Raw genomic sequence first — 72,089 nt, forward strand, 5'->3', positions numbered from 1 at the left:
TTTCTGTCCTATCGTCAGTCGTGCTGGGACTGATATTGAAGCAGCACTGCAGGAGATCCCAAGTAACGAATTGCAAAGTTATTGACATATACTGTATATCTGAAATGTTTTATATGAAATCCATGTCCGTGTTGACCTATGTATCTAGCAAGGTGCTAATTATCTGAGTGTTTTATTAGTTAGCTTTTTGTTATGCTAAACATTTTTTTTGTCACTCTCTATACAGCTGGTAAATGTGTTGTTTTGGTGGCGATGCATCATTCCTTCAACCCAGACTGCACAGTACCTGACAGTAGCAGACTGGTGACCAGAGGTGATATGCTAACAGTGGACTGTCTGTTCCATGAGAAGCAGGGACTACTGGACTGTCCTCGCAATACAGAAGCAGTCCGTACGATTTGGAGCCATCTGAACATACAGCCAATGGTAATTCACCCCACCAACAACCTACATGTACCAGTAGTACATTTCTCTCATACTCCCCGTGCATACTTTTGTCATGTTTTTTTATTGACCCATTCAAATGTGTCATATCACCTATACAGAGTCTGATAGTCTTAGAATAATGATTGCTAGTTAAAAAAGGTGAATACAGTGCATTCGGAAAGTATTCAGACCCCCACCCAGTTACTCAACCCTGCACCTTAGAAGCTGCTGCCCTATGTACATAGACATGGAATCATTGGTCACTTTAATAATGGAACACTAGTCACTTTTATAATGAGTTAGAGAGGTGACCAAGAATCCGATGGTCACTCTGACAAAGCTCCGGAGTTCCTCTGTGGAGATAGGAGAACCTTCCATTAGGACAACCATCTCTGCAGCACTCCACCAATCAGGCCTTTCTGGTAGAGTGGCCAGATGGAAGCCACTCCTCAGTAAGAGGCACATGACTGCCCGCTTGGAGTTTGCCAAAAAGCACCTAAATAACTCTCAGGCGACGAGAAACAAGATTCTCTGGTCTGATGAAACCAAGATTGAACTCTTTGACCTGAATGCCAAGTGTCACGTCTGGAGGAAACCTGCCACCATCCCTACGGTGAAGCATGGTGGTGGCAGCATCATGATATGGGGATGTTTTTCAGTGGCAGGGACTGGGAGACTAGTCAGGATTGAGGGAAAGATGAATGGTGCAAAGTACAAAGTGGTCCTTGATGAAAACCTGTTCAGGACCTCAGACTAGGCCCAAAGGTTCACCTTCCAACAGGACAACGACCTTAAGCACACAGCCAAGATAATGCAGGAGTGGCTTTGGGACAAGTCTCTGGATGTCCTAGAGTGGCCCAGCCAGAGCCCGGACTTGAACCTGATCAAACATCTCTAGAGAGACCTGAAAATAGCTGTGCAGCGACGCTCCCCATCCAACCTGACAGAGCTTGAGAGGATCTGCAGAGAAGAATGGAGAAACTCCCCAAATACAGGTGTGCCAAGCGTGTAGAGTCAAACACAAGAAGACTCAAGGCTGTAAATCGCTGCCAAAGGTGCTTCAACAAAGTACTGAGTAAACGGTCTGAATACTTATGCAAATGTAATATTTCAGTTATGTATTTTCATACATTTGCAAACATTTCAAAAAAACAGTTTTTGCTTTGTCATTATGGGATACTGTGTGTAGATTGATGAGGATTTTTTTCAATCAACTTTAGAATAAGGCTGTAACGTAACAAAATGTGGAAAAAGTCAAGGGGTCTGAATACTTTCCGAATGCACTGTAAGTCCTGGAAAACTTTGAGCAGAGTAATGAGTATTCTCATTTCAGCCATCGCTTCATTGCTGAAGAAATTAGCATAGTTGTACAGTTAGGGTACAACGTTTATAATAGATTCTTATCAAGTCAGTACACTTTCATAGAGTTGTGCGGGATACATTTTTTTGTTGAGTAATTTCTGAACGTTTTTCTCTGTTGCAGCTGGAACCACTAAAAGGTACTGTAATGACTACTTCTATCATGTTAAGGAAACCTCCATTTATGGAAACTTTAAACAATGTTACTCACTTTTCTGTGTTGGAATTACTCAAAGTTTTAAAGATGAGAAATCACTGAGAGTCAGACTCTTTTTTTGGTTCTCTGGCGTAGCAGAGATTATTATAGTGATTAAGAAGTGTAACTCACCTCCAGTTTTCAAACATTTAGTTCACAGCCACTGCCTACAATAATCTAGTTACATATATTCTAAATATATGGCTCTGGCTGCCACTGTCATCTACTAAAGGTGCAATTTGTAGTTTGTAGGGCATATTACATGCACAATAGAGGCTGAATCATGGTCCCCAACAATTTGATTACCGTTGATCCAGGCATGCTATTGCAGGCCAAAGGCTGTAGAAACTAAGGCCTGTATTCAATCCGATTGCGGGTTGTCGACAATGAGATTCGTGAATGAGATCTCTGCGAATGCTGGAAATTGCCTTCAGGAGACACATTGACAATCCGCGGTCGGATTGAATCTCGGCCTGAATAAATACCTACACAACATTCTGGGTTTTAATGTCATAGATTTAGCCGGTGGTAACTTGTGGAAAAGACACCAGCTGGAATGCGGTTCTAACCAATCAGCATTCAGGATTAGACCCGTTGTATAAATATCTTATACCCCTGTTGGGATCCCATTCCTGGGATGCCATTCCACCCATCCCTGCTTGTTAGATTGAAATGTGACTTTTGAAAATAATGTTTATTAGTTATTATATAATTTTATGTTTTCCCAGATTCATTAAGAAATAAATGGCAATGCGCATTATCAAAACTTCCAAAACCATCTCCAGGTGAGTTGATTTTAATTGCTATGTATGGTAATGGTAAAATAATTACACCAATTACAGGATAGGTCTAAATGTGTTACATTCTATCATCTCCACAACATGTTGGAAATGTACATTACCAGTCCGATAACTGTAGCCCTTTGTTGTCCACACATGAAATAAGGAATACATTTGGTTTAGCTTCATGCTCTGTGGTCTACCCACAGAACTCACTGCTCAGCAGCGTTGCAGTTCTTGACACACTCAAAGCGCTGTTCAAAGGCACTTAAATATTTTTTCTTGCCCATTCACCCTCTGAATGCAACACGAACACAAACCATGTCTCAATTGTCTCAAAGCTTAAAAGTCCTTCTTTAACCTGCCTCCTCTTCTCATTTTGTCTGTCACAGTTGAAGTGTACCTATGATCTTTTTAAGTGGGAGAACTTGCACACTTGGTGGCTGACTAAATACTTTTTTGGACCCACTGTAGGTCCTTATCAACCATTTACTAGTCATTAGTTAAGTATTTTTGCATGACCTCATCTAAAGTGTGGGCTATTTATACTTTATAAATGTTTTGAGTGACCAGTGCAATTTCTCACAAAAGGATGGACATGCCATTGGTAGACATTCCAGCAGTACCTGCGCTCAAAATAGCCTAGAACAGTTTTTTTAAACTGCCGCAAGGACTTGACGAAGAGTTGTAAAAGTGAATGTTTTACTGATGTTTGTCAAGCTCGTGAATGCAAACTAATCACAAACAGATGTAGCCTACACACAACAGCTAGCCGGACCTCCCAGTTTCCCCTCTGGTAGATTTTTATTCGTTCATTACTACTGATATGTAATTGATGTAGAAATGTTACATGTAACATTTCTACCTGCAAGTCAGACATGTATAACCTTTAAACGCTTCGAGGGCTTCAACCTTTCAACCGCAGACTATTTTCACTCATGACTTTGTCTGGCACCACCTTTTACTGGGCCTTTTGACAGTTGCAACTCTTTAATTTCAACGTAATAGGATTGTTCAGCGAAATTAGGACCTCAGATACCCTAAGCAGTCTATGGACTGATCTTAATCTCTCCTGGACAGATTCTGCGCCTCAACCTGAAGAATCGGTTGTGACGGGATGGAATGCACAGGATAACGAGCAGCAGTCGGCCCATTGTTTGGGTTTTCATCACTGATTATTTGGATGTACCAGGATTGGGTGAAGGTGGTGCTTAAACGTCGACTACCCTGTGCATGTGGGGGGGGTTAACAAGTGACATCAATAAGGGATCATAGCTTTCATCTGGATTCACCTGGTCAGTCTATTAATGTTTAGTACACTGACCATTTTATTCCAAAACAGTCACATTGTTGTGATGTGAAACTTCAGACACTTTTTGCTGATCAAAATAATGTTTTAGTTTGAAAATGCTAACATAAGCACTTTCTTGGTAGTGACTTTTCTACCAAAACCAAAGTGTGGATTGTAGTCACTCCTTAGAGCAGTCTGATCTCAGTTAACCCAGAACCTAAATATTTCTAATTTGGTGAGCTGTGTGATTAAGGTCTGGGTCCAGACATGTTAGAAATTACGAGTTTCAGTTTGCGAAGTCTATACTCTATAACCTATACTATACTCTATAACAAAACAATTGCACTGATATACAATATCAAATCAAACTTTATTTGTCACGTGTAGACCTTACTGTGAAATGCTTACTTACAAGCCTTTAACCAACAAGCGCAGTTCAAGAAGTGTTAAGAAAATATTTACCATATAAACTAAAGTAAAAAGTAACACAATAAAATAACAATAACGAGGCATGGACTCACAAGTTGTCGAAAGCGGTCTACAGGAATGCTGGTCCATGTTGACTCCAATGCTTCCCACGGTTGTGTCAAGTTGGCTGGATGTCCTTTGGGTGGGGGACCATTCTTGATACAAATATGGGAAACTGTTGAGCATGAAAAACCCAGCAGCATAGCAGTTCTTGACACACTCAAACCGGCGTGCCTGACACCTACTACCATACCCCGTTCAAAGGCACTTCAATCTTTTGTCTTGCCCATTCACCCTCTGAATGGCACACATACACAATCCATGTCTCAATTGTCTCAAGGCTTAAAACCCTTCTTTAACCTGTCTTCTCCCCTTCATCAACACTGATAGAAGTGGATTTATCAAGTGACATCAATAAGGGATCATAGCTTTCACCTGGTCAGTCTATGTCATGGAAAGAGCAGGTGTTCCTAATGTTTTGTACACTCAGTGTATATCAAACAGTATTTTGGTGAATGATCTGTATAGTCATCGTTTCTTTATAACTTTTACAGAAACATATCATTAGCCTAACACGAGATAATCAGCAAAAAGTTAGGAGAAGAATCCTGAGCGCAGGTGTAAATTCAACACTCATGTAGGGTCGGCAGGTAGCCTAGTAGTTAGAGCGTTGGGCCAGTAACTGAAAGGTTGCTAGATCGAATCCCTGAGCTGACAAGGTACAAATCTGTCGTTCTGCCCCTGAACAAATGCAGTTCATTGGCCGTCAATGTAATTAAGCATTTGTTCTTAACTGACTTGCCTAGTTAAATAAAGGTTCAATAATGTCATACGGTAAGTTCTCATGTATACCCATTTAATCATGTGTTACCAATAAAGAATATATCCTACAGGTACATATATCACATTGTGAATATGGTCATGGCCTTGTACCGTTTTAAACTGTAACAAACAATCTGTGCATTTTGTTTTGATCAGAGTTGCACTAATGTGTCATACTCTCTTGATGTCTATGAGGAACGAACTTAAATCTCAAAAAGGATGTTATCACGTGAGCCTACTCAGCCTTGTCTTTGGATAATAAAATGTATTATGAAATTAAATTGTCTGAGGTCTCATTTTGTTTCTGACGCATACAGGTCCAGCTGTGCAACGGTGATTTAGCTAGTACTGTCACTGATGTGGACATGATGCATACTTTTCTTAAGAAGAACTTGTACTCAATTTAGTAATAGATGCTGTACAGTAAGTGAATGGGCTTTAGCCCATAACAGCTTTCATGTACCTTAGCGCTAGTTCCAACATGCAGAGAAAAGGGAGAGGGAGGAGTTAATTGATATCACCTGACTAAAGGTGAAAGTGTAAGGGCTCTATTCAATCCACATTGCTGAAGTTCAGCTTTACAGCGTCATTGAAATTGAAAGGGAATGTTCCCGCTTTAGAGGAAACTGCATTCACGGTGACCTTTTCATTTCTATCACGGAATCTGTAACTCTTCAACACATAAGTAGTCAGCACCCAAGAAGATTTATTACAGTGTGCAAAATGCTGTTTAAATGTATTGCAAGCAGTGTGATTTTCATGGACACTTGGACACTTCAGTATTGTAGAAATGTTATCTGAGTTGGAGTGAGGTAAGAGGGCATCTCTGTAAATGTAATTTCCCAAATAAGTGAGTTCCGAAAGTATTCGGGCAGTGACGTTTGTTTGTTTTGGCTCTGTACTCCAGCAATTTATATTTGAAATGATACAATGACTATGAGGTTAAAGTGCAGACTGTCAACTTTAATTTGAGTGTATTTCCATCCATTTTAGGGGAGCAAAAGTATTGGGACAAATTCACTTACTGTATATGTGTATTAAAGTACTCAAAAGAGACGGTGTGGGTGTAGAGGGGCTGCAACAGGATACGGTCGCATGTGCTCCCTCTCCAGCCTCTAGGTCACCAGGCTGATTGTTATGGTGCACACCTGTCACCAGCGTTACGCGCATAATGACACTCACCTGGACTCCATCACCTTGGGATGCATAGAAATAGTTTCACATAGAACAGATTCACCACTTCTTAGATTTGATTCAGATTCAGACTGATTCATAGTCACGTGTACAGGGTTGCAGGTGTGATTTCAGAGTACAGTGAAAATCTTTAAGCTTCGAGCACCGACATGCAGGACTAAGTGAAATAAAATAATGAAAATGGTAATTTAAAAAAAATATTTAAATATAAATAGCACTATGTGCATAATAGCAACTGTGGCAATGATAAATAAATAAATGTCCATATGGGCGGAGGCAGAGTAAAGACTGTTGAGGGGGTGGGATGACCGTAAGGGGAGCAGCAGCATGACCATTTGGGGGGAGGGGGAGCAGTAGGAGAAAGAATGTCCATAGGGGGAGTAACAGGGGGAGGGGGCGCAGATAGCTGACTAGAGGTGGTTATTCAGCAGCCTGATGGTCTGAGGATAGACACTATTGGTCAGTTTGTTGGTCAGGCAGTGTGCACCCAATGGTGCATTCGGCTGCATGCATCACCCTTGTGGTCCGCAGCGGTGGAGTTGCCTTACCAGGCTGTGATGCAGCCCAGGAGTATGCTCTCAATGGTACTCCTGTAGAACACTGTGAGGGCCCTCGGTGACAAGGCAACATTTTTCAGCATCCTGAGGCTGAAGAGTCGCTGTCGTACCTTCTTCACTATGGTGTCTGTGTGGTTAGACTATTTCAGCTTCTCTGAGATGTGTACACTAAGGAATTTGAAGTTATTGACCGTCTCCACGGCGGCCCACGTTGATGAGGATGGGGGCATGTCCAGCCAGGTTCCTCCTGAAGTCCACAATCAGCTCCTTTGTTTGGCTAACTTTGAGGGAGAGGTTGTTTACCTGGCACCACACCGTCGGAGTGCCTACCTCCTCCCTGTAGGCCGTCTTGTCATTGCTGGTGATCAGGCCGTGTCGTTAGCAAACTTGATGATGGAGGCCACGCAGTCGTGGGTATACAGTGGGGAGAACAAGTAGTTGATACACTGGCGATTTTGCAGGTTTCCCTACGTACAAAGCATGTAGAGGTCTGTCATTTTTATCATATGTACACACTTCAACTGTGAGAGACAGAATAAATTTAAAAAATCCAGAAAATCACATTGTATGATTTTTAAGTAATTAATTTGCATTTTATTGCATGACATAAGTATTTGATCACCTACCAACCAGTAAGAATTCCGTCTCTCACAGACCTGTTAGTTTTTTTTTAAGAAGCCCTCCTGTTCTCCACGCATTACCTGTGTTAAATAAAGGAGGAATTATGTGACGAGTGCCCTGTTGGAGCAGGGTAGGGTTCTCTGTTGAAGCAGAGAAGCGGCCATGGGATGACATGACATGTTTACTAGTTATGTGGTCCCATGGCACAATCCTGAGATTGAAGTAAAAAATACTCCTGCGGGTTAGAAAAATGTTGTAAAAGAAAATGAATTAATCAGTGTGCTGGTAAAACAGTTGATTATGATTGAGAAACCAGCTATACATATCAAACCTACATTTAAACAGAACATTTCCTTAGGAGGAACTACCATGTGGGTACAACATATTTTGATTGAGAAGAAATTACTCCTTTTGAATTTGACGGGGTTTCACAATGGGAGCCAAGAGCAGTAAGGGAGAGCCTTGTCTGCCCGACCTGCTGACAGGACCGGTAAAGGTAATGGTGGATAAGTGGGGCAGGGACATTCTGGAGCAGGTACCCCTAGCAGGTACCTCTCTGGCACACGGTAGAAGATTTTCCCTTAAAAAGGCACATTGAGTGAAGCTTTATTGGCAGAATGTAGAAAGAAGTTACAGGACTTGGAAGAAACCAAGAAAGCTAAGGCAAGTAGACTGGGATGATTTATGATAATGACTTTACACCTCCCTATTATACCCCTGTACCCACCAGCACCCGCCCTGGTTGTCCAACAGCAGCCCGCTCAGGCACCTCCCCCGCCGCAGCTCCCCTAACAAGACCTGATACAACTGCAGGACCAACAGACCCCTCAGAGGCAGCCCCAGCACAGGTGGAACCCATTCTACACACGCCTACAATGACTACCGTTTCACTGGACGGACGACAGACTTTATCAGACCCAGCTGGCTGGACTGTGTGATTGCATAAAATAACATTACCCGCCCATAACTGATTGGACAGCCATCCATAGTTGCACGCAGAAAGCTAAAGGGTTACTGGAAGACTACAGGCATAGATTGGATAACGTTTTATGCAAACACAGTGGCATCAGACCAGCAACAGATGGTCATTGAACACTGTAAACACGCTGAGAGGCAGCAACTGTCTCAAGAAGATAAGACGAAACAGAGAATGAAAAAGGGAGGTTGTGAAACTACAAGCTGCACAGCTGGCCTTCTATCAAGGACAGGGCCAGCAGGCTCAGGGAGGACCTCAAAATGATGGACAGCGAGGAAAAGGAAGAGGTAGAGGGAGACAAGGAAGGGGAGACCGTGCTGAAGGACGGGCTGGACAACAGACACCACAAGGTAATAGCTTGACCTGCTATATCTCTGGACCGGAGGGACATTTCACTTGAACATGTGGAAGCAAACCTATCAAACGTGGTGGGTTTGAAAACTGGACCACCGCTGAAAACGACTCTTTACATCCCACATATGGACTGACGCGAGGTAGTGACAGTTGACACTCTTGGAAAGCATTTAAAGATGTTTTCAAGCCCCTGTGAGGAGCCAATGGTTTGTCTCTTCGTCAGTGATGAGTCAATCAATTTTCTAGTAGATACTGGCGATGCAATGTCTGTCATAAATTCTAAATCTATGTCCAAACCTCCCATGTGAAATTATTCAGTCAGCACTGTGGGAGCCTCGGGAATGACTATGAAAGAGTTTTTCATGATGCCCCTACCTGTTAAAGTTGATGACATGCATAAAACATCAATTCATTTGTTCTGCATGTTGCCCTGTACATTTAGTGGGAAGAGATCTCTGTACATTGGGAATTAACATTATTTTTTAAAGAAAAGGGCCTCACTGTTATACAGCCTCAGGGGACATGCCATCTCATGACGCTGCCTAACTGACCCAACGTGTGATTGGTACTATGCATGGGACATACAGCACAATGACGGATCACATTGTGACCCAATTGAAGAGATTTTCTCAACAGCCCGCAGCTGTTGGAAACAAACTAGTAGTTTTATGCCACAGACTGACTTACATTGTACCAGTGACGAGAGATTTATAGTATGAACAGAACTGGCTGACAGGAACCACACCACCAGAGAGCTTACTATGCAGTGACATATAGTGGGCCCCAATTTTGCATGTCTAAAGAACAAGCTTATTTTATATTTTTAGTGACAGGGTACCACATGTTTCAGCAGCTAAGGCTACTGTATATAGCCTCGCTACTGTATATAGCCTCGCTTCTGTATATAGCCCCACTACTGTTGTTTTTATTTCTTTACTTACCTATTGTTCACCTAATACCTTTTTTGCACTGTTGGTTAGAACCTGTAAGTAAGCATTTCACTGTAAAGTCTACACCGGTTGTATTCGGCGCACGTGACAAATAAACTTTGATTTGATTTGACAGGTGACGTTGCCTGGGAGGATACTGGTGTCTGGTTGAAATCTGTCTTGCAGGTTACTGACTGGGAAGGTAGAGTGGATGGGTCTAAAATTCTCCACGAGCACACATTATGTGTGCCTTGCTGTTGGGTTGCTGCTGTACAGCGAGGCGTGCATGGTTTAGATCATGCAAAGCCAAATAAACAGATGGTTTCCATGGAGACTGAGCCACCCTTGTTGGCTGTTCTCCCAGACTCTCTGTGGGATAAAGATAAGTATGACATTGGGTAAATGAGGGGGGTGAAACCGCTTACGTCACACCTGAGAGCACATAGACCCGGCCGAGCCCAGTATCCTCCGAGTCAGGAGGCAGTGTGGGAGATTGACGCTGTTCATGCTTCATTGGTAGAAAGAGGAGCAATGGTGCCTTGTCCAGACTCTCCCTGCAACACCCCCATTCTTCCTGCCTGAAAAGCTTCAGGTGATTGGCGTTTTGTTCAAGATCTCAGACCTGTTAACGATGCAGTTCATGCAAGCGCTCGTTTTGCCAAACCCCGTTACAGTACTATCTGCAGTGCCAGCACCGGCTAAATGGTTTTCAGTTGTTGACTTGGCTAATGCTTTCTTTAGCATTCCCGTCGCTCCAGAATCACAGTTCTGGTTCGCCCTTACATTTTTAAACAAACGTTGGACTTGGACCGTTTGCCCCTAAGGTTATACGGTATCACCTGCAGTGTTGTTTTCTGCTGCTTTGGCGAACAATTTAGAGGGTTTCATACCCCCTGCTGGGTTTCCTTTTATACAGTGTGTCGACAACATGTTACTGTGTCTTGAAAACCAACAAGCATGCAAAGTCGACACCAGAGCTCTGTTAGTGTTCCTTGCTGAAAATGGCCAAGTTTCTAAGAAAAAAACTGCAGCTTGTGTCTCAATCCATTAAGTATTTAGAACATTATATTATATTAAATCATGTAGTCACCAAAAATATTTTAAACAAATCAAAATATATTTATATTTGAGATTCTTCAAAGTATATACCCTTTGCCTTGATGACAGCTTTGCACACTCTTGGCATGTTCTCAACCAGCTTACCCTGGAATGCTTTCCCCAACAGTCTTGAAGGAGTTCCCACATATGCTGAGCACTTGTTGGCTGCCTTTCCTTCACTCTGCTGTCCAACTCATCCCAAACCATCTCAATTGGGTTGAGGTGATTGTAGAGCCCAGGTCATCTGATACAGCACTCCATCACTCTCCTTCTTGGTCAAATAGCCCTTACACAGCCTGGAGGTGTGTTGGGCCATTGTCCTGTTGAAAAACAAATGATAATCCCACTAAGCTCAAACCAGATGGGATGGCATATCGCTGCAGAATGCTGTGGTTGCTATGCTGGTTAAGTGTGCCTTGAATTCTAAATAAATCACTGATAGTGTCACCAGCAAAGCACCCCCACACCATTACACCCCCTCCTCCTCCATGCTTCACGGTGGGAACCACACATGCGGAGATCATCCGTTCACCTAGTCTGCATCTCACATACACACGGCGGTTGGAACCAACAATCTCCAATTTGGACTCCAGACCAAAGGCCAGATTTCCACTGGTCTAATGTCCATTGTTTGCATTTCTTGGCCCAAGCAAGTCTCTTCTTCTTATTGTTGTCCTTTAGTAGTGGTTTCTTCACAGCAATTCGACCATGAAGGCCTAATTCACGCAGTCTCCTCTCAACAGTTAATGTTGAGATGTGTCTGTCACTTGAACTCTGAAGCATTTATTTGGGCTGCAGTTTCTGAGGCTGGTAAATCTAATGAACTTATCCTCTGCAGTAGAGGTAACTCTGGAGCTTCCTTTCCTCATGAGAGCCAGCTTCATCATAGCACTTGATGGTTTTTGTGACTGCACTTGAAGAAACTTCTTGAAATGTTCCTAAGGACCTTCATGTCTTAAATTACTGATGGACTTTCTCATTTTGCTTATTTTAGCTGTTCTTTACCAAATAGGGCTGTCTTCTGTATACCACCCCTACCTGTCACAACACAACTGATCGGCTCAAACACATTAAGAAGGAAAGAAATTCCACAAATAAACTTTTAACAAGGCACACCTGTTAATTGAAATGCATTCCAGGTGACTTCCTCTTGAAGCTGGTTGAGAAAATGCCAAGAGTGTGCAAAGCTGTCAAGGCAAAGGGTGGCTACTTTGAAGAATCTCAAATATAAAATATATTTAGATTTGTTTAACACTTTTTTGGTTACTACATGATTCCATATGTGTTATTTCATAGTTTTGATGTCTTCACTATTATTCTACAATGTAGAAAATAGTACAAATAAAGGAAAACTCTGGAATGAGTAGGTGTGTCCAAACTTTTGACTGGTACTATGTGTTGACGCGCAGGAATGGCAGGCTATTGTAGAGCCTGGCTGCATGACTATGCTGAGGTTGTACAGACACTCTCTGACCACAAGATGGTGATGAATGACAAGATACAGTGGACTCCAGGGGTACTGAAGGAGAACCACTAGTGTCTTATACATTAACTATGGCTGCCTTCCCTAGAGAGTGCTAAATATACCACCACATCTGTCATCCCAAGCTGCAGAATTGTTTGCTCTCACCTGTGCATGCATTTTGTTTAAGGATACTGTTACGATGTATACTGGCAGCAGGTATGCATTTCGGGTAGTGCATGACTTTGGCAACGTGGGTTCTTCACCTCATCTGGGAAGACAATTTGACATTCTAAATTGGTTGAAAACTTGTTGTTGAATTTAAGTAAGCAGAATTGAGTTGACTGATCTTCGGATTTGAATTTAAGGGAACCAAATTGAATTTAAAATAGGCCTGGAATTAGTTAACTGATTGAGCTAAGAGTTGACTGCTGTTAAGAAATGTAGATACTGTTAAAGAACTAAGCAAATGAGGGGGTACCCCATGAATTAATGTGTGGATGCGCACAATACCAGAATGATTGCGAATGAATGATTGCATAATGACATTTTTCTTAAGGACAGGTCGAATACCTGTCAAGTACACTGCTGGAATCGCAAGTTACTATGCTCTGTACTGCATTTAACAATGCTCTGAAGTTGTCAGACTTCCACAGAAGTCGGTCCCTCTCCTTGTTCGGGCTGCGTTCGGTGGTAAACGTCACCGGTCATCTAGCCATCGCTGCTCCACCTTTCATTTTCCATTTGTTCTGTCTTGTTTTCACGCACACCTGGTTCACATTCCCTCATCAGACTAAATGTTTGTTACCCTCTGTTTCCTTGGTTTGTTTCAAACCTAGGTTTGTTTGTTTGGTTGAATCCGGTTCATGTTACTGTGGTTGTGCTTTGTGCTGCCTCGCCTGTGCCTTTGGGCCAGGGTGTATATTAAAGTTCTCCTGTTATCACCCATCTCTGCTCTGCTGTGCCTGACTTCCCGGCAACCAGTCACTCACCCCGTCAAAGAAGCAGCTTTGCCTGAACCAAAGAGGAGGACAGCTCCACAAATTGCAGCCAGAAGATTGGGTGGTCATCGAGGACCCTGCAGATAGACTTGGCACCAACAGCGCTGGACTGGTCCATTCCAGGGGCTCCTGACAACCCAGACAGCGGTCAAGGTTGCAGAGAGGTCTACGTGGGTTCACGCCAGCCATTGCCACGTTTTTTGGGGTCCTGGGAGGAACAGCACAGAGCGAGAAGTGACCACAATGCAACTGAAGTATGCAACACCAGGATAGTCCCATGGCGGGACTTAAATAACAGCAAGCTCGAGCTCAAGGCAACGGGCAGGCTCAGGACGGGAGTCCAGTAGAGCTAGATTATGAATCAGAATGTCATTAGAACTTTCTACCACAATTAATTTGGCCAGGAAAACAGAGGACCTACTGCCTGATGCCTCTGGATCTGCAGATATATACAGAGAAGATATTGGCTCAACACTCACCTTCAAATCAAATTATATTTGTCACATGCGCTGAATACAACAGGTGTAGACCTTACAGTGAAATGCTTACTTACAAGCCCTTAACCAACAATGCAGTTAAGAAAAATAAGTGTTAAGAAAGTATTTACTAAAATAAACTGAAGTAAAAAGGTTTTATTAAAGAGCAACAATAAAATAACAGTAGCGAAGCTATATGCAAGGGTTAGCAGTACAGAGTCAATGTGTGGGGGCACCGGTTAGTCTAGGTAATTGAGGTAATATGTACATGTAGGTAGAGGTAAAGTTATTATGCATCGATAATAAACAGAGTAGAGCAGCGTAAAAATTGGGGGGATATGCAAATAGTCCGGGTAGCCATTTGATTAGCTGTTCAGGAGACGTATGGCTTGGTATAGAAGCTGTTAAAGCCTTTTGTACCTAGACTTGGCTCTCCGGTACCGCTTGATGTGTGGTAGCAGAGAGAACAGTTTATGACTCGGGTGACTGGAGTCTTTGGCAATTTTTAGGGCCTTCCTGACACCGCCTGGTATAGAGGTCCTGGATGACAGGAAGCTTGGCCCCAGTGATTTACTGGGCCATACCCACTACCCTCTGTAGTGCCTTGAAGTCGGAGTCCGAGCAGATGCCTCCAGCCCCGTCAAAGAAAATGGGGGAGTGCTTGGTCATCTCCTTTGTCTTGATCAATGTTGATGGAGCGGTTATTATCCTGGCACCACACTGCCAGGTCTCTAGCATTGGAAATGACAGAGCTATCTCTAAACCTACGTTGGAAACACTTATGACATACGGTACATTCGGAAAGTATTCAGACCCCTTGACTTTTTCCACATTGTTACGATACAGCCTTATTCTAAATATAAAAAATAAAAAGAATCCCCAATCTACACAAAATACCCCACAATGACAAAGCAAAATGTTAACAATTTAATAAATTTGAAAAAACTGCAAATATCACATTTACATAAGTATTCAGACCCTTTACTCAGTACTTGGTTGAAGCACCTTTGGCAGCGATTATAGCCTCGAGTCTTCTTGGGTACAACTGTATTTGGGGAGTTTCTCCCACTCTTCTCTGCAGATCCTCTCAAGCTTTGTCAGGTTGGGTGGGGAGCGTCACTGCAGAGCTATTTTCAGGTCTCTCCAAAGATGTTCGATTGGGTTGAAGTCCGGGCTCTGGCTGGGCCACTCAAGGACTTTCAGAGACTTGTCCCAGAACTACTCCTGCATTGTTTTGGTTGCGTGCTTAGGGTTGTTGTCCTTTTGGAAGGTGAACCTTTGCCCCAGTCTAAGGTCCTGATCGCTCTGGAGCAGGTTTTTCATTAAGGATCTCTCTGTACTTTGCTCCGTTGATCTTTGCCTCAATCCTGACTAGTCTCCCAGTCCCTGCCCCTGAAAAACATCCCCACAGCATGATGCTGCCACCACCATGCTTCACCGTAGAGATGGTGCCAGGTTTCATCCAGATGTGACACTTGGCATTCAGGCCAAATGGTTAAATGTTGTCTTCATCAGAACAGAAAATCTTGTTTCTGATGGTCTGAGAGTCCTTTAGGTGCCGTTTGGCAAACTTCAAGTGGGTTGTCATGTGCCTTTTACTGACAGAGGAGTGGCTTCCATCTGGTCACTCTACCATAAAGGCCTGATTGGTGGAGTGCTGCAGAGATGGTTGTCCTTCTGGAAGGTTCTCCCATTTCCACAGAGGAATTCTGGAGCTCTGTAAGAGTGACCATTGGGTTGGCTTGGTCTTTGCTCTGACATGGCGTTCGCAACAATTATGTGCGTACCGCCACCTACTGTACAGGTGGATAATAAGAATTCAAAAAGGAAAACATTGCGGGGTAAAGAATAACTAAATTATAAACTATTGTACAAACTATTAGTGACTAAATGTTAATTAAATCAGCCTGCTTTTCTGTTTTAATCAGTTCTTTACACAGGCTCAGAAGATCCTGTGATGGCAGGACATTTCTGTAGTAGTCCCTGCAGTGCTTCTGCCGTTAAGTCGGACTTCCGGGCATGATGACTCCTTGCTGTCCCCAGTCCACCTGGCCGTGCTGCTGCTCCAGTTTTAACTGTTCTGCCTGTGATTATTATTATTTGACCATAATGGTCATTTATGAACATTTGAACATCTTGGCCATGTTCTGTTATAATCTCCACCCGGCACAGCCAGAAGAGGACTGGCCACCCCACATAGCCTGGTTCCTCTCTAGGTTTCTTCCTAGGTTTTGGCCTTTCTAGGGAGTTTTTCCTAGCCACCGTGCTTCTACACCTGCATTGCTTGCTGTTTGGGGTTTTAGGTTGGGTTTCTGTACAGCACTTTGAGATATCAGCTGATGTACGAAGGGCTATATAAATAAATTTGATTTGATTTGATTTGAAGTCTTGGAGGCCCAAAAACATCTCGGCTGCAGATATAATGATGTCCAACTTCTTGGACATTTGGGACTCTTCAAATCAAATTTATTTATTAAGCCCTTCTTACATCATCTGATATCTCAAAATGTTCATAGCTGCAGGCAGAACAGTTGAAACTGGAGCAGCAGCACGGCCAGGTGGACTGGGGACAGCAAGGAGTCATCAGGCCAGGTAGTCCTGAGGCAAGGTCCTAGGGCTCAGGTCCTCAGAGAGAGAGAAAGAAAGAATTAGAGGGACCATACTTAAATTCACACAGGACACCGGATAAGACAGGAGAAATACTCCAGATATAACAGACTGACCCTAGCCCCCCGACACAAACTACTGCAGCATAAATACTGGAGGCTGAGACAGGAAGCGTCGGGAGACACTGTGGCGCGGCTGACGATACCCCCGGACAGGGCCAAACAGGCAGGATATAACCCCACCCACTTTGCCAAAGCACAGCCCCCACACCACTAGGGGGATATCTTCAACCACCAACTTACCATCCTGAGACAAGGCTGAGTATAGGCCATAAAGATCTCCGCCACGGCACAACCCAAGGGGGGGCGCCAACCCAGACAGGAAGATCACATCAGTGACTCAACCCACTCAAGTGACGCACCCCTCCTAGGGACGGTATGAAAGAGCCCTGGTAAGCCAGTGACTCAGCCCTTGTAATAGGGTTAGAGGCAGAGAATCCCAGTGGAGAGAGTGGAACCGGCCAGGCAGAGACAGCAAGGGCGGTTCGTTGCTCCAGTGCCTTTCCGTTCACCTTCACACTCCTGGGCCAGACTACACTCAATCATAGGACCTACTGAAGAGATGAGTCTTCAATAAAGACTTAAAAGTTGAGACCGAGTCTGCGTCTCTCACACTTGTGCTGTACAATTAATAACTGTGGCTATAAATGCTACCAAATCCATCTTCTTCACAATAAGTGTATCCAGATCACTTGATTGACGTATAACATTTGCAACTGGTTGTGGTGCATCCACCACCATATCTTCTTCAGAACTGTGGCCTTTTGCCCCTTCAACACTCTTCACCACCTCCACATAGGATATTTGCTGTACAGCCTTGATCCTTGACACCTCAACCTCTTTCACCCTAATAGGGAGCTCATGGAATTCAGAAATATGATCCCCACCACAGTTGCAATATTTTACATTCACAGACTATTCAACTAACATGTTCCTTCCGTCTGCAAACAGTTGACACATGGCCAAACTTTTTACACTTCTTGCAATGCAGTGGGTTTTGCACAAACGGTCTTACGGCGTTTACATCCTCTACATCTTATACATCCCAACTTTACATAGGGTAGTAAAAACTCATGAAACATCAATAATACAGAAACTTTGCTCCTTTTCCCCATTCTCCATACGGGTCAAGCGACATGCATTAACTACTCCTGGAATTTTTTGCCGAAGATAATGCTTATCTATGTCCAACAGACGCCAGAGATAACACCTTTAACCGGTGCCCTGCTCCGAAAATCAAAGCTATTCACTTCATGCTTCGATCATTTCACGAGCCACAATGCACGCTCCTACTCCTCTGTTCCTCGGGTGATGTGGAGGTTAACCCAGGCCCTGCATGTCCCCAGGCACTCTCATTTGTTGACTTTTGTAACCGTAAATGCCTTGGTTTCATGCATGTTAATATTAGAAGCCTCCTCCCTAGTTAGTTTTACTCACTGCTTTAGCACACTCCGCCAACCCTGATGGCCTTGCCGTGTCTGAATCCTGGCTTAGGAAGGCCTCCAAAAATTCTGAGATTTCCATCCCCAACTACAACATTTTCCATCAAGATAGAACTGCCAAAGGATTGGAGTTGCAATCTACTGCAGAGATAGCCTGCAAAGTTCTGTCATACCTTCCAGGTCTATGCCCAATCAGCTTCTAATTTAAAAAATGAATCTCTCCAGAAATAAGTCTCTCACTGTTTCCGCCTGGTATAGGTCTATCACTGTTTCTGCCTGTTATAGACACCCCTCAGCTCCCAGCTGTGCCCTGGACACCATATGTGAATTGATTGCCCCCCCATCTATCTTTAGAGTTCGTTCTGTTAGGTGATCTAAACTGGGATATGCTTAACACCCCGGCAGTCCTACCATCTAAGATAGATGCCCTCAATCTCACACAAATTATCAAGGAACCCACCAGGTACAACCCTAAATCCGTTAACATGGGCACCCTCATAGATATTATCCTCACCAACTTGCCCTCCAAATACACCTTTGCTGTTTTCAATCAGGATCTCAGCGATCACTGCCTCATTGCCTGCATCCGCTATGGGTCCGCGGTCAAATGACCACCCCTCATCACTGTCAAACGCTCCGTAAAACCCTTCTGCGAGCAGGTCTTTCTAATCGACCTGGCCCGGGTATCCTGGAAGGATATTGACCTCATCCCATCAGTAGAGGATGCCTGGTCGTTCTTTGAAAGTAATTTCCTGACCATCTTAAATATGCATGCCCCTTTCAAAGAATGTAGAACTAAGAACAGATATAGCCCTTGGTTCACTCCAGACCTGACTGCCCTCGACCAGCACAAAAACATCCTGTGGTGGACTGCACTAGAATTGAATAGTCCCGCGATATGACACTTTCCAGGGAAGTCAGGAACCAATACACATAGTCAGTTAGGAGAACAAAGGCTAGCCTTTTCAAACAGAAATTTGCATCCTGTAGCTCTAACTCCAAAATGTTTTGGGACACTGTAAAGTCCATGGAGAATAAGAGCACCTCCTCCCAGCTGCCCATTGCACTGAAGCTAGGGAACACTGTCACCACTGATAAATCCACGATAATTAAGAATTTCAATAAGCATTTCTCTACGGCTGGCCATGCTTTCCTCCTGGCTAACCCAAACCCGGCCAACAGCTCCGCACCCCCCGCAGCTACTTGCCCAAGCATCCTCAGCTTCTCCTTCAACCAAATCCAGATACCAGATGTTCTGAAAGAGCTGCAAAACCTGGACATGTACAAATCAGCCGGGCTAGACAATCTTGACTCTGTCTTTCTAAACTTATCCGCCGCCATTGTTGCAACCCCTGTTACCAGTCTGTGATGTGTATGCCGAGGAACTTAAAACTTGCTACCCTCTCCACTACTGTTCACCAACTACTTCTCAGATAGAGTTCAGTGTGTCAGATCGGAGGGCCTGTTGTCCGGACCTCTGGCAGTCTCTATGGGGGTACCACATGGTTCAATTCTCGGGACGGCTCTTTTTTCTGTATATATCAACAATGTTGCTCTTGCTGCAGGTGATTCCCTGATCCACCTCTAAGCAGACGACACCATTCTGTATACGTCTGGCCCTTCTTTGGACACTGTGTTAACAAATCTCCAACGAGCTTCAATGCCATACAACACTCCTTCCGTGGCCTCCAACTCCTCTTAAACGCTAGTAAAACTAAATGCATGTTTTTCAACCGATCGCTGCCCTCACCCGCCCGCCTAGCATAATTACTCTGGATGGTTCTGATGATTTAGAATATGTGGACAACTACAAATATCTAGGTGTCTGGTTAGACTGTAAACTCTCCTTCCAGACTCATATTAAACATCTCCAATCCAAAATTAAATCTAGAATAGGCTTCCTATTTTGCAACAAAGCCTCCTTCACTCACGCTGCCAAACTTACCTTAGTAAACCTGACTATCCTACCGATCCCCGACGATGTCATTTACAAAATAGCCTCCAACAGCAAAATGGATAAAGTCTATCATAGTGCCATTCGTTTTGTCACCAAAGTCCCGTATACCATCCACCACTGCGACCTGTATGCTCTTGTCGCCTTGGCCTCGCTACATATTCATCGCCAGACCCACTGGCTCCAGGTCATCTATAAGTATTTTCTAGGTCCGCCTTATCTCAGCTCACTGGTCACCATAACAACACCCACCCGTAGCACGCGCTCCAGCAGGTATATCTCACTGGTCATCTCCAAAGCCAACACCTGCTTTGGCTGCCTTTCCTTCCACTTTTCTGCTGCCAAAGACTAGAACGAATTGCAAAAATCGCTGAAGCTGGAGACATATCTCCCTCACTAACTTTAAGCATCAGCTATCTGAGCAGCTTACCAATCATTGCAGCTGTACACAGCCCATCTGTAAATAGCCCATCCAATCTACCTACCTCATCCCTAGATTTTTAATTACTTTTTTTGCACACTAGTATCTATACTTGCACATCATAATCTGCACATCTATCCCTCCAGTGTTAATTTGCTAAATTGTAATTACTTTGCTACTATGGCCTATTTATTGCCTTACCTCCTCACGCCATTTACACACACTGTATATAGACTTTTTCTATTGTGTTATTGACTGTACGCCTGTTTACTCGATGTGTAACTGTGCTGTTGTTTGTGTCGCACTGCTTTGCTTTATCTTGGCCAGGTCGCCGTTGTAAATGAGAACTTGTTCTCAACTGGCCTACCTGGTAAAATAAATTCTTTAAAAAATAATAATAATACTACTCCTGGTTACTTTGACTGCATGGACTTTTCCCCCGGTGCCTTCTTCCCCATCCTTTTGACTTCAAAAGGGTTTCCCAAAAATAACATCCTTATCCAAAAAACATACTCCAACAAGCAATAATTCATCAGACTAATTTTCCACAGCAATTTTGACCCTTTTTGTTCCATTCTTGAACTTCACTGTTGTCCAATCACCTTTCTCGTTAACTGTACTCGACATGCTTTCAGCTTCAAACACAACACTTCTACTTCCGCCATCTCACGGTGGACCCTCTGCTGGGCACTTTAGGCACTGAGTTCTGTATCCAAGTCATTGGAACAGGCTTTTTGCTTCTCATCAGGGTGTTGTAGGAGGAAAGAGGACCTTGAGAGTTTGTGGATAGGGCTGAGTGAGTGGACCCTGAATGGTCCTGTGAATGACAGAGGGTGAGAGTGTCAGGGAAATCAGTAATCAAGTAATATCAGAGTTTCTCTGTATCGTTCATATTTTTTTTATTTAACTAGGCAAGTCAGTTAAAAACTCATTCTTAATTACAATGAGAGCCTACTCAGGCCAAACACGGACGACGCTGGGCCAATTGTGCACCACCCTATGGGCCTACCGATCACGGCCGGTTGTGATACAGGGATCGAACCAGGGTCTGTAGCAATGCCTCTAGCACTGAGATGCAGTGCCTTAGACCGCCACTCGGGAGCTTAGTCTGCCACTCGGGAGCTTACACTGATGACCTGCTCAGATGTCATACTGTGTCCTACTCAGTCACTAAGGACCAACCAGACAAAAGATTAGCTACAGAAAGTAATGTACAAATTTCACCTTTCTGCAGCAGCTAACGTTACCTCGCTCTGGCCGTGCCGCTTCATCTTTTAGCAGCAGGTTGAGGGACTAATGTTAATTTACATCCACTACATAGCTACCATTAGCTAGCATGAGGGACAAACTCACTTCCACTAGCTAGCATGAGGGACAAACTCACTTCCACTAGCTAGCATGACTGTGGCCATGTAGGGCTATCTACTGTAGCCAGCCAGCCTGCTAGCTAGTCAGCAGTAACATAGTGAGAACAATGAGGTTTAGTTGTAAAGATATTTGGCAGTAACGTTAGCCGGCTAAGGCTAGTTAGACAGGTAGTGCAAGCCAACTTTGTTCAGTTGTTGAGTTTGTTCTATTGGCATGCTAACTTCATGATAAATTAGGCATTTTAGCTAGCATTACTATGTTAATCTTCCTGTCACACAAATGTAAAATCCCTTCTCTGTGCTGCCGACACTGCAGCTCAACCCAGACTGTAAACACAAACGCTATGCACCATTAATATTAGCTATATTAGGGAGCGTGTACGACCAGTTATGAACAAAAAAATATTGTAATGAAACAGGCAGGGAGCAGGTCTCGAACCCGCGACCTTCGAGCCAGAGGTCGGGCGCGCTATCGACTAAGAGGCAAAAGCATGCTCGTGCGGTACAGACGATTTCCGCGCTTATAAACCCAGGGTCGTTTCACTACTCCCTCCTTTCAAAGAGCGCGTCCTCACGCTAGTTTGCGGCTCTACGTTTAATAGAAACGCGCTCACCGGCCGAGCACACGCACTGTCGGGGATGCAGGGTCCGATCACTTCTGACACCAATGTAATGAAACAGGCCGTTGAGTTGATATCCAATTTAAGTTTTGGTTTCCAGTTAGAAAAATGATCAAAGCGATTCATATCCTCTTGTTTGACATTCCCGAGATTAGACGAAATAGGAACTACCCATAAACACACGGACCTGAACTCCTCTTCTTTCTCGTTGTATGTTGGAAGCAGAAGTTAACATGTAGACTAGAATGAACTTGCTTTTTTTTCATGATCAGTCCTCATATTTTAGCCCTATCTGAAGTTGTTTTGTACTGTATGTATACTTTATGTTTTAATGCAGTAAAAGCATGTATCCACCTGATGGCACTAATACTCTTACTGTGTAGCAAAGAAAGGGCGACGTTCCATTGGTGATTTTGTCATTGACCGTCAGTAAACATTGTGACTAGTTGGTGCTGCAATCTTGGGTTTCTTGAGTTTTCTCAAAAATTCCTCACGATAACCCCAATCATTACCAGCCACAGTAGTGCATTTTACTATCCCTGGACTTTAAGAGAGGTACATAGAATGTGAGTGTAGCAAAGCTAAGAGCTGGTCACACTCTTTAGCCTTGCTACCTCTGTCAGATCAGCTCACCCAGAAACCGAACCCAAAGAGGAATCTGATCAACCCTCATCTTATTTCATAATAACCACCGTGTGGTGGTTTCCCTGTGATCAATCTCAAAGTGAAAATCCTGCTTGATATTTGAATGTTGGATAGTAACCCAATATAGATTTGAATGAGTCATTGGCAGATGTGTTAATAGCACATGTAGATAGACATGGTGCCTGCCCACCTAGCAAAAACACATTGAATGGACACTGTGTCAAAGTCATATTTCAACGTACCTCATGTTGAACATCAATTACATTTCTCTTTGTATTGGGCGAGATATAAAGAGCGGAGGGAAATGCGTCGATTTTGTACATTAGAAACCTATGCTCTCTTCAAGTGCCAATGGTAAGAAAAAGCTAGACTGGGAAGTTGAGCAATCTTCAGTGACCTTGTTGAAGATTTCTCATTGAAGATGCTAACCATAATTGACCCTGCTTACCATGAATCATTTTTGTTGTTGTTTTTACCAGGGTCCTACCATGGGGTTGGTGAAGGGATCTAAAAATAGATAGGTTATTAATACCTTTTCAGGAAATAATCTACATTAGTGCTCTTACTACTGTGTAAATACAGTGTAACAAGTAGCCTATTGTAATCACTCATTGTTATACTGAACTGACCCTGTACTTAGGGTAAAGGTCAGTGTTAGGGCTAGGTTTAGGGTTACTCCTGTAAGCGCTGTGTAAGTACAGTGTGACAATGAGTCATTACAATACTTGCTACACTGTACTTACAGCAGTAATTACACAGTATTGAGGGCACTGTAATGTGACAGTTTGCCTTATCTTACAAAATGTCTAAAACTGCAAATGAAGATAATTGACCATATGGCTGACTCAAAAGTTTAGTGTTTTGAAGCTCCTAGATTGTTTAACAAAATATTTGAGCTTTTCTGACCCATAGTAGATAATAATAATAATAATAATAATTCAAATAGATAGTTCACATTTCATCAAAGCTGTTTGTTTTTATTGCATTTGCAAGGCGTCATCAGCATTTGAAGATTTTATTTCAGATGACCTCAGGTTTCAATCAATGCACATTCAATAGGGAAAACTGTTTAATTACTTTTACAATTGTTTTTAGTTGTTGTTTAATGTACAATATATTCAACTCGTGTCAGTTGAAAACTCAATTCAACATCAATATACAATTCATTGCATCCCTCCAATAGTCATTTTGGTGGTTTCCATAAGTTGATTGAAAGAAGTGCTTATACAATTCAATCAAGCTGAACATAATTTTCCTAGAACTGTCTGGGAGTGGTCTGAGTGGGGAGGGGAAAACTGAAAACTAGCTGTTATTGGCAGAGAAGTTTGGAACTCCCTTTCTTAATTGTCTTTTAACTAATTTATGTCGCCAGGCTGGCCAAAACTCAACCCACCTAAACAAGCGTTGTGTGGTGTGCAAGTGCTGTGCTAAATAACTTAAAGTGGGCTATAAGTTGTAACTATATCTTTGGTTGTACGTTTAGTCTCTTCAGAATCATATCGACTGCTTCTTTATTGCGAGGACAGTCCAGCAGTCCTCTGTGATTAAATAGACAGTCCACTGTGAGTATTACCTCACCCCTGGTCACTAGTCTGCTGCTGTCAGGTATAGTGGAGTCTGGGTTGAAAGTGTCATGGTGCAGCACCACCAGAACAACAGGTCTACCAGCTGTCAAGAGAGCGAGGGATGAACAAGGTTAGTTTAAGAACTCTAACAAATAAAGCATGTATTCAGGTAATTAGCCTCTTGATACCTACCTAGGTAGTCTGAGACCACCTCCAGTTGTATATCAAGGTCCAGAGTTCCAAAGTCACTGCCCATAGGACAGATCATTATGATGACATCACTCTCCGCTAGTGACACTTCAGTACAGTCTCCTCGGCCAGTGAGTTGTCTTACCAAGTCCTTATCAGAATTGAAAGTATGACCTACAACACAGGTGCATACTTTTCCCATCCTTGGCTTACCTGCAAGAGGATACCTCAGTTTTGTTAAAAATGAAACCTTTGTTATTGTGCAATTCATAATATACATTTTATTTAGAGCAGTGTTTTACCTTCTGTGAGTTCCTGCTACAACAGAGAGAAGTTACGACATGAATCATTAGTATAGTATTCAATTCTACATTGTGCTGAACATAGATTTCTAAACCGATATTTAACTAGGCAAGTAAAATTAAAGGGTCCAATGCAGCAGTTTAAAAAAAAATCTCAAGATCAAATCATTTCTGGGTAACAATTAAGTACCTTACTGTGATTGTTTTCAATTCAAATGGTCAAACAGAAACAAAAATAGCTTCTTAGCGAAGGGCAATTTCTCAAGCAAGAATTTTGCTTGAACTGACTGGGAGTGGTCTGAGTGGGGAGGGGAAAACTGAAAACTACCTGTTATAGGCAGAGAGGTTTGGTACTCTCATTCTTATTGATCGATTAACTATTTTACCACCTGGTGATGTCACCTGCCAAACCAAAACGTCATCCCACCAAAACAGGCTGACATTTCAGGTGGTCTTTTCAAACAGCTCTTACACTAAAAGGGAATTATCATTCATTTTTGCATATTCTTAAGTGGCGAGGGGCAAGTGTGGTGCTAAATAACTTAAAGTGGGCTATAAGTTGTAACTATACCTTTGGTTGTACGTTTAGCCTCTTCAGAATCGTATCGACTGCTTCTTTATTGCGAGGACAGTCCAGCAGTCCTCTGTGATTAAATAGACAGTCCACTGTGAGTATTACCTCACCTCTGGTCACTAGTCTGCTGCTGTCAGGTATAGTGGAGTCTGGGTCGAAAGTGTCATGGTGCAGCACCACCAGAACAACAGGTCTACCAGCTGTCAAGAGAGCGAGGGATGAACAAGGTTAGTTTAAGAACTCTAACAAATAAAGCATGTATTCAGGTAATTAGCCTCTTGATACCTACCTAGGTAGTCTGAGACCACCTCCAGTTGTATATCAAGGTCCAGAGTTCCAAAGTCACTGCCCATAGGACAGATCATTATGATGACATCACTCTCCGCTAGTGACACTTCAGTACAGTCTCCTCGCCAGTGAGTTGTCTTACCAAGTCCTTATCAGAATTGAAAGTATGACCTACGACACAGGTGCATACTTTTCCCATCCTTGGCTTACCTGCAAGAAGATATCTGTTTTATTAAAGATTAAACAGTCCTTTTTTACTTCATGGCCATGCTTTTTGGCGCTGACAGAGTTGACTTTATGTGAAGGTGTGTCCTGTTGAGCTCCATTATTGTGACAATGCTTACAGGAAACAATGTTTTTTTTAACAGTTAGAGACTCAACAACAATCCCATGTTTGCTCCAAATCTATAATCTATGACATAGATCTACTAACTAAACTATGGTTTGTATATAGTACATTAATACAAGATAAGCAACCAATAGCTCCTGAGAAAGTGACGTGTTGACTTACTAGGAAAACCAGCTTCTGCCATTTTGCCTGCATAAAAAAAAAGTTTGAAACCATAACTATACACATCGTTTTTAAGCTACTTTTCTGTTTGTCCTGTTCTCTATTTCTCTCAAGCACAATAACACATACGGTATATCCTGTGTCTCTCTCTCTTCAGCATGTTTTGTTTTATAATAGAAATGTTTGTTCATTTTTGGGAAGTTAAAATATCAGATATACCCCCTTACCTTACCGGTCACAACTACCACTTCTGATTTAAAAAGAAATATCAGATTATTATCAATAGCAATGCGAAATAGTCATTAAAAACAAACAAACTTCTCTCTAGATGTGCCATATGACAAGACAGAAAATCTATTGTTCACTTTCATTTCACAAGAACTCAGGGCTTAACTCCTCCCCTTCTTTCTCTCTTAGAAGGGGACTGTACATGACGTGTGTGTACTCCCCAAAAATTAGCATGTCTTGTCTTCTCATATTTTGACCCTATATCTGAGTTTGTATTTTTTATGTCAATTGTGATTTCGTTCAATGCAGTACTAACGTTAATTTATTTGATGACACGAAAGGTTTTATAGAGTAATAGAGAAAGCATATTATTTAGTCTCAGTACTGTTGGTGCTTCTCTCATTGACATTAAACATGGTGACTTACTGTAAATACCAAGGGCCACACTCCTCTGAGATAGTGTTAGAGACCATGTGTTGTCACTTCTAGTGTGTAGGCAAGGACAAGGGAGCAGCAACTTTAAAGAGATTCTAGGGTTCTTTTGTTTACTTTTTAGCCAGTAGAACTGAAAGTAGCACTCACGAGCCATTTGAGGTCCCCGAAAATTGCGTACCGGTACTACTTTACATGTGTGCAGATTTGTACAGCATGTCATTGCTCTCTCTCTCTCTACTGTGGGTGAATCATGTGCATCTTGCTAGCTATCACTCATATGGCAAGGGGCTGAAGCTCATTGGTTGAAACTCGAATTGCTTGGGGGCTGGCCCACGTGTGGTGAAATGTAGGGAAAATTGCGCAGCACAGCTTCAAGAAATAGTCCCTTTCAATCTAGGAATGTTGTGGCTAATTGAGGTAAAACAGGAGTTCTTCTCATAGATTTAATTTTTTATTTTTACCTTTATTTAACCAGGCGAGTCAGTTTAGAAGAAATTCTTATTTTCAATGGCGGCCTAGGAAAAGTGGGTTTACTGCCTGTTCAGGGGCAGAACAACAGATTTGTACCTTTAAGAAGAAATTCTTATTTTCAATGGCAGCCTAAGAACAGTGGGTTAACTGCCTGTTCAGGGGCAGAACGACAGATATGTACCTTGTCAGCTCGGGGGTTTGAACTTGCAAACTTCCAGTTACTAGTCCAACGCTCTAACCACTAGGCTACCCTGCCGCCCCTAGGTGATGTACAGTGGAGCAAAAAAGTATTTAGTCAGCCACGAATTGTGCAAGTTCTCCCACTTAAAAAGATGAGAGAGGCCTGTAATTTTCATCATAGGTACACTTCAACTATGACAGACAAAATGAGAAAAACAAATCCAGAAAATCACATTGTAGGATTTTTAATGAATTTGTTTGCAAATTATGGTGGAAAATAAGTATTTGGTCACCTACAAACAAGCAAGATTTCTGGCTCTCACAGACCTTCTTTAAGAGGCTCCACTCGTTACCTGTATTAATGGCACCTGTTTGAACTTGTTATCAGTATAAAAGACACCTGTCCACAATCTCAAACAGTCACACTCCAAACTCCACTATGGCCAAAGAGCTGTCAAAGGACACCAGAAACAAAATTGTAGACCTGCACCAGGCTGGGAAGACTGAATCTGCAATAGGTAAGCAGCTTGGTTTGAAGAAATCAACTGTGGGAGCAATTATTAGGAAATGGAAGACATACAAGACCACTGATAATCTCCCTCGATCTGGGGCTCCACGCAAGATCTCACCCCGTGGGGTCAAAATGATCACAAGAACGGTGAGCAAAAATCCCAGAACCACACGGGGGGACCTAGTGAATGAGCTGCAGAGAGCTGGGACCAAAGTAACAAAGCCTACCATCAGTAACACACTACGCCTCCAGGGACTCAAATCCTGCAGTGCCAGACGTGTCCCCCTGCTTAAGCCAGTACATGTCCAGGCCCGTCTGAAGTTTGCTAGAGAGCATTTGGATGATCCAGAAGAAGATTGGGAGAATGTCATATGGTCAGATGAAACCAAAATATAACTTTTTGGTAAAAACTCAACTCGTCGTGTTTGGAGGACAAAGAATGCTGAGTTGCATCCAAAGAACACCATACCTACGGTGAAGCATGGGGGTGGAAACATCATGCTTTGGGGCTGTTTCTCTGCAAAGGGACCAGGATGACTGATCCGTGTAAAGGAAAGAATGAATGGGGCCATGTATCGTGAGATTTTGAGTGAAAACCTCCTTCCATCAGCAAGGGCATTGAAGATGAAACGTGGCTGGGTCTTTCAGCATGACAATGATCCCAAACACACCGCCCGGGCAACGAAGGAGTGGCTTCGTAAGAAGCATTTCAGGGTCCTGGAGTGGCCTAGCCAGTCTCCAGATCTCAACCCCATAGAAAATCTTTGTAGGGAGTTGAAAGTCTGTGTTGCCCAGCAACAGCCCCAAAACATCACTGCTCTAGAGGAGATCTGCATGGAGGAATGGGCCAAAATACCAGCAACAGTGTGTGAAAACCTTGTGAAGACTTACAGAAAACATTTGACCCTTTGTTGGCAATGACAAAGTATTGAGATAAACTTTTGTTATTGACCACATACTTATTTTCCACCATAATTTGCAAATAAATTCATTAAAAATCCTACAATGTGATTCTCTGGATTTTTTTTTCTCATTTTGTCCGTCATAGTTGAAGTGTACCTATGATGAGAATTACAGGCCTCTCTCATCTTTTTAAGTGGGAGAACTTGCACAATTGGTGGCTGACTAAATACTTTTTTGCCCCACTGTATGTATTAACTACACGTTGACACATCCAGCCCAAAACGGGAGGTTGAAAATATACTCAAGTTACGTAGCATGTCTTTAACCAACTACGAGGAAGAATCTTTCAACTACCCGAGTTTCATCTTTAGGGAACAGAATCCCACCTTGTGATTAGAGACTTTGTAAACATAATGGTTTGAAATTCATTCACACTCACAGGTTCTAGGCCCATTTATAGGAAACAATGGGGAAGCAGATTTTTTTAATTAAATAATTTAAAGCTACATTTAAAGGAATAAAGGTTTATATTTGCTTGCTTGAAACAGGCTACAGTATAACAATGACACAAATGACTTTTACTGGATGTTAAATGAAAGGAAGAGAAAACGGTGAGCCATTACATTACAAATAAACAGTGATTATTAATAGAAATACAAATTCATTTACTTCAAGACAATCTTCTTAAGGGAGGGCTTTCAAAGTCTAATCCCAAACACAAACCAACTGGAAACAATTGAAAACAAAAATGGCATTCCTGCAGTCGCATAATTTTACAAAAACATTTGAAATATTGTCAAACTTAAGCAAACAAGCACTGACACAAATCCACAAACATACCTTCAAGACATTATTGATCATGCCCCAAATATTTATTCTCAAATAGATTGCATGGTCCCCAAAAGGTTTCCCCTTACACAAACAATAAAATTGCACAGTAACAACTCATCACAGACTACACTGGACCTTCAGCAGATCATGGCTAGAAGGCATCCAGCTTTTGTCAAATCATAGTCAGATTTGATTTCTCGTGGCAGGTTAGGAGAACTTACAGTGCATTAGGAAAGTAGCCAGACCCCTTGACTTTCCACATTTTTTTACGCTACAGCCTTATTCTAAAAAAATTTTTATTTTTAATTCCCCTCATCAATCTACACAATATACCCCATAATGACAAGGCAGAAACATATTTAGGGAAATTTTAGCACATTTATAAAAAAAATATTAAAAAACTGAAATCTTACATTTACATAAGCCTTCAGACCCTTTACTCAGTACTTTGTTGAAGCACATTTTCGCAGCGATTACAGCCTTGAGTCTTCTTAGGTATGATGCTACCAACTTGGCACACCTGTATTTAGGAAGATTCTCCAATTCTTCTCTGCAGATCCTCTCAAGCACAGCAATTTTCAGGTCTCTCCAGAGATGCTTGATCAGGTGCAAGTCCGGACTCTGGTTGGGCCACTCAAGGACACCCAGAGACTTGTCCAGAAGCCACTCCTACGTTGTCTTGGCTGTGTGCTTAGGGTCGTTGTCCTGTTGGAAGGTGAGCCTTCACCCCATACTGAGGTCCTGAGCACTCTGGAGCAGGGTTTCATCAAGGATCCCTCTGCACTTTGCTCCGTTCATCTTTCTCTCGATCCTGATTAGTCTCCCAGTCCCTGCTGCTTAAAAACGTCCCAACAGCATGATGCTGCCAACACCATGCTTCACCATAGGCATTCAAGCCAAAGAGTTCAATCTTGGTTTAATCAGACCAGAAAATCTTGTTTCTCATGGTCGGAGCGTCCTTTAGGTGCCTTTTGGAAAACTGCAAGCAGGCTGTCATGTGCCTTTTACTGAGGAATGGCTTCTGTCTGACCACTCTACCATAAAGGCCTTATTGGTTGAGTGCTATTGAGAAGGGAGAACATTTCAGAAGAACAACCATCTCCACAGAGGAATTCTAGAGCCCTGTCAGAGTGACCATCGGGTTCTTGATCTCCTCCCTGAACAAGGCCTGCTCCCCCGATTGCTCAGTTTGGCCGGGCGGCCAGCTCTAGGAATAGTCTGTGTTTCCAAACTTTTTTCATTTAAGAATGATGGAGGCCACTGTGTTCTTCGGGGACTTCAGTGGTGCAGACATTTTTTAGTACTCTTCCCCAGATCTGTGCCTCGACACAATCCTGTCTCAGAGCTCTACGGACAATTCCTTCGATCTCATGACTTGGTTTTTGCTCTGACATACACTGTCAACTGTGGGACCTTCTATAGACAGGTGTGTGCCTTTCCAAATCATATCCAATCAATTTAATTTACCACAGGTGGACTCCAATCAAGTTGTAGAAACATCTCAAGGATGATCATTGGAAACAGGATGCACCTGAGCTCAATTTCAAGTCTCATAGCAAAGGGTTTGAATACTTATGTAAATAAGGTATCTGTTACAATACATCAATACATTTGCAAATATTTCTAAAAACCTGTTTTCACTTTGTCATTATGGGGTATTTTGTGTAGATTGATGAGGAAAACATTTTATTTAATATATTTTAGAATAAGGCTGTAACATTCTTTCTTTCTTTTTTAAGTCAAGGGGTCTGAATACTTCCGAATGCACTGTACGTAGCAGGTTAGGAGAACTTACATAGCAGGTTAGGAGAATTAACGTAGCAGGTTAAGAGAGTTAGGTTAATGTTATGAAAAGGGTAAGGGTTAACTAAAATGTCAAAACTTTCAACTTTTGACGTTTATTTGACAAAATCTGGATCCCTTCTAGCCATAACCCCTTCAGGACAAAGCTCTCACAAAGGCCTAAAGGGTTATTTTTAATCCCTTTTACATATTCACTGCTAATTAGGGTCCCCTGGGAAACAAAGGATCTTACCCTGTCACACAAGGCCTTATGAGTAGGCCTCATTCCACTTGCAAAGAGTGCATAACACTCCGAGGACTGGAGTAGCTCTGTGGCAGCTGTCGACTCTTCTACAATGACAAATAAAGCAGCAGCCAATTGACAATTATCAACAGATACCGTTCAGTCTGAACTAGGATCAGCCAGACACAACTAGACAAACTGCTCTACACCCCTGAGATTGCAATATTTGTAAAGTCAAATTGTGTGTTTTCTACTGAACTTAATTTAGTTATTCATCTTCAAAGACTTACTTCAATAGTTCATTTGATTGACTCATTATACGAAACCCCTTTAGATACAAATTCAAAGAATCAACATTTTTATAATACAATCATACTTTGTCAGGGTATTTAAGGGCTAAGTGTCTGCAGGACACCTACACCACCCGATGCTACAGGAAGGCCATAAAGATCATCAAGGACATCAACCACCCGAGCCACTGCCTGTTCACCCCGCTGTCATCCAGAAGGCGAGGTCAGTACAGGTGCATCAAAGCTGGGACCGAGAGACTGAAAAACAGCTTCTATCTCAAGGCCATCAGACTGTTAAACAGCCACCACTAACATTGAGTGGCTACTGCCAACACACTGTCAATGACACTGACTCTACTCCAGCCACTTTAATCATGGGAATTGATGGGAAATTATGTAAATATATCACTAGCCACTTTAAACAATGCTACCTTATATAATGTTACTTACCCTACATTGTTCATCTCATATGCATACGTTGATACTGTACTCTATATCATCGACTGCATCCTTATGTAATACATGTATCACTAGCCACTTTAACTATGCCACTTGGTTTACATACTTATCTCATATGTATATACTGTACTCGATATCATCTACTGTATCTTGCCTATGCTGCTCTGTACCATCACTCATTCATATATCCTTATGTACATATTCTTTATCCCCTTACACTGTGTATAAGACAGTAGTTTTTTTTTTTTTTTTTTTTTTTTTTTTTTTTTTTTTTTGGAATTGTTAGTTAGATTACTTGCTCGTTATTACTGCATTGTCGGAACTAGAAGCACAAGCATTTCGCTACACTCGCATTAACATCTGCTAACCATGTGTATGTGACAAATAAAATTTGATTTGATTTGATTTGATTTGATCAGATTTGGTGGAGTGATCAGATACTGCCTCCAGGCTGACGTTAGTATGATTTTAGTATGATAAATGTGCGAGATGATGTGAAATGAATCCTCAGACTATAAATATAAATATATTGATAAAGTAGATTGTAGATTGTAGATTGTAGATAAAGTAGAATCGTCTTAGTTCAGCATATCTATAATGTAAACATTGCATCAGTGTATTTATAAGTGCTGAGTGTCTGATCAGATTTAGGAGTGGGTAATCAGATAGACGCTGCCCCCCCAGGCTAACTGTTAGTCTGATAAATGGGCAGTTGTGACACAACACAGTGCACGCTCAACAGTGGTGATTATAACATTTAATCACCAGCCCGTATCGCCATGCTGACACTGTCCAACCAGGCATCTCGCGCCAAGGGTATGATTTACCCGCCTTTGCCTGGGAGAAAAACTCATTCAGGAGACGGATTGCTGATCGAGCCTCTCCGACCGGGCCTATAAATCATTCTTTAATCAAAGAGCACTGAGATTGGGCCGGCGTGGACACCTACGGGAGCACAGTTGACACCTCAACTCCTCCCTGCTCTGGAGCAGCTCTCCCCTGATTGTTTCCTTTTCTCCTATGGTTTCTTATCTGGCTGTATGTATCCTTCATCTGGGGGTAAGACAGACCAGGATGTGGATGATGTGGATCTGGTGCCCCCCACTCACTAACCTCCAGAGGGATGTCTGGGAACAATGTGTGGGTGAGGTCACTTCACAGACTGACACACTGATCCATACCCATCACAAGGACAAACACACTTGTAACACATACACACACACACACACACACACACACACACTCAACTGCGTTTATTTTCAGCAAACTTTAGCAAACTTGTAAATATTTGTAACAATATTCAACAACTGAGACATAAACTGAACAAGTTACACAGACATGTGACTAACATAAATGGAATAATGTGTTCCTGAACAAAGGGGGGGGTCAAAATCAAAAGTAAGTCAGTATCTGGTGTGGCCACCAGCTGCATGAAGTACTGCAGTGCATCTCCTCCTTGTGGACTGCACCAGATTTGCCAGTTCTTGCTGTGAGATGTTACCCCACTCTTCCACCAAGGCACCTGTAAGTTCCCGGACATTTCTGGGGGGGAATGTCCCTAGCCCTCGCCCTCCGATCCAACAGGTCCCAGACATGCTCAATGGGATTGAGATCCGGGCTCTTCGCTGGCCATGGCAGAACACTGACATTCCTGTCTTGCAGGAAATCACACACAGAATGAGCAGTATGGCCGGTGGCATTGTCATGCTGGAGGGTCATGTCAGGATGAGCCTGCAGGAAGGGTACCACATGAGGGAGGAGGATGTCTTCCCTGTAACGTACAGCATTGAGATTGCCTGCAATGACAACAAGCTCAGTCCGATGATGCTGTGACACACCGCCCCAGACCCTCCACCTCCAAATCGATACCGCTCCAGAGTACAGGCCTCTGTGTAACGCTCATTCCTTCGACGATAAATGCGAATCCGACCACCACCCCTGGTGAGACAAAACCGCGACTCGTCAGTGAAGAGCTTTTTGCCGGTCCTGTATGTTCCAGCGACGGTGGGTTTGTGCCCATAGGCGACGTTGTTGACGGTGATGTCTATTGAGGACCTGCCTTACAACAGGCCTACAAGACCTCAATCCAGCCTCTCTCAGCCTATGGTGGACAGTCTGAGCACTGATGGAGGGATTGTGCGCTCCTGGTGTAACTCGGGTAGTTGTTGTTGCCATCCTGTACCTGTCCCGCAGGTGTGATGTTCGGAGGTACCGATCCTGTGCAGGTGTTGTTACACGTGGTGTAACAACAGGACGATCAGCTGTCCGCCCTGCGAGGACGATCAGCTGTCCGCCCTGTCTCCCTGTAGCACCGTCTTAGGTGTCTCACAGTACGGACATTGCAATTTATTGCCCTGGCCACATCTGCAGTCCTCATGCTTCCTTGCAGCATGCCTAAGGCACGTTCACGCAGATGAGCAGGGACCCTGGGCATCTTTCTTTGGCGTTTTTCTGAGTCAGTAGATAGGCCTCTTTAGTGTCCTAAGTTTTCATAACTGTGACCTTAATTGCCTAAGCTGTTAGTGTCTTAACGACCGGTCCACAGGTGCATGTTCATTAATTGTTTATGGTTCATTGAACAAGCATGAGAAACAGTGTTTAAACACTTTACAATGAAGATCTGTGAAGTTATTTGCATTTTTACAAATTATCTTTGAAAGACAGGGTCCTGAAAAGGGGAACGTTTCTTTGTTTGCTGAGTTTATGTGTACACTAAACAAAAATATAAAAGGCAACATAGAACAATTGCAAAGATGTTACTGAGTTACAGTTCATATAAGAAAATCAGTCAAAGGAAGTAAATTCATTTGGCCCTACTCTATGGATTTCACATGACTGGGAATACATCTGTTGGTCACAGATGCCTTTAAAAAATAAAGATAGGGGCGTGGATCAGAAACCATTCAGTGACTGGTGTGACCACCCTTTGCGTCATGCAGTGCGACACATCTCTTTTGCATAGAGTTGATCAGGCTGTTGATTGTGGCCTGTGGAATGTCCCAATCATCTTTACTGGCTGTGTGAAGTTGCTTGATATTGGCTGTTGTACACGTCAATCCAGAGCATCCCAAACATGCTCAATCGGTGACATGTCTTGTGACTATGCAGGCCATGGAAGAACTGGGACATTTTCAGCTTCCAGGAATTGCGTACATGATGCCGTGCATTATCATACTGAAACATGAGGTGATGGTGGTGGATGAAAGGCACGTCAATGGGCCTCAGGATCTCGTCAAGCTCTCTCTTTGCATTCAAATTGCCATCGATAAAATGTAATTGTGTTTGTTGTCCGTAACTTATGCCTGCCTATACCATAACCCCACCGCCACCGTGGGGCACTCTGTTCACAATGTTGATGTCGGAAACCGCTCGCTTGCACGACACTATACATGTGGTCTGTGAGGCCTGTTGGACGTACTGCCCAATTTTTATGTGACATTGTGTTGTATGACAAAACTGCACATTTTAGAGTGGATGGATTACCTTGGCAAATAAGAAGTGCTCACTAACAGGGATGTAAACAAATTTGTGAACAAAATCTGAGAGACCAACAATTTACACTTTGCATGAACCAACAATTTACACGTTGTGTTTGTATTTTTGTTCATTGAATATATACACTACATGACCAAAAGTATGTGGACACCAGCTCGTCGAACATCTCATTCCAAAATCATGGTCATTAATATGGAGTCAGTCCCCCATTTGCTGCTACAACAGCCTCCACTCTTCTGGAAAGTCTTTCCACTAGATGTTGGAACATTGCTGCAGGGACTTGCTTCTATTCAGCCACAAGAGCATTAGTGAGGTCAGGCACTGATGTTTGGCGATGACGCCTGGCTTGCATTCGCCGTTCCAATTCATCCCGAAGGTGTTTGATGGGGTTGAGGTCAGTGTAGCTCTGTGCAGGCTAGTCAAGTGCTTCCACACCAATCTCGAGAAACCATTTCTGTATGGACCTCGCTTTGTGCACGGGAGTGTTGTCATGCTGAAACAGGAAAGGGCCTGCCTCGCTCCTATCACTCTGAGGCAGGGACATGAAAAGGCGACAGGAAGAACACCTGTATGTATGAGGCGGAGATACACGTGCGGCCGCACGAGCATGCAGTTTAAACTTTACAGTTGACACTATGCATTGGGACAGGTTACCTTGCGCATGGTAATCTTAGGCTCGGGCCATGGAAACCCATTTCATGAAAATCCCGATGAGCAGTTATTGTGCTGACATTGCTTCCAGAGGCAGTTTGGATCTCGGTAGTGAGTGGACAGATGATTTCTACGTGCTACGCGCTTCAGTACTCGGTGGTCCCGTTCTGTGAGCTTGTGTGGCCTACCACTTTACGGCTGAGCCGTTGTCACTCCTAGATGTTTCCACTTCACAATAACAGCACTTATAGATGTTTCCACTTCACAATAACAGCACTTACAGTTGACCAGGGCAGCTGTAGCAGGGCAGAAATTTTATGAAATGACATTTTGGAAAGGTGGCATACTATGACAGTGCCACGTTGAAAGTCACTGAGCTCTTCAGTATGGGCCATTCTACTGCCAATGTTTGTCTATTGATATTGCATGGCTGAAATATCCACACCTGAATTTGAAGGGGTGTCCACATACTTTTAAGCCTTGAGACAATTGAGACATGGATTGAGAATGTGTGCCATTTAAGGGGTTTAAGGGGTATGGTAGTAGGTGCCAGGCACGCCGGTTTGAGTGTGTCAAGAACTGCAATTCTGCTGGAATTTTCACTCTCAACAGTTTGCTGTGTGTATCAACAATGGTCCACCACCCAAAGCACATCCAGCCAACTTGAAACAACTGTGGGAAGCATTGGACTCAGCATTTTTTTATTTAATTACGCAAGTCAGTTAAGAACAAATTCTTATTTACAATGACAGCATACCCCAGCCAAACCCTAACCTGGAAAACGCTGGGCCAATTGTGCGCCGCCGTATGGGACTGCCAATCACGGCCGGTTGTGATACAGCCTGGAATCGAACCAGGGTCTGTAGTGACGCCTTTGGCACTGAGATGCAGTGCCTTAGACCGTCCCTGTGGAACGCTTTCGACACCTTGCAGTCCACAACCCAACAAATTGAGGATGTTCTGAGGGCAAAAGGGGGTCGAACTCAACATTAGGAAGCTGTTCCTAATGTTTTATACTCTCAGTATTTATATACAGTATATAATATATGAATGACATGTAGGCTCGTAATTGTTTTCATAACATTTATATAATGATAGGTATGCTATAGTCAAATATGAACCCTTCTAGACACTGATATACATGGCTGGTATAAGCATTGGTTCAGCAAGTCTGATGACCAAATACAAGACATATTCTAATACATTACAGTGGACAAGCAGCAATAAATCAATGAAAGCCTATGGCACAATTCAAATATTATGACAAACGAAGGTGTCGCGAAGAAAATGAAGGATGCACTTGCGTCAGTTTAAGATTTGGGTAGGCTAGAGGAATCTACAGATTTTTTCTCCAAAAAAAGAAACGATGATAACTGACGTCAGGCGCACCTTCAATAATGTATATTTTTCTCTTGTATTGGCAGTCTTGTGAAGTAGACGGAACGGAGAGAACTGCGCCGCACGCTCCCAGTTTTTCGGGCTAGTGCGCTAATAAGAAATACAAGGATTTTACAATAGGATGTGTTCAAGATTTCATAAAGGAAAGGAGGAGTTTTTTAACTAAGTGAAGAAGTAAAACATACTACAGTAGGCTACTATTTCCTGATGCAAGCACACACCTGAGTGATTTTGGTGGTTCGATCCAGGATGAAGTGAAGTAATGTGCCGCAATATTGAAATAATTCGGATATCTGAAACAAGCTTGAATGGAATACCCTGATTGCTATTTGTAATGTGCGCTTTTAGCCACGACTTAAACTGTTCCCAGGGCAGTTTTGGGGGAATGGAGATATTAGTCAGAGCTGCGTAATGGGTTTATATGCCCGTGGATATAGGCTACGTTTTGTCTTCACTCTTTTAACGACAACGCAGAAAACAAGTAAATAATCAATAAATAAAAACCATGCACCATCTAAATCCGTGGAGATATGGCATGCATTCTCCTCTATAGCCGAGTTGCGCCGTCTTCATATAGGCATACCAGGACATGCGTCTGCATATTTTCCCTATCTCTATCACTATCATATATATGCTACTGTCTCTTATTTTCTTCTGATGCTATCATGCAAAAACCAAGTGATCCAACGCAGAACTGCCTGCACCTCAGGAGTGATGGAGGCAAAAAACTTCAGCAAAAATCTCCTTACTGCACTTTGCCATTGGACGCGAGAGCGACAAGGGAAATATCTCTCCATGAAGCGAACCAAAGCAACGCCTCGGTTAATCACAACACAGTTCGGAATTTCACATCAGACCGTCCTACCACTAACAACATGGGCAGTGGGAAGTTCGGGAATAAGAAGTTGCCAAATGCCATCATTGTCGGTGTTAAAAAGGGCGGCACAAGAGCTGTCTTGGAGTTTATCAGAATCCATCCGGACGTACGGGCGGTCGGCACAGAAACGCATTTTTTCGACAGGAACTATGACCGTGGACTAGACTGGTACAGGTAAGACAATATCTGATTTTACACCTGTACAGGTGTCGACCTAGGGGGCTCATTAACGGAAGTCAACCGTCATGCCAACGGCTGTGTTGCGTAGCTCTTGCTGTTTAGTCCTGATTTTTGTAAAAAGGTACATTTCGTAAAAAGGAGCCTTGTGGAAGGCTCAATACCAACACGTGTTCATCTCGCTGTCATTTATTGTCATTCCCCTGAAACCCATTAACCTAATTATTTTCCCTCGCATGTCTCCCTCTATCTTATCGTTCACATCCCTTTTCTCGCTTAGTTTCTTGCCATAGTAATTCATTGTAGCCTACTAGTTTGTCTGTTGAACGAGACAATGCAATCGTCAGTGGAGAGGAGCGTTGAATCATTGAATTGCATGACTAGTGTGTAGCCTGGAGAATATAGCTTCCTCTGACCTGTCCATCTGTTCAAAGGCAATGTCAGAGAAACAAGTTCAAACAACAGTTCCATGTCATGTTGACAGTCCTGTTGACAGTGGTCAGTGGAGGATGACAGTAATTGGAAGATATTTTGTGCCACATCAACTCAGGTGTTTTTGTCATCCATCAAAAAACGACCTTGAGCATCAGTGGCTATTACTTTCCAAATAAAGATGCTTTCTTCTTCAGAATGTGTCTTCAGAAGATTGATCCATGATGTGTCTATTTGTCAACAGTAGGCTAGAAGCTGCTGATTCATTGCAACTGTATTTTTAGCCATTGTCTGCAACTGTTTTCTTCTTATCAATGAATAGGATACCATTTCATTAAATTCAATCAGACAGAGCTATGCATGCGTTTTGGGGGAGTTTTAGAACTTGAAGTGACCAAAAATAAATCGGTGTACCTGACAGAAAACAACCAAAAGTTTCAGTGGCCTACTTGTTTGACCCAGTTATGACCCAGAGAGTCATTTTCCTCTGTCCAATCTACATTACATCTCACAGGTGATTTATTACTGCTGAACCTGGGACTGAGATAGTTACAGTATATGAGAAAGACAGCGAGAGAGAGATCTATCCCACACAAGTCTCTTGTGGCAACTACCTTCTGTGACATTGGTAAAGAGTCCTTATTGTTTTTGTTTCACTAGAAACAGGCCCATAGACAGACTGGACCTCCCTTGATGTCTATGGCCATAATGTACTGATACTCTTTGCATACTAAATGAGTATACAATTACTAAATATACTGTAGGTATAGAATCAACAATACATTTCACTGCACCTATCCAATGGATGTGACAATAATATATATATATATAAAAACTCAGCAAAAAAAGAAGTGTCCCTTTTTCAGAACCATGTGTTGAGCACACAATCCCTCCATCAGACTGTCCACAATAGGCTGAGAGAGGCTGGACTGAGGGCTTGTATGTTACGGTTTTCTTCTGGTGAAAGAGAGGAGGACCAAAATGCAGCGTGGTTATCTTTATACATCTTTAATGAAAGATGAAAAATTAACAATATACAAAAACAAGAAACGTGAAAAACCGAAACAGCCCTATCTGGTGCAACAAACACAGAGACAGGAACAATCACCCACGAAATACCCAAAGAATATGGCTGCCTAAATATGGTTCCCAATCAGAGACAACGATAAACACCTGCCTCTGATTGAGATCCACTCTAGGCAACCATAGACTTACCTAGAATACTATACTACACACGACCCCATCAATCTACAAAACCCCTAGACAAGACAAACACATAATCACCCATGTCACACCCTGGCCTAACCACAATAATAAAGAAAACACAAAATACTAAGGCCAGGGAGTGACAGTATCCCCCCCCCTCCCCAAAGGTGCGGACTCCCGGCCGCACACCTAAACCCATAGGGGGGGGGTCTGGGTGGGCGTCTGTCCACGGTGGCGGCTCTGGCGCTGGACGTGGACCCCACTCCATCATAGTCTTTGTCCACCTCCTTAGCATCCTTAGATTGGCGACCCTCGCCGTCGACCTTGGCCTACTAATCTTAACAAAGGGCCCCGCAGGACCGAAGGGCAACTCCGGACTGGGGGGTAGCTCGGGACTGAGGGGTAGCTCAAGACTGAGGGGTAGCTCAGGACTGAGAGGAAGCTCAGGACTGAGAGGAAGCTCAGGCAGGTTGACGGCTCTGGCAGATCCTGGCTGAATGGCGGTTCTGGCATATCCTGGCTGACTGGCGGATCCTGGCCGACTGGCGGATCCTGGCTGACTGGCGGATCCTGGCTGGCTGGCGGCTCTGGAAGATCCTGGCTGACTGGCGGCCCTGGAAGATCCTGGGTGACTGGCGGCCCTGGAAGATCCTGGCTGACTGGCGGCTCTGGAAGATCCTGGCTGACTGGCGGCTCTGGAAGATCCTGGCAGACTCTGGCGGCTCATGACAGGCGGGAGACTCTGGCGGCTCATGACAGGCGGGAGACTCTGGCGGCTCATGACAGGCGGGAGACTCTGGCGGCTCATGACAGGCGGGAGACTCTGGCGGCTCATGACAGGTGGGAGACTCTAGCGGTTCATGACAGGCGGGAGACTCTGGCGGCTCATGACAGGCGGGAGACTCTGGCGGCTCATGACAGGCGGGAGACTCTGGCGGCTCATGACAGGCGGGAGACTCCGGCGGCTCATGACAGGCGGGAGACTCCGGCGGCTCATGACAGGCGGGAGACTCCGGCGGCTCATGACAGGCGGGAGACTCTGGCAGCGCTGGAGAGGAGAAAAGCTCTGGCAGCGCTGGACAGGCGGGAGACTCCGGCAGCTCTGGCGAGGAGGAAGGCTCCGGCAGCACTGGACAGGCGGGAGACTCCGGCAGCGCTGGACAGGCGTGAGACTCCGGCAGCGCTGGAAAGGCGGGAGACTCCGGCAGCGCTGGACAGGCGGGAGACTCCGGCAGCGCTGGACAGGCGGGAGACTCCGGCAGCGCTGGACAGGCGGGAGACTCCGGCAGCGCTGGACAGGCGGGAGACTCCGGCAGCGCTGGACAGGCGGGGCGCACTATAGGCCTGGTGCGTGGTGCTGGCACTGGGCCGAGGACACGCACAGTAAGCCTGGTGCGGGGAGCTGCCACCGGAGGGCTGGTGCGTGGAAGTGGTACTGGATAGACCGGATCGTGCAGGCGCACTGTAGCTCTTGAGCACCGAGCCTGCCCAACCTTACCTGGTTGAATGCTCCCGGTCGCCCTGCCAGTGCGGCGAGGTGAAATAGCCCGCACTGGGCTATGCAGCGAACCGGTGACACCGTGCGCAAGGCTGGTGCCATGTAAGCCGGCCCGAGGAGACGCACTGGAGACCAGATGCGTAGAGCCGGCTTCATGGCACTTGGCTCGATGCCCACTCTAGCCCGGCCGATACGAGGAGCTGGTATGTACCGCACCGGGCTATGCACCCGCACTGGGGACACCGTGCGCTCCACAGCATAACACGGTGCCTGCCCGGTCTCTCTAGCCCCCCGGTAAGCACAGGAAGTTGGCTGAGGTCTCCTACCTTGCTTCGCCATACTTCCTGTGTGCCCCCCCAATACATTTTTGGGGCTGACTCTCGGGCTTCCATCTGCGTCGCCGTGCTGCCTCCTCATACCAGCGCCTCTCCGCCTTCGCCGCCTCCAGCTCTTCTTTGGGGCGGCGATATTCTCCTGGCTGTGCCCAGGGTCCTTTTCCGTCCAAGATTTCCTCCCAAGTCCAGAATTCTTGATTTCGCTGCTCCTGCTGCCGCTGCCTGTCACCACGCCGCTTGGTCCAGTTGTGGTGGGTGATTCTGTTACGGTTTTCTTCTGGTGAAAGAGAGGAGGACCAAAATGCATTGTGGTTATCTTTATACATCTTTAATGAAAGATGAAAAATGAACAATATACAAAAACAAGAAACGTGAAAAACCGAAACAGCCCTATCTGGTGCAACAAACACAGAGACATGAACAATCACCCACAAAATACCCAAAGAATATGGCTGCCTAAATATGGTTCCCAATCAGAGACAACGATAAACACCTGCCTCTGATTGAGAACCACTCTAGGCAACCATAGACTTACCTAGAATACTATACTACACACAACCCCATCAATCTACAAAACCCCTAGACAAGACAAACACATAATCACCCATGTCACACCCTGGCCTAACCACAATAATAAAGAAAACACAAAATACTGAGGCCAGGGCGTGACATTGTAGGCCTGTTGTAAGGCAGGTCCTCACCAGACATCACCGGCAACAACATTGCCTGTGGGCACAAACTCACCGTTGCTGAACCAAACAGGACTGGCAAAAAGTGCTCTTCACTGACAAGCCACGGTTTTATCTCACCAGGGGTGGTGGTCGGATTCGTGTTTATCGTTGAAGGAATGAGCGTTACACCGAAGCCTGTACTCTGGAGTGAGATCGATTTGGAGGTGGAGGGTCCGTCATGGTCTGGGGCGGTGTGTCACAGCATTATCGGACTGAGCTTGTTGTCATTGCAGGCAATCTCAACGCTGTGTGTTACAGGGAAAACATCCTCCTCCCTCATGTGGTATCCTTCCTGCAGGCTCATCCTGACATGACCCTCCAGCATGACAATTCCACCAGCCATACTGCTCGTTCTGTGCGTGATTTCCTGCAAGACAGGAATTTCAGTGCTCTGCCATGGCCAGCGAAGAGCCCGGATGTTTCTTTTTGCTGAGTTTACACACACACACACACACACACACACACACACACACACACACACACACACACACACACACACACACACACACTCTCTTCTCTCTCTCTCTCTCTCTCACACACACACACACACACACACACACACACTACCGTTCAAAGGTTTGGGGTCACTTAGAAATGTCTTTGTTTTTTAATTAAAAGCACATTTTTTGTCCATTAAAATCATAAATACAGTGTAGACATTGTTAATATTGTAAATGGCTATTGGTGCTGGAAATGGATGATTTTTAATGGAATATCTACATAGGCATACAGAGGCCCATTATCAGCAAACATTACTCCTGTGTTCCAATGTCACGTTGTGCTAGCTAATCCAAGTTTATAATTTTAAAAGGCTAATTGATCATTAGAAAATCCTTTTGAAATTATGTTAGCACAGCTGAAAACTGTTGTTCTGCTTAAAGAAGCAATGAAACTGGCCTTCTTTAGACTTGTTGAGTATCTGGAGCATCAGCATTTCTGGGTTCGAATACAGGCTCAAAATGGCCAGAAACAAAGAACTTTCTTCTGAAACTCATCAGTATATTCTTGTTCTGAGAAATGAAGGCTATTCCATGCAATGAATTGCCAAGAAACCGAAGGCCTCGCGAAACGCTGTGTACTACTCCCTTCACAGAACAGCGCAAACTGGCGCTAACCAGAATAGAAATAGGAGTGGGAGGCCCCGGTGCACAACTGAGGAAGATGACTAATATATTAGAGTGTCTAGTTTGAGAAACAGACACCTTACAAGTGCTCAACTGGCAGCTTCATTAAATAGTAACTGCAAAACATCAGTCTCAACGTCAACAGTGAAGAGGCGACTCCTGGATGTTGGCCTTCTAGGCAAATTGATGAAAAACAAAAACAGAAATACCTTATTTACATAAGTATTAAGACCATTTGTTATGAGACTCGAAATTGAGCTCAGGTGCATCCTTTTCTAATTGATCATCCTTGAGATGTTTCTACAACTTGCTTGGAGTCCAACTGTAGTAAATTCAATTGATTGAACATGATTTGGAAAGGCACACACCTGTCTATATAAGCACCAACAGTTGACAGTAACATGTCAGAGCAAAAACCAAGCCTTGAGGTCTAAGGAATTATCCGTAGAGCCTTGAGACATGATTGTGTCGAGGCACAGATCTGGGGAATGGTACCAAAACATTTCTGCAGCATTGATGGTCCCCAAGAACACAGTGGCCTCCATAATTCTTAAATGGAAGAAGTTTGGAACCACCAAGACTCTTCCTAGAGCTGGCCTCCCAGGAAACTGAGCAACCTGGGGAGAAGGGCCTTGGTTAGTGAAATGACCAAGAACCTGATGGTCACTGACAGAGCTCCAGAATTACTCTGTGGAGATGTGAGAACCTTCCAGAAGGACAACCATTTCTGCAGCACTCCACCAATCAGGCCAGACAGAAGCCACTCCACAGTAAAAGACACATGACAGCTTGCTTGGAGTTTGCCAAAAGGCACCTAAAGAACTCTCAGACCATGAGAAACAATATTCTCTGGTCTGATAAAACCAGGGTTGAACTCTTTGACCTGAATGCCAAGTGTCACGTCTGGAATAAACCTGGCACCATCCCTACGGTGAAGCATGGTGGTAGCAGCATCATGCTGTGGGGATGTTTTTCAGCAGCGAAGACTAGTCAGGATTGAGGGGGAAGATGAACGGAGCAAAGTACAGAGAGATCCTTGATGAAAACATGCTCCGGAGCACTCAGGACCTCAGACTGGGGCGAAGGTTCAACTTCCAACAGGATAACGACCCTAAGCACACAGCCAAGACAACGCAGGAGTGGCTTCGGGACAAGTCTATGAATGTCGTAGAGTTGCCTAGCTATAGCCCGAATGTGAACCCAATCGAACATCTCTGGAGAGACCTGAAAGTAGCTGTGCAGTGACACTCCCCATTCAACCAGACAGAGCTTGAGAGGATCTGCAGAGATGAATGTGAGAAACTACCCAAATACAGGTGTGCCAAGCTTGTAGCGTCATACCGAAGATGACTCATGGCTGTAATTGCTCCCAAATGTGCTTCAACAAAGCGCTGAGTAAAGGTTCTGAATACTTATGTAAATTTGATATTTCAGTTTGTTTATTATTTTTTATAAATTAGTAACAATTTCCCAAAAATTGATTTTGCTTTGTCATTACGGGGTATTGTGTGTAGATTGATGAGAAAAAAAACTATTTACCATTTTATTATAAGGCTGTAACGTAATAATATGTGGAAAAAGTCAAGGGGTCTGACTACTTTCCGAATGCACTGTGTATATTTACATATATTTAATGACATTGCTGACCCATTCTTCTTAATCATGAATGAATTGTCTGTCTCTTCCTCCTTATTCAGATGCCTGATGCCACGGACTATGGAGAGCCAGATCACCATGGAGAAGACTCCCAGCTACTTTGTAACAAGGGAGACACCTCGCCGGATCTCCGCCATGTCTCGGGACACCAAGCTGATCGTGGTGGTGCGCGACCCTGTCACCCGGGTCATCTCTGACTACACGCAGACCCTGTCCAAGACACCTGACATTCCCAGCTTCCAGGATCTGGCCTTCCAGAACCAGAGTTTAGGATTGGTTGACACGTCTTGGAATGCCATCCGCATCGGTATGTACGCTCTGCACCTGGAAAACTGGCTCCGCTACTTCCCCCTGTCCCAGATCCACTTCGTCAACGGGGAGCGGCTCATCACGGACCCGGCTGGAGAACTGGCGCGGGTGCAGGACTTCCTGGGTCTGAAACGCATCGTCACAGACAAACATTTCTACTTCAACAGGACCAAAGGATTCCCCTGCCTGAAGAAACCAGAGAGCAGCAGCTCACCCCGCTGCCTGGGCAAGTCTAAAGGTAGAACCCACATTCAGATAGATCACGACACTATCGAGCAGCTACGGGACTTCTACAGGCCATACAATGTCAAGTTCTACGAAATGGTGGGTCAAGATTTTAGATGGGAATAGAGATTTGTGGGGAGGTCCGCAGTTTACAAGTGGCACAAGGAGAGACAAGATGTCATCCATGAATGTACGCACAGTTTAAATGTTTTTTTTTTGTGTGGTTCTATGGACCTCCTGTTTGGCTGTTGGTAATAGTGTGGCTCTAGCTAAAGTCGTGGGTCCAAGTCTCGAAGGGATCACATACACATATTTAAAAAATATGTACAGTGCATTCGGAAAGTATTCAGACCCCTTCCAACAGGACAACGACCTTAAGTACTGAGTAAAGGATCTGAATACTTATGTAAATGTGATATTTCAATTTAAATGTTTTTATAAATTGGCAAAATTGGCAAAAATTCGGTTTTTGCTTTGTCATTATGGGATACAGTTTGTAGATTGATGAGGGGGAAAAGACATTTAATCTATTTTAGAATAAGGCTGTAACGTAACAAAATGTGGATAAAGTGAAGGGGGTCTAAATACTTTGAATGTACTGTACTTACTGTCCTGTTAGTCGCTTTAGATAAGTGTCCGCTAAAGTTTTGAAAATCTCTTGGCCTTTTCCTGCTGACCAGCTTTCCTCTGTTGCCGACTAAATATATAAAATAAGCCAATGTCATGGGATAGATGTAACTCCCCTCACTAATCTCAGCTGAGATTAGGGGCAAGACCATGGAAAATGTGAGCATCATCTTCAGAGAGGGATATTATTGTAAAAGATAAATGACACTCTGGGCTTGAACTAAAACTGAAGTGGAAGCTGGGAAGCCTCTGTCGATTCATGTACTGTATACACTGAAAAACATTCTTGCTGTTTTGACAGTATTATACAATAAAACTAACAGTAAAGTACCATATTAATTATTTACAGTAAATTGCCATGAATGGCAGTGCACGCTGGGTGATTTTAGGCGTAAACAGTAAATGATACTGTAAATTACAAAGAAACTTTGCTTTAACAGTACGTTACTGTAAGCACACAGCATTGAGGGTCTGGAGTGAACCTATAAAACAAGATGTGTACTGTATTTATATGATTTACTAAAATAAGTACACCGACTATTATTTCGAAGCGTGCCTTGTAAGAAGCTGCATTTGGCCACCCATTAGTGAGATAGTAGTGCCCCAACAATTAAATGTGTATAGGGGACCTATTGGAATGGCAACTAGTCTCAAACCTTTAATGGTTGAGTATTTACCATGTCCTTTGGTCTGTTTTGCCCTGTAGTCACTGACAGTTTGGAAGCCTTTGTTAAGGGCTCTAAAAGTGCAGGTGATATAAAATACAAAAATTGTGAATTTTATATCACTTACACTTCTAGAGGCCTTAACAAACATTTCAGAACTGCCATTCATTGATATGCTGTAATATGCAAACACATTACCCAGCAGCCAACCTGCTTGCACCAAGCCCATGCAATTATGGTAAAATACAAACCCCATCTCCCCTCAATTAATTTAAAGAATTCAACTATTCATTAATTGATTCATTGTGATTACCGTAAAACATATTACAGTAATGCACTGTACTCTTGTTTTACAGTAACTTACAGGCAGCCAGTTGTCTGTAAGTTACCATAAAACAATGGTAAAAGATTACAGTAACAGTATTGGATACCGTGACATACAGCAAAGTTACATACTGTAAGTAAGTAACCTGTAAGTTACCGTAAAAACAACAGGAAAGATTTTACAGTGTACAGCAAAGCTCACAATGTGACTGCAATAGCACAAAAACATAATATTTCCCAATAATTTGTTTCTGATTTTAGCTGTGGACTAAATGAGCAATTAACCAGTATCATTTCATGGATAAGAATGATGTAACATGTAACACTTTACTTCTGCTTTTAATGATGCAAGGTTCCTTTTCATGTTTCAATAAAAAAATAACTTAAGAAATATAATATATATAATCCCCCAATCCCCGCAAGATCAAATCAGATCAATACTTTATGAGCCCTTCTCTGTCAGTGAAGGTCACCTCTAATACAGTAGCCTCACTTCTGTTTGAATTTAGACATTTCGCCCTTTTCCCAAGGTAACCCATACACACTTTTATCCTCTTGCCTTTTACAATCTTACTCACATCAATCTCTGCTAAATCAAAAGGTTGGTGTCACAATTGAAAACTGAAGTGTGTGGCCGTACCATCACAGCTACACGGTCTATTTGGACAAATCATTTCAGCTCATCAGACTATAGAAATTCGATTTTTGATTGACCTTTTTTCGCGAATCCCGTGAATAAATAGCTTTCTTATTATTTACGACTCTTTGCCATCATAGAATTTGCACAAATTGTTGAGTTGTGTTTAGTAGTGATGGAATATCCTTTGTGGGGTGCGGAATTCCAATAGCTTTTCAAAGACAAAGGAGGGAGCGCCTAGTTGTGGCAGGTTGTCAAATTGATTTGGGGACCACTTGGATCCCACTTGTCACATGATTGTATTGAAGAAGTTTGGTTTTGGATGCATGCTGGGAATGTTGAAACTAGGCTGCCTAGGCGTGTGCCTCAGGCTTACAAAACGAGTGTCAAAATTCTGCAGTGAAGAAATTAGTTGCCTGTATTTTTAATAGGAAACATTAACAGCACTTATCTAAATGGGGCAATACGTGTTTTACAATTATGATAGCTTATTCTAAATACAGCATGTACAGTACATATACTTTTGCTGTATCTGTTGGTCATGAGTCGTGACTCATGAAACAGCATTAAGTGTGTTACGGATTGATGTTATGTTCAGATATTATACAAGATCTGTATGCAATGAAAGCCTTACCTACCGACGCTTTGTGTGTTTAAAAGTGAAACGTTGACCCTACAAATGGAATCGAGAGGAAGCCTGAGCTCTAACCCAATGAAGCGGTTCTCATGTCTTTGTGTGGCAGAGCCACAGTCGCTCATCATTACTCAAAGAACTGTCGGAGTGGAATTTAGAGCACATGTTCATTGTCCAGAGGAAAGTAGGATACCGCCACCCTCGTGCCATCGAGTTACCCTGTTATTTAACAGTTACCGGGCTTCAAACCAAGGATCCTATTGATTTACATGAATTCATTAACCATGACTCTCTCTCTCTCTTCCAGACATACTAGTGTGCCATGGGGAATTTCAAGAGTTGTAAATAACCATTTAGTAAAAACAGAGAAGGACCATCATAAATGTGTTAATGCTAGACTAGAGAGCACAGAGGAGAATGGTTGAAGAAAGACGACTTGTTCTTTTACATATCCCCTGTTCTCTCTCTCTCTTTCTCGCTCTCCCAAACCCGAACAAGCTGTACTGTCTTGACAGAAGTGATTAAATGTTGCCAAAGCCACATTCTGTCTTTCTCGCTCTCTTTCCAACTGTCTCCCTTTCTCGCTCCCTCTCCAATTGTTCTCTCCGTCTGGCTTGCTCTGCTGGCATTCATTAAACTGAAAGGACCTCCTGGTTTGAGGGACTTCCTCTACCTCTGCTGGCCCTGCTTGTCATCATGTTCTCCAGCAGCTCATTTCTGTGGCCTATTGAGAGCACACAGGTTAGCTTTTTCCAACAGGCAGTGTGAAAGGCAGCTCTATGTACAGTACACATGGGTCCTAATTAGGCCTGGGGACTGGAGAGGAGCGATCCGCAGGACACACGTCAGCTACACTCTGATTAGACTCTCACAGTAAAAAAAGCCCCTCTGGAGACTGCCTGGAGGTCAAGGATCTCAATCTCTCTCTCTCGCTCTCTCTCTCTCTCTGGCTTTATGGGAGAGTATGTGTGGATATGGATCCTCTTAGATAAGAAACCGTGCAAATTATGCAAACTCATGACTGTAGGAACTGTGGGTGTAGGATGTTGGAATGTACTGTTCTTGTTTTTTATATGAAGGCAACGGTATGTGCAAGGCTCCCGACGTATAAAACACATTGCAATACTGGCTGGACGAATGAAAAGTGTTATGAGGTATGAAACTACAATTCACTGTAACCGTTTTAAACTAACTTTTTCTAAGGTCCTGATATCCTGATGATATCCGCACTATGAAATATGACTTTGAGCTCCATCTCTAGTGGATTTATTTGATTTTGAACCTTTTAAAAACGTTAATTTACTAAGCTATTTGAAGGCTTAACCATAATTATCTGGGCTTATTTGCAATAATGAAACCCAGAGCGATAACGTTAACCTCGAAAGGACGTTTCAGTGCAGTTCGCTTTGTGCATTCATATCTTGAATGCCCCCCCCCAATGGTATTTCATTCTTATCTCACGGTCTCTGGTAATTCTAACCAGTTATTACTGCAGAAACAGCCCTGTGTACAAACTCGGATAAGACTTCAAGGACAACCCTGAGAAGCATTGTTGTCTTTTCCCTGGGCAAAACAAAACGTTTTGAGTTTAAGTGAGTCTAGGAGACATGTACTGTGCTTTTGTTACATACAAGGACTTTAGACCAATTTACAAGTTATCTCGATTCAGGATGTTCAGACAAGATTGAATAAGGTACTTTGGTATCAAGATGAGACATATACCAGCTGACATTGCGACTCTATGGAACCCTGTCTACCTCCATCCAAACACTTACTTTAGTTTAACTGCCACAGAGGACAGGAAATCCCTGTGGTCAAAGCCGCTAGTGGCTTTGGAGCCAAATTAAAATGAAGTGCTGACAACTGTAGCACACTCCCCAGCAGCTAATGATACAAGAGACATGTCCTGTACTTCTGCCTTCCAACATCAGCCAAACCTGAAAAACTCCCAGAGAGATCTGTTCACTGACTGTGTGAGCACAATGCAGTCAGATAAGTGGATAAAAAAAAAAGGTGAGGCAGCCGAGGATCAGCATTCGTACAAACTGATCCGGAAACAGCCCAAGAAGGTACTGTATACAGTGAATGAGAACAGCAGCTTTCAGATAGGATCACCTCAATGCATGTCACTCGATATATAAAGAAACTTACTGAAATCCTTATAGGCCCCTAGCCTCCAATATAATCCTTTATTGTCCATGTGTGAATTCCTGAGATGGAATGTTGAAAATAGAATAGAAGCTTAAAATGCGTATGCTGTGTTGCACTTCTATTTCTGATGGTCATCTGAAGGACGATGAAACGCACACCCATTCACTTTCACCTCGTCCATTCCAATCATCACATCTACTCCACAAATCAACCAGCGGTCAACATCCCCCTATTTCAACTCCAACAGAGGGAAAAACGAAGATGAAGCGAGATAGAATGCAAGTCCCCCATTGTCACACAGCTCTCCGAAATTCGGAAGAAACCCCCCTCCAATTTAGAAGCAGTTGTTCAATCCCATTGCCTTGTTGTTGAATCAATTTGTCAGATTGCTGAGAGTCTGTTCTATCCGCGTTTCTGTGGAGTAGATAAAGTGAGTTGAAGGACTGATTAAAACTGTGAATCTGCCAGACCTCGACGGTCCTCACACCAGGAGATGAGTTCTAATTACACAGGATACACAGGATGGTTGATGGCTCACTGAGGAGAATAACAAAACGAGGCCCCATCCCCAGACCTCGACGGTCCTCACACCAGGAGATGAGTTCTAATTACACAGGATACACAGGATGGTTGTTGGCTCACTGAGGAGAATAACAAAACGAGGCCCCATCCCCAGACCTCCTCCCCATGAACTTAGCTGTTATGTCTGACGCAAACCCGAAACGTCAGCCGGATGCATAAACAGAACCCAGGCTGGATACGTGCACCTGTAGTGGTTAGCTAATAATAGATAGCAACACAGTATACTATACATGAGTCCTGCGTTTATCTTCAGAGCACAACGAGTGTTGTTGTAAATTACATGCCATTTGACATCATTTGATTCAAGTAAATAATTATATCAAATGTGTTATCCTTAGCTATAACTTTAGTTTAATGATGTAAGCAACGGGAATGCGACACAAATGTCTTTTGTGATATTTTTGTAGTACAAGGCATACGACACGTCAACTTACGTGGGTGCCAACAACAGAACCGAATGATCTACTGCAGGTTTCACCAAATGCAAGGAATCCTATCCTAGCTACAATCAATTAGGAAACACAATTTAAGCCACGCCGGAGGGTTAAAACAAGCATTCCCATGGTGATTATTCTTTGACAGTAGGGAAATTACTGCAAATCCTGTGTGCGCCAACTTCTTAGGAATGCTCTAGCACTTTTAAAGATATTGAGATAGAGCTCACTGTAAGTAGAAAACAAACAACTCTCATACACATGTGCACGCGTGCCCACACACACACACACACACACACACACACACACACACACACACACACACACAAACACTATAGAGAGTGTGCCACCTCCCGTGCGGCTTGTTTTCAGATTGGATGTCAGGTGCTTGTTGACAGCTGCGCTCATCATAGCTCTTATGAATACATTAGCTTTTATGTTCATCCAAACACTAATTTATCTTCCTCAAAAACTGAACAGGACAGAGATGCACCCACCTTCATTTCTGGAGCTTTCACTCTGAAACAGTGGTGTGCATATAGCACAACACCAATATATGTTTCACTTGATGAGACAAATGAGACAAATTCTCATCTGTGGGCATGCGTGTGTGTGTGTGTGCACGCATTCATGTGTGTGCGCGCATGTGTGTAGATAGCTTATGAAATATATGCTTGCATGATACACTGCAAGATCAAAGAGTTAGGCCACACTTCCCCAACAACGGAAGGTTTTTAATCCATCTCATTTCTTGCATCCCAGTATTACTGCATCGTACCTAAAAGCAAAATCAAAAGCATCACCTACCTTGAGAGGAAAAAATTAACCTGTGAAGACACATGATACAATACACACTGAGAGTACAAAACATTAGGAACACCTGCTCTTTCCATGACACAGACTGAACCGGTGAATCCAGGTGAAAGCTGCCTTATCGATGCCACCTGTTAACTCCACTTCACTCAGAGTAGATGAAGGGGAGGAGACAGGCTAAAGAAGGAGTTTTAAGCCTTGAGACAATTGAGACATGGATTGTGCACAGGGTTGGGTAAGTTACTTTCTAAATGTAATCCGTTAGTTACTAGTTACCTGTCCAAAATGGTTATCGGTAACGTAACTTTTGGATCACCCAAACTCAGTAACGTAATCTGATTCCATTCAGTTACTTTTAGATTACGTGCCCCTTAAAAGGCATTAGAAGACAACAATGTATGTTAGCAATTGAACGACGTCTATTGCAGGATAAATCCATGTTAAAGTTTACATAGCTGGCCATATATGGATGTTACGTTTTACTTTATGGGTTGGTTACATAGGATTCTTCTTCTAACCCATCGCTTTCTCCTACAAAAAATTATATGCTAAAATTATGTCTTTACATTAAAACCAAAGTCTATCAGAATTACAGTCATTCCAATATACATTCTACCCCATGATCTTCAAGAATAGGACTTGGAAATATGGATGTATAGATTAGCCAAATAGTTTTACCTGAGCATAACCCCAAAACTAAGGACTTATTAGCCATCCCTACTCTGTTGTTTATGATTTTGTTGTCATGGAGGAATGATTGGGCTCATGTATTCAAGTTGAAAATGAAATGCTGTGCTCATGGAATGGCATGCTATGACTACTCCTGATAAGTGCTATTTACATGGGAAAAATGTATGCCATATGCACAATTTGCTATAGGCCTATTGTTGACCTTTTTGTTGGTGACACTTTGATATCTTGATAAAGCAGCTGTTTAAATGGCTAAATTCACAGATGAAACAATAACAAAATGGTCGCCCCGCCTCTGTTTTGGTAAAAAGCTGGGGGATGGGGCTGGAGAAATGTAACCACTCTCAGATTGATAGACTGAGCTATAGATGCAAGGACTGACCATCCATGATATCAAAATTATTGTTTTAACCATGTTATGGGGCTATACAGTGTTTGTTTTCATTTACAATTTTGGGTTCTCATGGAAATGTGACAGTTGAACGAAGCTCATGGGGCTCAAGTTATATTCTTCAAGAATCAATGGATATATATATATATATATACATACCTACATGCATATATACACACACACACACACACACACACACACACACACACACACACACACACACACACACACACACACACACACACACACACACACACACACACACACACACACACATACATCCATACATACATACATACATGCATACATACATACATACAAACATACATACATACATACATACATACATACATACATACATACATACATACATACATACATACATACATACATACATACATACATACATACATACATACATACATACATACATACATACATACATACATACATACATACATATACATATACATATACATACAGTACCAGTCAACAGTTTGGATACACCTACTCATTCAAGGGTTTTTATTTATTTTTACTATTTTGTACATTATAGAATAATAGGGATGACATCAAAACTATGAAATAACATATGGAATCACGCGTTAAAAAGTGTTAAACAAATCAAAATGTATTTTATATTTGAGATTCTTCAAAGTAGCCACCCTTTGCTTTGACGACAGCTTTGCACACTCGTAGCATTCTCTCAACCAGCTTCATGAGGTAGAATGCACCTGGAATGCATTTCAATTAACAGGTGTGCCTTGTTAAAAGTACATTTGTGGAATTTCTTTCCTTCTTAATGCGTTTGGACCAATCAGTTGTGTTGTGACAAAGTAGGGGTGGTGTACAGAAGATAGCCCTATTTGGTAAAATACCAAGTCCATATTATGGCAAGAACAGCTCAAATAACCAAAGAGAAACAAGTCCATCATTACTTTAAGACATGAAGATCATTCAATGCGGAAAATTTCAAGAACTTGAAAGTCTCTTCAAGTGCAGTCGCAAAAAAACATCAAGCGCTATGATGAAACTGGCTCTCATGAGGACCGCCACAGGAAAGGAAGACCCAGAGATACCTCTGGTGCAGAGGATATGCTCATTAGAGTTAACTGCACCTCAGATTGCAGCCCAAATAAATGCTTCGCGGAGTTCAAGAAACAGACACATCTCAACATCAACTGTTCAGAGGAGACGTGTGAATCATGTGTGAATCAGCCCTTCATGGTCGAATTGCTGCAAAGAAACCACCACTAAAGGACACCAATAAGAAGAAGAGACTTGGACATTAGACGGGTGGAAATCTGTCCTTTGGTCCAAATGTGAGATTTTTGGTTTCAACCTGTGTCTCTGTGAGACGCAGAGTAGGTGAACAGATAATCTCTGCATTTGTAGTTCCCACTGTGAATCATGGAGGAGGAGGTTTGATGGTGTGGGGGTGCTTTGTTGGTGACACTGTCTGTGATTTATTTAGAATTCAAGGCACACTTAACCAGCATGACAACCACAGCCTTATGCAGAAATACACCAACCCATCTGGTTTGTGCTTAGTGGGACTATCATTTGTTTTCAACAGAACAATGACCCAACACACCTCCAGGCTGTGTTAGGGCTATTTGACCAAGAAGAAGAGTGATGGAGTGCTTGAGATGGTTGGGGGTGAGTTGGACAGTAGCTTGAAGGAAAAGCACCTTCAAAGAATGTCAGGTGAAACTGGTTGAGAGAATGCCAAGAGTGTGCAAAGCTGTCATCAAGGTAAAGAGTGGCTACTTTGAAGAATCTAAAATATATTTTGATTGGTTTAACACTTTATTGGTGACTACATGAATCCATATGTTATTTCATAGTTTTGATGTCTTCACTATTATTCAACAATGTAGAAAATAGTAGAAATAAAGAAAAACCCTTGAATGAGTAGTGTGTGTCCATACTTTTGACTAGTACTGTATAGTATATAAGTCCAAAAATGGATGTAGCAACTACACATTGCCTCTTTAAGTCTATCAAAAGTGTGCGAGTCTGAGCATATGTCCATTAGGCCTATGGATTTTTTTTTTAGCAGCATAAATTAGATTCAGCAATAAAAGCCGCATTTTATTTCATAGGCTGGGATCCGCACTATGCAGCTGTTGCAAGAGCATATTTTTCACTGGCTGTCCACTGGTTTCAAAAACAATGATTGATAGGCAGCTTAAACTTATTGAACTCAACTGTTATTGGGTTCAAATACACATTTAGATTTGTGAACAGCCACCCACAACAAACACAATTCGTAAGGCGCAAATAGCTAAATGAGAGAGCAGCTGTGCGATTCACATCAATGCGCTATGTAGATATCAACAATAAGTGATATCCGTATCTCCGTAGACTACACCACTGCTGTCATCCTTACCTCCAAGCGTTTATTCAAGTTGGATAATCTTTGGATGCTGACAGCAGTCGCACCATTGGAAGACATAGCTTGGACTGTAGCTTTCAAAAACCTATACCTGCTCTTTTCCTGCGATCGATCAAACCCATTTGGTGTGTCACTATAGTGGTCTCTGACTTGTGGTCAGACTCGCTCAGGTGGAACAAACTTAAACTTGCACCTTTTTCAATGCTGATTTGAATGTCATTGAAAAAACAGAGAAGTGTCCAAGATTTTTTTTGCAAACATCCTTTCTGAATTTAAAAGTAATCCTTGAAGTAATCATCTAGTTTTTCAAAAGTATCTGTAATCTGTAAACCAATCTTTTTGTTGGTAACATAACGGATTACAGTTACCATTTTTTGTAATCCCTTACATAGGGGATGTAATCCCTTACATACCCTGATTGTGTACAGTATGTGTGCTATTCAGAGGGTGAATTGTCAAGACAAAAGATTTAAGTGCCTTTGTATGGGGTATGGTAGTAGGGGGCAGGCACACTGGTTTGAGTGTCAAGAACTACAACGCTGCTGGGTTTTTAACGCTCAACAGTTTCCCGTGTGTATCAAGAACGGTCCACCACCCAAAGGATATCCAGCCAAATTGACACAACTGTGGGAAGTATTTGAGTCAACATGGGCCAGCATCCCTGTGGAACACTTTCGACACCTTGTAGTCCATGCCCGAGAAATTGAGGCTGTTCTGAGGGCAAAAGGCAGTGCAACTCAATATTAGGAAGGTGTTCCTAATGTTTTGTACACTCAGTGTAGAAAGGGGTGAGACAAAAATAATGAGAAAATACTGGAACAAAAAATACACATTTTTGGAAGGCAGTGGAGGATTAACAAGCAACAACAATTCACTTTGATTGACAGCTCCAGATCTCTTTAATATTCCTGTGATGTTTGTCAAGACACGCCAGTGCCAGAATCTGACGGCCTTACACTTTGGCTGATGCAGCAATCTGGTGCGCTGCGCTTCTTTCCTTGCCAGCCACCTGGCTCGAAGACGCATAATCAACATCTCTGTCAATCACTTCTCAAACAGCCTATAGACTAGAAGTGTCAGTGGGAGTAGGATAGACACGTGTTGGCTGTATCTTGGACTGAAATGCTTCACTGCCTTCTCACATCACACAGACTTGGTTATTGACAAGGGAATGTCAGACATTCAGTGAGTGGGTTGGGATTCGTTGGACACTGTACAACGTAGCCGAGATCTTATGCAGTATGTAGGTTAAGTGTGGCTACTCGTCTTGTGTATTTAGTAGTTGTCCATGGCTTTCCACATGCTCCACCTTTTGTGGTGGATTCTGGGGGTACTGTTGTAGTAGAATAAGAAAAAATACATAATTAGAGTAATCCATATGATAGTGTTCGAACAAGCTGATGACACAGTACACAACATCAATGAACTCAAGCTCTCGAAAGATGAGCACGTGGTGTACAGTAAATGGCCAATGAAGACTGACCTGGCTAGTTCTCTAAAGACCTAAATGACATGGCAAAGGTAACAATCCAAGATGGCTCCAGATATGTATAAGCAAACATAAGGAACATTTCGAAATGTACTGGGGTTGGGGGGGCTGGTCCAAAATAGGGGAGGGTTGTCTAATTTATTTTGGCATTTTGAGGAGGGTTGTGTGCTTTTTCATTGAGAACAGGGGAGGATAGTGTATTTTTTCCGATTTACATTCACCATTTTGTAGGTTTAACTATATAATGCCCTCATCTGCTTGCTTGTACCTCCCCTATCAAGGTGTTCTTCACTTAAGGCGTCCCCATGCTTCCCCAACAGTTTTGAACAGCTATTGCATATATTATGAGGACATTTTGTGACAATTTTGTTTGTTTTGATCTTCTGCTGTTCGTGCACGCAACATTATTTCCTGATGTTTCAAGTTTTTAATGTCACGTGCACAAGTACAGTGAAATTACTTTCTTGCATGTTCCAAAACCAACAATGCAGAAATCAATATCAATGTAGCACTAAAAATAACAAGGTAGAATAAAAACACACAATAAATAAAAATAAGAAGAACACACGAAAGTAAGAAGCCATATACACAGTCAGTTCCAACTCCATATTTACAATGTGAGGGGATACTGAAGCGATAGAGGTAAATATGTATAGGGGTAAGGTGACTAGGTGTAACCGATGTGAAATGGCTAGCTAGTTAGCGGTGGTGCGCGCTAATAGCGTTTCAATCGGTGATGTCACTCGCTTTGAGACCTTGAAGTAGTGGTTCCCTTTGCTCTGCAAGGGCCGTGGCTTTTGTGGAGCGATGGTTAACGATGCTTCGAGGGTGACTGTTGATGTGTGCAGAGGGTCCCTGGTTCGAGCCCAGGTAGGGGCGAGGAGAGGGACAGAAGCTATACTGTTACATTGATGCTATTCACCCGGATCACTGGTTGCTGCGGAAAAAGAGGAGGTCAAAAGGGGGGTGTCTTGTTTTGCACACTTTGTACAAAATAATAAAATGCAGTACTACATGATATTTCTTAACGTAGCTCTTTATTAGCTAGCTAAAACTGGCATGTTCACGTATCGCCAACCAGGATCAAACTGACCATGACCTAACCATTTGGGTGGTCTTAACCAGTCAAAGCACAGTATGGTATGGCGGTAAAATGCATCCAATTACAATTCAGTATGTTTACACATATGAATATTACACCCCCTTTCTTTTAAAACAAAAGAAAAATGTTTACATATTCTATGGGTTTCTTTTAAATACATGCTCTGTAGTTTGAACTTAAGGTAAGTAACCATTTATATTGCATACTACACCAACTGAATCAATATAGACTCTGAAACAAATCAAATCAAATCAAATCACACAAAAAAAAAACAATAATCCAACATACTGTTACTTTTCAAACAAGGGATTCTCAGCAACTCAGCTTTCACTGTAGCAATAGCATCTTAACATTTCAAACAAATACAATACCAAAGCATTTCAAGTGAACTTTCAATAACACGTTTACAGTCTGGAACTCTTTTAGGGCAGCGATCCGCCTACACCCTTTGACATTTCACAGGTCTAGGACAGCTCTGGGCTTGACCTCTCTTCCTGACCTTGTGCAATATGATGCTGAGCATGCTTCTGTGTCAGTCAGCTCTTGTGGTGTTGCAGGTACGCATGGTGTATGTTGTGCTGTGTGTGTGTTTAGTCCATCACGTTCTCTTTCAGGGGAACAGTTCATCTCATCAGTGTGTTGTTATTTTGTGTTCAGTAGGTGATGACGATTGCGGCGGTACACCGCTCCTTCTGCGGTATGGACGTGATAACAATGTTCAGTGTCAGCTGGCTGGATGACGACTGCTGGCTTCCAGAGGCCATGCTCCTGGATTCTAACTGACTCTCCGTCGATCAGTGGTGGCAGTGGTCTAGCTGATCTGTCGTAGTATTGTTGTTGTTGTCTCCGTGCACGTTTTTCTTGCATTTCCGTGTAGCTGACGACCTCAGGTTGCAGCTGCTGGTTGGTGCTGGGAAGGATTGAGCGAAGTCTGCGGCTCATCAACAGCTGCGCTGGGGGAATTGAAGTTGTCAACTGGAGTGTTGCGGTATTCAAGGAGACTGAGGTAGGGGTCTCTCTTGTCTGCTTTTGCTTTGTCCATGAGTGATTTAGCAATCTGCACAGATTTTTCAGCAAGGCCATTACTTTGAGGGTAATGTGGGCTTGTGGTGACATGTGTGAACTCCCATGCTTTTGTGAAGGATTCAAACTCATTTGATTTGTAACAGTGCCCATTGTCAGATATTAAAGTCTCTACAATGCCATGCCTGGCAAAGGCTGCTTTCAGCTTGTGTATCACAGCTGCAGATGTGGTGCTGTGAAGCTTTATTTGCTGTAGTAGTCCACTGTTACGACGTAGTCCTCGTTGTTCCAAGTGAACAGATTGGTTGCCACGACCTGCCAGGGTCGGTCTGGGATACAGTGAGGTAACATTGGCTCTTTGGTGTTTGAGGGGCGTAGTTCAAGACATATGGTGCATTTACCAACAATGTCCTCTATTTCTTTGCACATTCCGGGCCAAAACAAAATGTCCCATGCTCTCTGTTTGCACTTTTCCATGTGTCCAGCATGGATCTTTGTCAAAATCTCTTCTCTGAGACTGGTAGGAATAATGCTGTTCTCTCCTTTGAAAATTATTCCGTTGATCTGTGACAGTTCATCACGATGGTTCCAGAATTCTGAGACGCTGTGAGGGCATTTTCTCCTCTCCTCAGGCCATCTATCCTGTATGACTTTCCTCAGCTGAGTCCTTTTCTGTTTCTGCTTGGATCTCCTTCAGTTTTGTGTCACTAACTGGTAAGTTGCTGTACACAGTGTGCACTTGCATGTCCATGCTTTCACTGAGGCTGCTGTCCTTATAGGTAAGAAACTTCCTGGAGAGTGTGTCTGCGACAGGGATGTCTTTGCCTGGACGTTGAGTGATTGTGAAGTCGTATTTTTGTAGTTGAAGGATCATTCTCTGTAGCCTTGGCGGGGCTGTGGCTAGTGGTTTCCTCATAATTGACTCAAGGGGCTGTGGTCGGATTCCACAATGACTTGTCGTCCATATATGTACTGATGGAAACATTTACATCTGAACAGAATGGCGTAGAGCTCCTTTTCGATTTGAGCGTAATTGATTTCACAGTCTGTGAGAGATTTGGAAACGTAGCCGGTGGGCTTTCCTTCTTGCAGTAGCACTGCACCTAGTCCATACTTTGACACGTCCACTTGGAGTCTGAGCTCTTTGTCAGGGTCGTAGTAGGCAAGAATTGGTCCTGGTTCTCTCGTGATCAAGTCTTTCACATTCTGGAAAGCAATGTCGCGTTGCTTGTCCCAGAGAAACTCACTGGACTGCTTTAGCAGTTGACGCAGAGGTGCATTAGCGTTGGAGAGGCTGGGTGCGAACTTGGCTAAGTAGTTGACCATGCCAAGCACTGTTTCCAGCTCTGCACGGTTCTTTGGTGGCTCCCTTTCTTTTATGGCTAAGATCTTCTGTGGATCTGGCTTGATTCCAGTCGCTGACCTCTGTAACTTCGACTGTGTTCTTCTCGGTGTTGAGCCCGGACTCCTCTCTCGCGGGACCTTTGCAGCATCGCGCTGAGGTGTCGGTCGTGCTCCTCTTTGGTTCGACCATAGACAAGGATGTTGTCCACAATTGCCACAACTCCGTCGAGGCCTTCGTCGATCTTTCGCTGAAACTCGTCTTGGGCTGAGATAATCCCAAAAGGCAGGCGACGGAACCTGTAGCGTCCAAATGGTGTGTTGAATGTTGTGAGCTTAGATGACTCTTCTTTGAGCTTGATAGCCCAGTAGCCTTATCTAGCTTCCATGACACTGAGGTAGTGTGCTCCCGCTAGCTTGTGTGTGATGCCATCTAGCGTCGGTAAAGGGTAATGGGGGCGTTTGATAGCCTTGTTCAAGTCTCTTGGGTCGAGACATACTCGGAGCTTGCCTGTGCGTGGTTTCTCCACCACCACTAACGCGTTTACCCAGTCAGTCGGTTTTGTAACCTTGGTGACTATGTCAGATTGCTCCATGCTCTCCAACACTTTCTTCAGATGGGCACGGAGAGCAAGGGGAATCTTTCTCTGTGGGTAGACCACAGGGGTTGCTTCTGGGTCAAGGTGAATGGTACATTCTCCTGGGAATAATCCTATTCCTGTAAAAACATCAGTAAACTCCTCCAGTAAATTGTCTGTCTCTACTGGTGCTGTCACTGATAAAACTAGCTTGATGAGATCCATGTTTAAACATGCTTTAAGACCTAGCACTGCAGGTGCTCTAGTGTCAACAACATACAAGTCCAACATTATTTCCTTGTATTTGCATTTGAAAGTGCATGTGCCTTTTACTGGGAGCTGTTCACCACCATAACCAGTCAGACTGCATGTGGTGGGTTGTAGCTCGCACTCAGATGTCAAGCTGCGGTACTTATTGTTAGGGTCGTATACTATGTATTTTTTATTAGCTAAGCAATAAGTGGTAAATGCAATTTTGTATATACGTGCTCTCTGTCCCACCTCGCAGGGCAAACAGAAAACTGAATTGTTCCTGACAAAGATATTATAATATACTCTGATGACAGAAGTAGTTCCTGCTTCCGAGCCGGCCTGTCAGAGTAGAGACTGGGCGTGGTTTAGACTCACCCAGCCTATCGTTGATTGTTGGCGCAGAGGCTGGTCCCAGCCCCCTAAGCGCTTCAGCGGTCAGTCGTTGTAGCTGTGTAGAATATACAGTTATCAGGCACCTGGCTCCTGTTATCTAACAAAAGACTGTTTGTTCTCGCAACACTACGTTCTGAATGTGCCCCCCCAACTCATTGCACAGGTCCTGTCTTCATGTTATTCTGTATTTGTCCATCATGAGAAAGGCCCATGGCCCTGAAACTGTTAACAATGTCTCAAGTCAGCTATGTTGCATAACACATACATCCACACAAGCCAACAGCAGATAATATTCAATCACATATATGGTAACGGGCTATATTGCATAACACAGAATCCTCATATTATTCAGAGGAATAATATTTACTTGTGCACCAGTGTCTAGTTTGAACTTTAGCTATGTGCCTTGTGTTCCTATCTCAATGTCAGCAAAGGCTTGCTCTGTCTCTGATATATGACTTTTCTGTGTCACTGAATCAATAAACAGTTCATCAGCGTTTGACTCTTTGATTGACATTTCATCTTCACTCACTGTGTGTACTGTTTTTCAACGGTAAGCTCTGCACACTTTGGCAAAGTGATTCCATTTTCCACATTTAGTACACTGTTTGCCTTTAGCTGGGCAATTTCCTTGTTCGCCATGCACTTTGTATCCACAATATCCACATGTTTTGGGGCGTTTTGAGTCTGTGTCGCTCTGTTTTGGAGTTATGTCTCTCTCCATTCTAAAACGCGCTCTCTGTGCACCTGCGGTGTGCTTTGATGTCTGCCTGACTGAGTGCACTGCTTGTTCACGTGATGCGCTCGTGCTGCCGCGCGAAATGGTTTTCATCTGAGCCTGTGCTAGCTCGTTAGATCTGGCTATGTCGATAGCTTTGTCCAGCGTTACCTCAGACCCAACATTCAAAAGTTTCTCTCTCACTCGCGGTAAGTGTATTCCAAATACAATACGGTCCCTGACCATATCATCCTTGTTTGCAAAATCACAGTCTTTCACAAGCAGACGCAGCTCTGTCACAAACTGTTCAAAAGACTCGCTAGCACCCTGTACTTTCTCATGGAATTTGTACCTAGCGAAAATCGTATTGGTCTTCGGCGCAACATATGCTTCAAAACGATCGTTGTATGTTTTCAGTACCTTTGATTCAGCCTCGGTAAGTGTCCATGTGTTGTAAATATCTCTCCCTTTTTCACCGATCCAGAGGAGCAAGTAGCTGCATTTTCCCTCTTCTCCCCTGTCCTTCAGAGGACCCGTGAACATTAGCTCCACATGCTGTTTGTACTTACACCATGCATCGGGTAAGTTCGTAGACTCCCCGTCCATTCGAGGTGAAGGAACTCCACAAAAATCCAACTTGTAAGACCTTTTACTCTTACTTGTTTTGCACACTTTGTACAAAATAATCAAATGCAGTACTACAGGATATTTCTTAAAGTAGCTCTTTATTAGCTTGCTATAACTGGCATGTTCACTTATCACCAACCAGGATCAAACTGACCATGACCTAACCATTTGGGTGGTCTTAACCAATCTTAGCACAGTATGATATGGAGGTAAAATGCATCCAATTACAATTCACTATGTTTACACATATGAATATTACAGAGGGTGAGTGTGCGCTAATAGACCTGTCTGCCCTTGACCAGCACAAAAACATCTTGTGGCGTTCTGCATTAGCATCAAATAGCCCCCGTGATATGCAACTTTTCAGGGAAGTTAGGAACAAATATATACAGGCAGTTAGAAAAGCTAAGGCAAGCTTTTTCAAACAGAAATGTGCATCCTGTAGTACTAACTCAAAAAAGTTCTGGGACACTGTAAAGTCCATGGAGAATAAGAGCACCTCCTCCCAGCTGCCCACTGCTCTGAGGCTAGGAAACACTGTCACCACCGATAAATCCACTATAATTGAGAATTTCAATAAGCATTTCTCTACAGCTGGCTATGCTTTCCACATGGCTACCCCTACCCCTGTCAACTGCCCGGCACCCTCCACAGCAACCCGCCAAAGCCCCCACCATTTCTCCTTTACCCAAATCCAGATAGCTGATGTTCTGAAAGAGCTGCAAAATCTGGACCCCTACAAATCAGCCGGGCTAGACAATCTGGACCCTCTCTTTCTAAAATGATCTGCCGAAATTGTTGCAACCCCTATTTACTAGCCAACTTAACAAACAGATTACTGGCCATTTTGAATCCCACCATACCTTCTCCGCTATGCAATCTGGTTTCAGAGCTGGTCATGGGTGCACCTCAGCCACGCTCAAGGTTCTAAACGACATCATAACCACCATCAATAAGAGACATTACTGTGCAGCCGTATTCATCGACCTGGCCAAGGCTTTCGACTCTGTCAATCACAACATTCTTATTGGCAGACTCGACAGCCTTGGTTTCTCAAATGATTGCCTCGCATGGTTTACCAACTACTTCTCTGATAGAGTTCAGTGTGTCAAATCGGAGGGCCTGTTGTCCAGACCTCTGACAGTCTCTATGGGTGTGCCACAGGGTTCAATTCTCGGGCCGACTCTCTTTTCTGTATACATCAATGAAGTTGCTCTTGCTGCTGGTGATTCTCTGATCCACCTCTACGCAGACGACACCATCCTATATACTTCTGGCCCCTCCTTGGACACTGTGTTAACTAACCTCCAGACGAGCTTCAATGCCATACAACTCTCCTTCCGTGGCCTCCAACTGCTCTTAAACGCAAGTAAAACTAAATGCATGCTATTCAATCGATCACTGCCCGCACCTGCTCGCCCGTTTAGCATCACTACTCTGGACGGCTCTGACTTAGAATACGTGGACAACTACAAATACCTGGGTGTCTGTTTAGACTGTAAACTCTCCTTCCAAACTCACATTAAGCAGCTCCAATCCAAAATTAAATCTAGAATCGGCTTCCTATATCGCAACAAAGCATCCTTCACTCATGTTGCCAAACATACCCTCGTAAAACTGACCATCCTACCAATCCTTGACTTCGGTGATGTCATCTATAAAATAGCCTCTAACACTCTACTCAACAAACTGGATGCAGTCTATCACAGTGCCATCCGTTTTGTCACCAAAGCCCCATACACTACCCACCATTGCGACCTGTACGCTCTCGTTGGTTGGCCCTCGCTTCATACTCCTCGCCATACCCACTGGCTACAGGTTATCTACAAGTCTCTGCTAGGTAAAGCCCCGCCTTATCTCAGCTCACTGGTCACCATAGCAGCACCCACTTCTGGCACGCGCTCCAGCAGGTATATCTCACTGGTCAACCCCGAAGCCAATTCCTCCTTTGGTTGTCTTTCCTTCCAGTTCCCTGCTGCCCATGACTGGAACGAATTGCAAAAATCTCTGAAGCTGGAGAATCACATCTCCCTCACTAGCTTTAAGCACCAGCTGTCAGAGCAGCTTACAGATCACTGCACCTGTACATAGCCCATCTGTAAACAGCCCATCTATCTACCTACCTCATCCCCATACTGGTATTTATTTATGTATTTATTCTGCTCCTTTGCACCCCAGTATCTCTACCTGCACATTCATCTTCTTCCGATCTACCATTCCAGTGTTTAATTGCTATATTGTAATTACTTCGCCACCATGGCCTAACCGAACCTAGTATGCGGACGCCTTTATTCACTACTCTTTTCCGAATGCTTACTATACCACAGGTCAATATAATCTACCAGTCAACTGTCTATCCTGCCCCTAGAGGTTAAAACTCAAGACATTTCAGCTCTACATTTTTTTTAATGAATTTGTTACGAATTCTAATAATAAATAAAAATCCACTTTGACATTATGGGGTATTGTGTGACACAAAATCAAAATTGGATCCATTTTAAATTCAGCCTGTAACATAACAAAATGGTGTGTGAATACTTTCTGAAGGCACTGTAGGATGGCCACATAGGTCTATGCTCCCCACAGGCCCAGTTATTCAGGAACACTTAACATGGTTCTGCTTCCTTTCCGATCTGAGGGGTTATTACTCGACCTATAACCAAGGTGCAAATTATGGGGGAGCCAGGGGGGGCTCAGCTCCCCTGAATGAGACTTTAGCTCCCCTAAATGCAACAAAAATTAAACTTCGGGTGGGGTCTCTAAATAATGCTAATTGAACCATTCTTCTATTTGTTTAAAATGTAGTGGTAAATATGTTTTTTAAAAAGCTTCCAAATGAAATTAACCTCTCTGTCATGGTTTAAATCATGTATTTCTATGCGGAGGCGCTGTCCACTCAGTAGTGCTGAATTTCAGCCTCAGCTGAGCTCCTTTATGCATAGTATTTCCTTTGTACTTCCTCATTTTTGCCATTTGTTTGACATGCGTCCTTGATAAAAATTGCCTATACCTTTATTCCAATGCATTAGATTCATCAGTTGATTTATCATTGTTTGCTTTTGTCAGTCAGCTGTATAGAACTCTCATTGTTCTCTGTGCCGATTGTGGTCAGAAGTAGTAGACTGTTTATTTAGCTTCACTGTTTTCTATCAATATATGTTTTCTTTCCTGTGTCAGCTGATGATGGTCGACAATATCACTAGACAACTAGCCTACAGCTAGACACCAATGAGCATCCAATCCATCCAACAAGTACGCTATATGTTATTGACAGCAGGCCTATAAGGTGACTCTTTCAGTTAGAAGAAGATCAAATATTAATGTTCGGTTGGAAGCATTCGATTTTGCAATGGCATAGACCAACATTATTTTGGATTTGTGCGACCATGAAAACTGCGAAACATAATGACATGTTAAATCGGGATAGTTACACTTACAGTGCAATGCCCCCGAGATTTCCAAGATCCATGATTCGTACAGGGTTTAAGTTCAATGTTCTAATTCAATTGTTAAATGCTTAATAATTACAAATAACACTGTCATAAATGTCATTAATATAAGGAACAAAAGGTAGTGTTTTATTTCACACAATCTGTGGAGACTCCAAGCATTAACACATAAATCATGGACAACTCATGAACTAGGGTGTAAAACATGTTTTGATTCAACTCATGTATTATATTGAATGTAGGCTACCTGTTCTGCGTGTGTTCATGTGTGCAAAATTGCATCGGCTGAGAGGGTAGGCTACCGGCAATTGTGTAGGCCTAGTCGAGGGTAAACGCAAGTAAACTCCGTTTATCCACCCTTTTCAGAAAAATGCACTGAAAGTATAGGGAGCGTGACTTTTTGTTGTTGTTGTTTACTGCAATGGCTATCAAAGTTAACCCACCTAGTTTTTTGACCACTACATTACTGGCTACCGGTAAGGCTTATTTGAAGTTCATGGCAATACACATTGTAGCCTATTCTAGTAAATTGACCATGTGTGTTAGGGTGACCATCCCACTTTTCCTGGGACAGTTTTAGCCCCATTTCAGGTGTCCCAACTTTTCAGCCTACAAAAAAGGTTGATTTGTTCAGCAAGACGCATCAATTAATGTAGACCTAATCAATGGCAATCGCTGAATGTCATTAGGTTCACTTTTTGGTGTTTTGTAACAGACGTCTATTTCCATTCATCAAATGGCGTGAGTATACGTGCAGTTTGGATGCTGGAATTATTTTGGAGTGGACGAACATGCACAGGTATCCTACTTTTGACAATCAGATCAAAATATCATGCCTGGTTGTGTTCATGCCACATTAAAAGGTTATATATTTTTATGATGTCTTTACTATTAGGCCAATAAAAAAATATATATATAGATAGACTGCCTACACTTCAATATAGCCTAAATATTTTTAATTTAACTTTAAAATGCATTACCTTTTATGTGTGGCATAAACACAACTAGTCACCATGTTTGAATCTGATTTCTATTAACTATTGTCTATTGTCCTTTGAGAACTATGATAAAATCATTGTGTTGGGCGATTTTAATACTCATGTTGACGAAGAGACTGACACCAAGGACATTGAATTTCTTAATCTTTTGAGCTCTATAGGCTTTATCCAACATATTACTGATGCCCACCCATTATCGTGGTCATACTCTGGACCTGATTTTACCAAGGGGCTCTCTATTGTTGATGTTGTTTTATCTGATAACCACTGTATTTTGTACTACCTTGTTACCCATAGCATAGGGTATTACTGAATGCATTATTAAGAAATGCTATCTTACCTCTGAAACTGCTACAGATTTTATTGAGTGTATGAACAATACTCCATCACCCTTTCTGCCTTCCTCCTGTGATGATTTACTTGATCACTTTAACAGCAAATTAAGGGCAACCATTGATGCCATAGCTCCAGTAAAGTTGAAAAAGGACACATCCAAACAGAGAGCCCTTTGGATGAGTGAGGAAACAAATAAATGAAAGAGAAATTGCAGAAAGGCAGAGCAGAAGTGGAGGAAGTCAAAGTTGCAGGTCCATTATGATATTCTGAAAGAGCAACTTGGCAATTAGAAATGCCAGACGGGCTCATTTTTCTAACTTGATCACTATTAATCAGAATAATTCAAGAGTGCTCTTCCTGACCACTGATGGCCTGATAAATCCTATCCCTAGAAACCTATGTGAACATTCCTCCACATCTAAATGTGATGAGTTAGCGGCATATTTCAGATATAAGATAACAAACATTAGGCTGGGTATCAGTCAAGCAAGACCTGATGAGAAGTTTGACAATATGTGCCTTAGCCTACCACGCAAATGCACTATGGATTTATTTTCTCTGGTTGACACAGACATGCTCAGGAAAGTGATATAACAATTTAAGCCTTCTACCTGCGTTCTCGATCCTATCTCCACCACCTTTTCAAATCAGTTTTGAATTGCATATCTGAAGAATTGCAAGCTATTGTTAATCTCTCCCTGTTCACAGGCACTTTCCCCACTGCACTAAAAACTGCTAAGGTGAAACCCCTTCTTAAGAAAAGTAATCTAGATTCTTCAGCTCTTAGCAATTTTCAGCCAATCTCCAACCTTCCATTCTTAAGCAAAATTCTGGAGAAATTGGTTTTCAAACAGCTAAATTATTTTTTAAGTGCCAACTGTATTTTTGAAAAATTCCAATCTGGTTTTCCGGCCCACCACAGCACAGAGACAGCCTTAGTTGAAGTGGTAAATGATCTTAGAGCCAACAGATGCCAAACAGCTCTCTGTCCTTGTACTCTTGGATTTAAGTGCTATATTCAACACTTTTGACCATGATGTCCTTCTGGACAGACTGGAAAGGTGGGTTGGCCTCTCTGGTCCAGTTCTAAATTGGTTTAGGACCTGAGTTGAGAGTTTTTTGTCACGCGTGGTGAACATAACTCAGAGAAAACACATATCACAAGGTTCAATTTTGGTCCGGTACTGTTCAGTTTATATGTTACATATGTTACTTAGCAGAGTTATCAGAAAGCACATTCATTTTCACTGCTACGCAGACGATACACTGCTTTACATTTCTGTGTCACCAGAGGATTTTAGCTCCCACGGATAAACAATTAGACTGTAATAGTGATTTAAATACTTGGATGGCTCAAAACTTCCTCCAGCTAAATCAAGACAAGACTGAGGTACTAGGTGTTATTTTAGATTTTGAACTCAATTTCAAATCACATTAGAAATGTAACCAAAATACTGTAGCTTTTTACCACCTGAAGAACATTGCCAAGGTTTGTCCGTTTCTCTCTTAGGCTGATACAGAGAGACTCATCCATTGACTACTGTAATGCTCTCCTGTCTGATCTACCCCAAAAAGCCATTGGTCCACTGCAAAACATACTGAATGCTGCAGCATGGGTACTGACCAAGCCAGACAGAGGGCTCACATTACACCGGTTTTAAGGTCTCTGCACTGGCTGCGTGTGAATTTTTTAATTGTTGTTTTTTAAATCAATCTACAATTGTGCACCCAAATCTTAAAACACACATGTTTAGCTTTGCTTTTGCTTAGGGTGCTTTTTGTCATTCATTTTTATTGTTATTATTTTGTTTTTGTAGTAAATATTTCCTTTTTATCTTCCTTGCTTTCATTTTTTTTCCTTCCAGTGAAGCACATTGTGTTGCATTCAATGTCTGAAATGCGCTGTATAAATAAAGCTTGGTTTGATTTGATATGTTCATCCACTCCACTCTAATACAATTCCAGCATTCAAACTGCGCAAAGGCCATTCGATTAATGGAAAGAGCCATCTGTTACAAAACACCCAAATGTTTAATGACATTTGGAGATTGTCAAACCAAGCCTTTGATGCTGAGTAGGGATGGATGTATTTTCTTTTTTTTGAGATTAACATACTCTACTTGACTGTGGTGTTGAAAATGCAAACCATGATGATAAGCCCACAAAGTCAGATAATCAGTATGAAGTTATGTGTTGCATTGGCACAGAAACCTGTTGGTGGAAAATTTGTTACATATATTTTATAGAATTATACAGTACCAGTCAAACGTTTGGACACACCTACTCATTCAAGGGTTGTTCTTTATTTTTTACTATTTTCTTATTTGTAGTAACAGACACATCTCAACATCAACTGTTCAGAGGAGACTGCGTGAATCAGACCTTTATGGTCAAATTGCTGCAAAGAAACCACTACAAAAGGACACCAATAATAAG

The 72,089-nt window shown here is 42.9% G+C and overlaps 2 protein-coding genes across 6 annotated transcripts; one reads left to right on the forward strand and one right to left on the reverse strand.

The window, feature by feature from the left end:
* The first annotated feature begins 8,505 nt into the window (after positions 1-8,505).
* Positions 8,506-50,394, forward strand: LOC112223736 (heparan sulfate glucosamine 3-O-sulfotransferase 2-like). Of its 2 annotated transcripts, none has more exons than XM_024386903.1 (2): positions 8,506-9,039; positions 46,509-50,394. In XM_024386903.1, the coding sequence occupies exon 2, from the start codon at positions 46,516-46,518 to the stop codon at positions 47,125-47,127; it is 612 nt and encodes a 203-aa protein (XP_024242671.1). In that variant the 5' UTR covers positions 8,506-9,039; positions 46,509-46,515; the 3' UTR covers positions 47,128-50,394. The 2 variants fall into 2 exon arrangements, with proteins under 2 accessions (XP_024242671.1, XP_024242670.1); XM_024386902.2 differs by lacking the exon at positions 8,506-9,039 and adding an exon at positions 38,485-39,482.
* LOC112223737 lies at positions 24,059-26,943 on the reverse strand. 4 transcript variants are annotated; one of them, XM_042305319.1, is made up of 7 exons: positions 26,781-26,942; positions 26,554-26,580; positions 26,044-26,252; positions 25,752-25,954; positions 25,181-25,193; positions 24,882-25,091; positions 24,059-24,792 (listed from the first exon to the last, which is right to left on the reverse strand). In XM_042305319.1, exons 3-7 carry the CDS (start codon positions 26,117-26,119, stop codon positions 24,584-24,586), a joined length of 711 nt encoding a protein of 236 aa, XP_042161253.1. In that variant the 5' UTR covers positions 26,120-26,252; positions 26,554-26,580; positions 26,781-26,942; the 3' UTR covers positions 24,059-24,583. The 4 variants fall into 4 exon arrangements, 3 of the variants coding, with proteins under 3 accessions (XP_042161253.1, XP_042161251.1, XP_042161252.1); XM_042305317.1 differs by having other exon boundaries at positions 25,181-25,196; XR_002949360.2 differs by lacking the exon at positions 25,181-25,193 and having other exon boundaries at positions 26,781-26,943.
* Positions 50,395-72,089: the final 21,695 nt, after the last annotated feature.

Source organism: Oncorhynchus tshawytscha, linkage group LG24, assembly GCF_018296145.1.
Source record: "Oncorhynchus tshawytscha isolate Ot180627B linkage group LG24, Otsh_v2.0, whole genome shotgun sequence".
Taxonomy (NCBI): Eukaryota; Metazoa; Chordata; class Actinopteri; order Salmoniformes; family Salmonidae; genus Oncorhynchus; species Oncorhynchus tshawytscha.

What these genes read in the sequence shown, in the direction of transcription:
- LOC112223737 (XM_042305317.1), bottom strand. Translation starts at nt 26,119, where the DNA reads ATGATCTGTCCTATGGGCAGTGACTTTGGAACTCTGGACCTTGATATA. An exon ending in GGTGGTCTCAGACTACCTAG is followed by an intron (nt 25,955 to 26,043) that starts GTAGGTATCAAG and finishes CTCTCTTGACAG; the next exon opens with CTGGTAGACCTGTTGTTCTG. An exon ending in GGTGGTCTCAGACTACCTAG is followed by an intron (nt 24,793 to 24,881) that starts GTAGGTATCAAG and finishes CTCTCTTGACAG; the next exon opens with CTGGTAGACCTGTTGTTCTG.
- LOC112223736 (XM_024386902.2), top strand. Translation starts at nt 38,962, where the DNA reads ATGGCATGCATTCTCCTCTATAGCCGAGTTGCGCCGTCTTCATATAGG. An exon ending in CGTGGACTAGACTGGTACAG is followed by an intron (nt 39,483 to 46,508) that starts GTAAGACAATAT and finishes CTCCTTATTCAG; the next exon opens with ATGCCTGATGCCACGGACTA.